The sequence below is a fragment of the Chiloscyllium punctatum genome, chromosome 21, assembly GCF_047496795.1.
Source record: "Chiloscyllium punctatum isolate Juve2018m chromosome 21, sChiPun1.3, whole genome shotgun sequence".
Taxonomy (NCBI): domain Eukaryota; kingdom Metazoa; phylum Chordata; class Chondrichthyes; order Orectolobiformes; family Hemiscylliidae; genus Chiloscyllium; species Chiloscyllium punctatum.
This window is the reverse complement of record NC_092759.1, coordinates 46,753,639-46,825,727: the sequence shown is the minus strand read 5'-3', so window position 1 is coordinate 46,825,727 and position 72,089 is coordinate 46,753,639. Positions and strand designations below refer to the sequence as shown.

At 44.7% G+C, this 72,089-nt stretch overlaps 2 protein-coding genes across 2 annotated transcripts; one reads left to right on the top strand and one right to left on the bottom strand.

Annotated features, from left to right (window-relative positions):
* Nucleotides 1–26,636: 26,636 nt before the first annotated feature.
* Nucleotides 26,637–33,702, bottom strand: LOC140492672 (uncharacterized). The gene is made up of 2 exons (XM_072591710.1): nt 28,528–33,702; nt 26,637–27,162 (listed from the first exon to the last, which is right to left on the bottom strand). Exon 1 carries the CDS (start codon nt 33,408–33,410, stop codon nt 31,896–31,898), a length of 1,515 nt encoding a protein of 504 aa, XP_072447811.1. The 5' UTR covers nt 33,411–33,702; the 3' UTR covers nt 26,637–27,162; nt 28,528–31,895.
* Nucleotides 33,703–46,917: 13,215 nt separating this feature from the next.
* Nucleotides 46,918–57,247, top strand: LOC140492685 (uncharacterized). The gene is made up of 3 exons (XM_072591714.1): nt 46,918–46,951; nt 51,829–51,922; nt 55,139–57,247. Exons 1-3 carry the CDS (start codon nt 46,918–46,920, stop codon nt 57,216–57,218), a joined length of 2,208 nt encoding a protein of 735 aa, XP_072447815.1. The 3' UTR covers nt 57,219–57,247.
* The last annotated feature ends 14,842 nt before the right edge of the window (nt 57,248–72,089 follow it).

Below are 72,089 nucleotides of genomic sequence, written 5' to 3'. Positions count from 1 at the left end.
TTTATTCTTACAAGTAAAATTACATGTGAGAAAGGATTGAAAAGACCTAAACCAGACCGGAAGAGTGTGGGCTTGTATCATTTTAAAGAAAAGTGGGAAAGGGAGAGGAAGGGAGAGTGATTTTGACCCCGTTTCAGTGATTCACACCAAAAACAAGAAGAGTTCCCATTGCACAGAGATGCAGAGACAGAGATCCACACAGTACGGCAGGAACACATGTAAAAAGCACAGAGAGATAGACGTGCGCACAGTGATTAACAGAGACATATGTAGACACACAGGAATAGACAAACACGAACAGAAATATGCAGATACATAGATAAATACTATAACATTACCCAATATCCATCACTTCCTCAGGAAGTTTCTTCCCTACACGAACCACATGCTGTCTAAAAAAAGAATCACCTCACAGGTCCTGATCAGGTGGACCCAATAAATTTGTAGGAAGCAAAGGAAGTGATTGCTGGGTCCCTTGCTGAGATGTTGTTTTCATCAATAGCCACAGGTGAGATGCTGGAAGTCATGAGTTTGAGTAATGTTTTTCTATTAAACAAAATGGAAAGAAAAAGCGAAGAACTATAGATTGGGCATCCTGACATCAGCGGTGGGCACAATGTTGGAGACAATCATGAGCTACAGGATTTTCATGCATTTGGAAAGGCAAGGACTGATTAGGGATAGACAAAAGTGAGGACTGCTGATGCTGGAGATCAGAGTCTAGATGAGAGTGGTAGTGGAAATGCACAGCATCTGACGAGCAGGAAAATCGACGTTCTGGGCAAAAGACCTTTGTCTGGACACTGAAATGGGGTTGTGCGTGGATAATCATGTCTCACTAATTTGTTTTTTTTTGTTGAGAATTAAGGGAGAGGATTGTTGACGTCAGATCACTGGATGTGATCTATATGGACTTCAGTTCGGCATTTGACACAGTTCCCCATGGAGACTGGTTAGCAAGATTAGATCATATGGAATACAGGGAGAATTAGCCAGTTGGATAGAGAACTGGCTCAAAGGTAGAGGACAGAGGGTGGTGGTGGAGAGTTTTTTTGCAGACTGGAGGCCTGTGACCAGTAGAGTGCCACACGGATCGGTGCTGGGTCCATTACTTTTCGGTATTAATATAAATGATTACGATATGAATATAGGACAGTTAGTAAGTCTGTAAGTGACACGAAAAATGGAGGTGTCGTGGCCAGCAAAGAATGTTATCTCAGATTACGACGGGATCTTAATCAGATGGGTCAATGGACCGAGGAGTGGCAGAGTTTAATTTAGATAAATGTGAGATGCTGCATATTGGAAAGGCATATCTGGGCAGGACTGATACACATACTGGTAAAGACCTGGGGAGTGTTGCTGAACAAAGTGACCTCAGAGCACATGTTTATAGTTCTTTGAAAGTGTATTTGCAGGGAGATATCGCAGTGAAGAAAATATTTTTGATATGTTATTGGTCAGTGCATTGTGTATATGCGTTAAGAGACTGGATTGCGATTGTACAGGACATTGGTTAGGCCACTTTTAAAATACTGGATAGACTTCTGATCTCCCTGCTCTTAGGAAGCATGTTGTCAAACTTGAAAGTGTCCAAGAAGGGTTTACGCTGAAATGGCCATGGTTGGAGGTTTTGAGTTACAGGGAGAGGCTGGATAGGCTAGGCCTGTTTTCCCTGGAGAATCAGAGGATGAGGGTTGATATTAGAGGTTAGTAAAATCATGGGTGCAATTGATAGCGTGAATAGCCAAGGTCTTTTCCCTAGGGTAGTGGACTTAAAAAAAACTAGATGGCAAAGGTTTAAGGTGTGATGGGAAAGACATAAAAGAGTTCTCATGGGCAACATCTTCATGCAGAGGATGGTCCGTGTGTAATGAGCCTCCAGAGGAAAGTATTGAGGCTGACACAATTACAACATTTAATAGGCATCTGGATGGACAGATGAATGGGAAGGGTTTAGACGGAAATTGACCAAATGCCAGCAAATGGGAGGAGAATAATTTTGGCTATCTGCTTGGCATGGACACGTTGGACCAAAGGGTCTGTTTCCATGCTATACAGCTCTAAGACGCTATGTCTTTTAAGAGACTCCCTCCTCTTATCTTAAAACAATCCCTGACTCGAAGGAAAAGAGACCTAACATTCAACATTATCGATACCTTTCATGATATTATAAACCTGTACAAGGTTATTTCTCAGCCTCCTACGCTCCAGTAGAAAATGTCTGAGTCTGTTGATCCTGTTCAAACACTCCATTCCCAGCAACATCCTGATAAACCTCTTCTGAACTCTCCCGAACTTGATAATGTTCTCTATATAACGGACAACCAGAACTGCACACAGTCTTCCAGGAACGCCTCACGAAGGTCTTGTGCAACCAGAACATAACGCCCAACTCCTGTACTCAAAGGACTGTCCACTGCTATTCGTCATTTATATAAATGATTTGGATGTTCAAATGACTGAGTACAAGATTTGGGAGGTCATTTTGTGGCTGTGCAGCACATTGGTTAGGCCACTTTTGGAATACTGTGTACAATCCTTGTCTCATTCCTATCGGAAAAATGTTGAGATATTTGGAAGGGTTCAGAAAAGATTTGCAAGGGCTGCACGATTTGGGCTGTCGGGAGAGCCAGAATAGGTTGGGGCTGTTTTCTCTGAGTCATTAGAGGCTAAAAGATGAATTACAGAAGTTTATAAAATCATGAGAGGCATGCATAAGATTAATAGATAATGTCTTTGCACCGGGGTGACGAGTCCACAACTAGAGGGCACAGGTTGAGGATGAGAGGGAAAAAAAATTTAAGGGACCTCGGGGCAATTTTTATGCATAGAGGGTTGTATGTGTATGGAATGAGTTGCCAGAGATTGGTCAAATTAAAGTATTTAAAAGACATCTGGATGAGTATATTAATACGAAGGGTTCAGAGGGACATAGGCAAGTGTGGGCAAAATTGACAAGATTAGGTTAGGGTATCTGGTCGACATGGAGAAGTTGCACCAGAGGGTCTGTTTTCGTGCAGTTCACCTCTATGACTCTATGTCTTTATAATGAAGGCCAACAAGTGAAACACCTTCATAACCACCCTGTCTACATATGAAGCAAACTTCAAAGAATTATGCCCGAAACCCGAGGTTGCTCTGTTCTACAACACTAGCAATGACTCAACACTTAATTGTATAATTGTTTTATTATTTTGTTTTACCAAAGTACAATACCTTGCAGTTATCAACATTAAACTCCATCTACAATTCTTTAACCCAGTGAGTGATAACTCTGGGGAAGAAAGGCTGGAAAGTAATCAGTTGTCCTGTATAATGAAATGGTTTCAGGAAGAGGGTAGTCACACGTTACAGGTGGGAAACAGTGATGGGTGTTTCAGGCCAGTAAGTATGCTCTGTCTTTGACTCTGATGTTCAGTGTTGATATCTATTCGAGTTCCTTCACAGTGCAGTGTGTGTCTACAGGATTTCATTCCCTCATATTGCAGACTACAGGTAATAGCCATTCAAACTGGAGATAATATGAAAATAATACTGGAAATAAAAGATGTTCATAGAATATCTCGATGGCAGAGCACGTAAACTCGATATCCTACAGTTGAAGGAAGTTTATTGCTTTTGCATTTTTTAACAAATTAATTATTTTAACTGGGTAAGTCAGTAAAGTGAACCAGATTTCAATGAAACCATACCGATCTGAAAGCTGGCATTTAAATTTAAAAATTTGGCCATGGTTTAGATCTTGTGTAGTCAGTAGTATCCCTGCCTCTGAGGCAGAGCTCTGGATTCTATTCCAATTCCTGAACTTGTCTGATAGTGTCCCTAGCTTGAGACCAGACGGTCTAGATTCTGGTGCAGCGTGTCAGAACAGGCTGATGAACAAACACACAGGAGAATAATCTCGCGACTTTTGGGGCTATTGTGGAGTGGTGGTAGTGTCCCTACCTCTGGCCCCCAAAGGTCTAGGTTCTAATCCTACTAGAGGTGTGTGATAATATGTTGAACGCGTTGACTAAAATTATTTTAAAATTGTGGTTTGATCACGATGGAAGAGGTGTCGGTATTGAATTTCAGAATTTAAGACCCGAATGACTGAAAGCACAGAACCTGGCTGGGAGGAACATTTGCATCTTCTAGATGTTTATACATTCATGAAATGCAGGGATAGGTGGTGAGTAGTCAAGATCTTTTCCCCATGCTTGGAAGTCAAAATTAGTAGGCATGGATTTAATGTGAGAGGGAAAAGATTTTAAAGTGACCTCGAGGCAACTTTTTCACTCAGAAAGTGGAAATGAACTGCCGGACGAAGTGGTGGAGGTTGGTACAATTACAACATTTAAAAATCACACAGATGGGTATATTAATAAGAATGATTTAGAGTGATATGGGCCAATCGCTGGCAAATAGATTAGGTTAGCTACGGTGGAGCACAAGTCCACACCAACCCTCTGAAGAGTTACCCACCCAGAACCATCTCACCACATTTACCCCTAACTAATGCACCTGACATAATGTGCAACTTTGCATGGCTCATCCACATGATCTGCACAACTTTGGACTGTGGGAGGAATCCCACGCAGACACATTGAGGATGTGCAAACTCCACACAGTCAGTCACCTGATCCAGCAATCAAACACAGGTCCCTGGTACTGTGAGTCAGTAGCACTGAGCCACTGCACCGCCCCAAGTAGGGCATGATTAATTTCAGAAATCAGATGTCATGGACGAGTTGGTCAAAAGTGTTTGCTTCCGTGCTGTACAACTCTAAGATTCATCAAGCCATTTTATGTAGGTCCCTGTGTAATCTTCATTGTCCACTGTACAGCCAAACTTGGTTTCATCCACAGTCTTTCTAACCACGCTTTCTATCATTCTCATCTGAATCATTGGTCTAAATGTCAATGGATTGAGCACAAGTCCTTGTGGAACAGCACTGTGCATAGTGTCACAAAACTGGTCCCTTTTCTCTAAAAGCTTCCTTTGCTCAATGATACTGTGTCCTTAATTTTCTTTTCAGAGCGGTCGTAAATTGTTCCCGGCTCCAAGGTTTGGTACAGAGATTAAGCAGTTTTGTGATTAAAAGTATAACGAAAGGGGAGTGGTCAGCTCTCTATGTGAGCAGTTAAGTCCAGAACCAGTTTGTAGTTTAGCTGTATGGACAGGCTCTCTCTCTCTCTCTCTCTCTCTCTCTCTCTCTTTCTCTATCGCTCTCTCTCTCTCCTTCTGCCCTTCTAGCTTCAACCTGTAAGCATCTGTTCCATTTGCACTGTTCTTAATGGGGGTTTGCTTATTGGGATGGATGAGTGCTTCCAGAACAGCTAATTAAGTCTAGTTTGAATAAGTTGAGTTCTGTAGGGGTTCTTCATTCTGTTCTTTGTGGTTCATTGTGTAGTTTTGCAAGTTATTTTGTCTGGTTTAAAACCTGATAATTTTCACTGTGCACTTACTGAAACAAATTACAATGTTACGGTATGCGCAGCCTGGTTAAGAAAATTTTGAGTGGTCTGGCCTGGTCCATAACAACAGGCCTCCAGTCTGAAAAACACCCCTCCTCGATAATGCTGTCTCCTGCTATTAGGCAAACATACACAGACACGTACACAGACACACACACCCAGACACACACAAAGAGAGACACACACGCGCACAGATACACATGCACAGATACACACACACAAAGACATGCACACAGAGACACACAGACACATGCAGACTCACAGACACACACACACAGACAACACATGCACACAGACACACATAGACCCACAAAGAGACATACACACACACGCTCAGACACATACACATCTTAGCATCTTTCGGATATAACTCGAAAGTTATGTTTAAAGATGGGCTCAAGGATTGTTATGAGAGGGTAGAACTGGCTTGAAAAACATGTCATCCATGATCAATAGTTCAGTAGACTGGATGGGACAAATGGCCTTTTTTCTGCTCTAATGTTTTACGAACTATGGTGCATGCATTTGTCTGTGTTAGTGTTTGTATTTACATGTGCACGTGTGTCTGTGTGTCCATGTTTTTGGGTGTCTGTACTTCTGTGTATTTGAGTGTGTCTGTGTGTGCACATCTGCATGTATGTGTTTGAGTATATCTGTGTGTGTATGTCTGTGCGTGTCTATATATGCCTGTCTGTGTATGTATCTGTGTGTGTGTCTGCATATGATTGTGCTCATCATTATTTTTAGAAATGGTAATATCAATGTACATTTTTGTAATTTCTATACTGTTTGTCATTCATCTTTCCATCATAGCTTGAGGAACTTTGCTTCCATCATGAATTTGTTATTTTAACAGATGAAGGAAATCTACATGACTTCTTCCTAGGACGACCCTGACCTAATATGCGACCTATATCATAGGCCATATCATTAAACTGGTTGCACCAATAATTTGCAGTCACCAATGGAGGAGAGGCAGTAGAAAAGAAAACAGTTACTCAACAACACAGGGAACTCTGGACTGGTGAGCCTGACATCAGTGATCTGTGAGTTGTTGGAGGGGATTCTGAGAGATCGCCAATTGCATGCATTTTCAATGATAAGGATTGATTTGGAAGAGTCACCATAGCTTTTTGCATGAGAAATCGTGTCGCACTAATTTGACTGCGTCTGTTAAAGAGGTGACAAAGTAGATTGATGAAGGCAGTGTTGCGGATGCTTTCCATATACACTGGAGCAATTCTGCGACAAGATTCTGCATATTAGGTAAGTTAGTAAAGTTAGGTCACATGGGAAACAACGCACCCAAGCCAACTGAATGCAAAATTAGATTGAAGGGAGGTGACAGTGATTGGTAGAGGATTGCTTTTCAGTCTGGAGGCCTGTGAACAGTAGTGAATGAAATCGGAGGCCATGCCTGTCGGGGTGTTATTCGAGTACCTGATCATGGGGGGTGCAATCCGATTCCCTTTCAGATGGTCACAAGGAGGTTTCCTCTATTTATGCATTTTTGTCACACCAGCCTTCGGTCAATTATATAAAGCAAAATTCGCGCAGGTGCTCGAGAAGATAAGGCAGGACCTTCGGCTCTGGGAAGATATTCCAATATCCTGATTGGGTAGAATACCTCCGGTTAATAGGAATGCACTTCCTTGTTTCTTCTATCCCACGCGAATGGTCCTTTTGATGCTCTCCAGGTCGGTTCTATGGAGGCTTTACAGTTGGTTAAGCTTGTTTGTCTGGCACCATAGATGGCTTGTTATGAAGCTCGCCAAATTGCAGCTTCTGCCGGAGATGAAGTGTGCGATTGTCTGGACTTTAAGAAATACCAACGAGGTTCCCTGCAATCGGATGTGGCTGATTGAGATTGCAAAGACCTGCGGTTAGTTTGGCTGGGCATTGAGGCATCGCAGGTAAAATGTCCCCTCATTAATCTGTTGTTCATGGACAAGACGAGGACTGTTATGGACCATTGCAGAAATCCAATTGTCCTTAAAATTGTTGAAGCCTGGAAAATGATGCGACAAAGTCAGGGCAATTTACAAAAATGAACTTCCCCTTTTATTCCCATTGTAGGATTGGTAGGATCCCAGCTGGGATTGATGGATTATGGCTTTCGGCTCTGGGGGTCCAGAGGGGTTTCCTGTTTGGGAGAATTATTTGACGTGGTGGTCAAGATGGTTTTCGAGCAGCTGAGCCAGAAATATGAGTTATCTTGGAGGGGCCACTTTCGTTACTTTCAGATGAGGAATTGTAGACAGAAAAAAAAATACATTAATGGTTAGTCCCCATAGGTCAGAAATGGAGAGAAGAGAGCTTCGGTCCACAGGTGGTTTCTCGGTCAGCACCCTCTATCATTTATTAAGAGGTAGTGTCTCAAAAGATATAAAGCGGCTGCATGGAATCTGGGCTCAGGAATTGTTGGTGGAGATATCTCCAGAGGAGTGGGAAGATATTTGGGAAACCGTAAGGAAGATTTAAATTTGCAATAGGATGTAGGCTATGCAGGTGAAGGTACTCCACAGGGTTTAATTGACACTGGAGCAGCTTGTCAAATTTAAGACAGGAGCGTCCCCAGTATGCCCCAAATGTACAATAGATGTTGGTATACTTACCGATTGCTTGTGATCATGCCACAAGCTTCGTAGGTATTGGTGCACTGTAGCAAGTGTTTTGGAAGGGGTTTTGGGAACCAAGGTCAAGGCAAATCTGGGTCCACTCCTCTTGGGTTCGCTGAACCTTCCCTCTTTGGACTTACATAGGAATAAATTGTTTAGTATTCTTTCCTTTTGTGCAAGGACGAACATTCTGATGAACTGGGTTCCAGGAAAGCTGCCAGGACTCTGATCGTGGTGTAGATTAGTTATGGAGCCCACCCCCCTGGAATTCCTTACGAGTATGGGCACCAGAAAAATGAACATTGTTATAGGACGTGGCGGCCCTATTTCAACCATATAGACATGGTTTTATTGGCTATATTGATCAGGACATTTGTGTAACAGTGAAGGCTCTGAGAGGAAGAATTCTGAAAAAAATACGGATATGGCAACACATGCTACCAGTGATGGGGAGCTTTGGTAGGATTGTGCTGGGTGTTGTCACTTCGTGTAATTTAATTTAATTTGCCTTGGTTCAGCTCGGTTTAATCTATGTTTTGTTTTGATTTTGTTTTGATATCAGCCCATTGATTTTGTGCACAGGGAAGATGAAGGGTCCATTCAGCCACTCATGCTTCTTATGTAGCAAACAGATGAGGTCATTTCACACCATGCGTCAATTATACAGGATTGGAGGGAACGAAGAGAATATATAGAGGCGAGAATTCAAGCTTATCACCTTCACGATGGAATATAAAGTAGTGACAAAACTGCTGGAATGCAAGAAATTTGTTAAAACCGATTATTCAGGAATTAATGAAAGGACATTTGCTGAGTCAAGCCACAATCCATCAGAATCAACATAATTTTACAAAGGATGAATCGAAATTTCATTATTTGTTTGAGTCTTTAAGAGAGTGAAAAGCAAGCTGCATAATGGGGATCCCGGAGATATAAAATCAGGACTTGCAGAAGACATTGAAGAAGGTGTGCACTAAAGATCAATCTGCAGAATAAGATTGCATATGGTTAGAAGTAATGTATTCGCTTTGATATAGGATTGGTGAAACAAAGAATTGCAGTGAGATGGAATAACTGGTTCATTTTCTGTTTCCAAAAAATACCGAAGGGCTCAGTCCCCAGGCTTCAACTATTAGCAATCAATATTATCACTTATTTGAGGGGATGGACATGCTATAATCAGTTTTTCAGAAGACACTGACTCAGGTGATAAATTGTAATGAATGGTTAAGGATAGGTTATGCCATTATTTGGCAGATGAAATGAAACAATGAAAAGTATGAGGCCATTTTGGTCGGTGTAACAGAAAGGCAACTTACTATCCAAACAGCGGGAAACTGCAGAGTGTTTTGGTACAGAGGGATCTGGTATCCTCATCCATATCGCAAAAAACACAGAGGCAGGTGTAACAGATAATGAGAAAGGTAACTGCAAATTTGGCGTTTATTTCTGAAAGAATAGATTATAAAGCGAGGGACGTGTTGCTGCAATAATGCCAGGCATTTGTGAGATCGCAATTGAGTACTGTGTACAGTTCTGGTGTCCTGACTGCAGGAGGGATGTAATTACCATGGAGGCAGTTCGGAAGAGGTTTACTAGACTGATTCCAGAGATAAGGAGTTTGTCCTCTGAAGAGAGATTGAGCAATTCAGGCCTATACTCTCTGGAGTTTAGAAAAATTTGAGGATATCTCTAAGGACTGGACAATGCAAAAGGTGATTGACAATGTCGACATGCATTGGGTATTTCCTCATGTGGGGCAATCTACAACAAGAGATCATAGATTTAGGATAACAGGAGATGAATTAAAACAGGGATGAGAGAATTTCTATCAAAAGATTGTAAATCAGTGTAATTCACTGTTCCAGAGTGCAGTGGATGCTGGGATATTGAGTAACTGAGGGGATGTGGAGAGTGGGCCGGAAAGTGGGACTGAGACCAAGATGACATCAACCATGATTATATTCAATGGTGCAGTAGGTTGACATCAGCCATGATTGTATTCAATGGTGGAGCAGGCTGACATCAGAAATGATTGTATTCAATAATGGAGCAGGCTGGAGGGGCTGGATTGCTGACTGATGTTCCTCGTCCTTCTTCAGCCCTTCAAACGTGTTACATAGCAATGGGAGAGGACTAGTTATCGGACAGAAAGCAGGCAGTGCGGATAAATCAGATTTAATCAGTTTAAAGGAATGTAACCAGTAGGTTCACACAGTGACCGGTGCAGGGTCCTCAGCTATTTACCATCTATATCAATGATCTAGAGGAGTGGAACAAATGTACTGTAACTAAGTTTGCCAATGGACCTAAGATAAGCAGGAAAATAAATAATCAATGGAAGTTGTAGAGTCTGTAAATGGATATGGACAAGTTAATCAATGGATAAAAGTTTGGCAGGTGGGCTTTAACGTCATATATAACCTGTCATTTTCTTCCAGGAAGAACAGCAGGCAGTATGTTACTGAAATACAGAGGGATTGCAGGACTTAGTGATACCGTGTGTACCAGAGGGTTCACTCTGAGCCGTTCAGACATGGCAAGTCTTTCTCCATCACACTGATCGTCTGCTGCCTGATGTTCCCAGCTGGCCTATTGTTCTCATCTACCATACATAAGTTTGAGGTGGCAAGGGTTAGACAATGCTCGAGAATGTTGCAAGATAACTAGGGTGGAACTGAAGAATGAACTCAGGAGAGACAGAAGTGTGCATGATAAAGGCTTGGCGGGTAGAATTAAGATAAAACCTAAGAAGTTCTACACTTATGTCAGGAACAAGAGGATGGCAGGTAGGGCTGATCAGTGATAGTGGAGGGAACTTGCGCCAGGAGTCAGAGGAGGTAGGGGAGGTTCTTAATGAATGTTTGCTTCAGTATTCACTAATGAGAGGGACCTTGACGTTTCTGAGGACAGCATGAAACAGGGGGATATGCTAGAACAGGAGGATATGTTGAAAAGTTTGAGAAACACACGGATAGATAAATTTATTTGGTCAAACAGGATATGCCATAGGATAATATAGGAAGCGAGAAGAGATTGTTACGCATTTTGCGATGATCTTTGCATCCTCACTGTATACTGGAGTCGTGCCAGATGACAGGAGGCTGGCAAAAGTTAATGCCTGGTTCAAGAAAGGGAACAGGGATAATCCTGGGAATTATTGGCTAACAAGTCTTACACCAGTGACGGGCAGAGTATTGGAGAGGATTTGAGAGACAGGATTTATGAATACTTGGAAAATTATAAATGATTAGAGACAGTCAACATGGCTTTGTGAGGAGCAGGTCATGCCTCAGAGATGTTATTGAATTCCGTAAGGATGTGGCAAAACATGTGGATGCATTAGAGCAGTGGATGTGTTATATATGGATTTTAACAAGGCGTTTGAAAAAGTTATCCACGGTAAGCTCATTCCCAAGATAAGGAGGCATAGCTTACAGGGAGGTCTGGATGTCTGGATGCAGAATTGGCTGGACCACAGAAGACAGACGGTGGTGGTAGATGGAACACATGCAGCCTGGAGCTTGGTGACTAACTTGGTGATCTGTTCTGGGACATCTGCTCTTTGTGATTTTTTTTATAAGAGAGTTGGATGACGAATTGGAAGGGTGGTTTCATAGGTTCGCTGATGTCACGAATTTTGGTGGAGTTGGTGGTTAGTGTGGAGGGCTGTTGTAGGTTGCAACAGACATTGACAGAACTTAGCTGATGAGTGACAGATTGAGATAAATCTGGAACAGCGGGATCTTGGGGTCATGTCTATAGATCCTCAAAGTTGCCATCCAGGTTGATGCTGTTGTTTGGAAGACATATGAGGTGTTGGCTTTCACAGCCGGGGAGATCAGTTTCAGAGCTGTGAGGTTATGCTGCAGCTCTATAATCCCACTGTTTAACCCACTGTGATGAAGTTGAATGCTGTTCTGCATTGAGAGCTTGCAAGTACTTGTCATATGACTAGCTAATATTTTCAGAGTGTACTGGACTGAAACTATGTAACATCTGGCTGTGAAACAGATATACTGAGATTTGGCTGCTCTTTTGACAACTATTCGAATTTAAACAATCAACTTGAAATTATGACCCACTATACTAAACCCAATCGATTTTATATTTATTGTTTTGCCAACATCAAACCAAGGCGATCAGCTGATGTTGAGGGAATAAAGAGGCACACATTTTGGAAGTCAGACAGAGAGTAACCTGCCACCGTGAGAGTCTGCCATGAACAACATTCTCTATGCAAGATTCATTTTTTGGACGAAAACCCCTTGCATTCAAAGACAGAACATGACCCAGGGAGATATTCAGTGGAAAGAAGGAGGGCATTGGAGACTACAGCCACTGTCTGGTTTATGTAATTTCAATACAGTTTTTCTTGAATTGGAATTGTATATTGTTAAAGGTGGAGGAAGATAACAGTTCAGAGAAAGGGAAGCTTAGAGTTGGGAAAAACTGTTGTTATTCAATGTTCACTTTTAGAATTAAGGAATACATTGATATTATTTCCTGATACGTAGCGGAATTTGTGAGCTCTCTGTCACTCGACTTTAACAGATTATGAGCGAGGTGAGCTTTTCTGAGTGTTTGGTTTCATTAATAGAAGGGTTCATCGCCGTGTCATAACACCACACTTGTAATACCGTGTTCTAGTCACCTCATTAAAGGAATGAGGTGGAAGATAGGTTGCAGAGAATTACCTATGGAACAGCAGAAAGATTGACACAAGCCACACAGAGTGAGTGAAATACTGAGAAAGTCACCACATGACAAAATAAACACTGGCAGATTCCCGATGTCTATATAAACGTCAGTGTGGCAGTGGGTGCAGTACGTCTGTATTGATGACTGGGTATCTGTGTGTGCATGTGCAGATGTGTATTGGTATTTGTCTATGTGTGCATGTATTAGTATATGTGCTATTGCATCCGTCTCCGTGTGTGTCTGTGAATCTGTGTTCATCTATGTGTGTCTCTGCATGTCTGATTTTGTCACTGTGTGTATCTACGTTTCTGCATTCATCGCTGTGTGTATCTGCATGTCTGTATTTGTCTCTGTGCGTATCTACATGCCTGTATTTATGTCTATGTGCAGCTGCATGTCTGTATTCGTCTCTATGTGTATCTGTCTGTATTCACCTCTGTTTGTATCTGCGTGTCTCTATTCGTCTGTGTGTATCTGCAAGACTCTATGTGTACCTGCGCGTCTGTATTCGTCTCTGTGGGCATCTGTGTGACTGTTCGTCTCTGTGTGTATCTGCGTGTTTGTGTTTGTCTATGTGTGTATCTGCGTGTCTGTATTCATCTTGCGTGCATCTGCATGTCTCTATCCATCTCTCTGTCTATCTGTGTGTTTCTGTGTGTAACTTCGTGTCTGCATCCGTCTCTGTGTGCATCTGTGTGCCTACATTCATGTCTGGATCTGCGCGTGTGTATTCGTCTTTATGTCTATCTGCTTGCCTGTATTCATATCTGCATCTGCATGTCTGTGTTCGTCTCTGTGTGTAGCTGCGGGTCTGTGTTCATCTCTGTGTGTATCTGCGTGTCTGTATTCATCCCTATGGGCATCTGTGTGAGTTTAATCGTCTTTGTGTGTATCTGCGTGTCTATATTTGTCTCTATGTGTATCTGCGTGTCTATATTCATCTCTGTATCTGCGTGTCTGTATTCGTCTCTAAGTGCATCTGCGTGCCTGTATTCATCTCTGTATCTGCGTGTCTGTATTCGTCTCTAAGTGCATCTGCGTGCCTGTATTCATCTCTGTTGTGTGTCTGCCTGTCTGTATTTGTCTCTGTGTGTCACTGCACGTCTGTATTCGTCTCTCTGTGTGCCTGTGCACCTGTATTCATCTCTGAGTGTCTGTATTTGTCTCTTTGTGTATTTGCGTTTCTGTTTTCATTTCTGTATTTTGTCTGCGTGCCTGTATTCGTCTCTCTGTGTATCTGTGTGTCAATGTGCACAGCGGATCTGTCAGCCTCTCTGGTGTTTATAGTGATGCAATGCCCCTCTCTGCTGGCCTTCACACTCCTCTGCGTTGACAGCGCCACAGGGTTACAACCATCAGGGAATTAAGTCTGGGAGGGAGGGGGAGGGAGGCAGCTCATAGCGCCATCCAAACTGACAGAACCATCTGCACACGCACAAACATGGTTTGGTATATGGAGGATTGTAATCATACTGAGGACCCTTAGAGTGGAGAATGTTCATGTAAAGTTATGTCTATGGTCGCTCTGCCATGTGGAAGTGATTTGTCTTTGAAGATTATTCATGACACAGAGTGCACAAATTAAAGAATGTTTCCACCGCAAATGCATCCAAACAAGGTTGACGGAACCATTTGTAAGTCAATTCAATTAATATATTGCACGTTCATTATCTTGAAATGTTTGACAATATACTTCTACAAATTATAAATGAAAAAAGATTGAAAAGTCCTGAAACTGACACAGTGCTGGTGATAATATCTCAGGAATGATATCGCTAGGTTTCAGACGAAACTACTCTGTGCTTAAAAGACGTTATTTGAAAAACCAAACAGCCATGAAATGTGAGAGATTGACAGTATGTGATGTTCTCTGAAAGAAACAAAATAAAACAGACACTAGTGCAAAGGCATGGGGATGCGAGCAGAGGGTGGCATTGTATAACTATAAACTTAACAGGGACAGACGTAAACTATGCGGGGTGGTGAGGGGTTGATCTCAATTTCAATGGATTTACCCCAAAAAACGGCAAGACCTCATCTCACGGAGATACTCACAAACATACACAGACACGTTAAACACACAACACATATACATACAGATATGGACACACAAACAAACACACACACTCCTGCACAAAGTTTCTTTCAGACAAGTTGAATAAGCTTTTCATTAATTCGGGAATCAATGATCATTTGGCGAAGGCAGGAGAATGTAGGTGAGAAACATTTCAGCTTTAATCCAATGTCACATCAGATTCATTGGGCCAAGCGGCCTGATTCTGCTCCATTTTCCCATTTTCAGGAGAGAGTCGCTTTCAAAGGTTGAATTTGAATGCAGATTACTGGATTAAAGGTAGAATTCTTGGCAGTGTGGAGGAACAAAGGGATCTTGGGGTCCATGTCAATAGATTCCTCAAAGTTGCCAAAACCCTCAAGGTGATAGGGCTGTTAAGAATATGTATGATGTGTTGGCTTTCATAAGGTGGGGGATTGAGTTAAGAGCTGCGAGGTTCTGCTGCAGCTCCATAGAGGCCTGGTTAGACCACACTTGGAATATTGTGTTGAGTTCTGTTCGCCCCTTTAAGGTAAGGAAGTGGAAGTTTTAGAGAGGTTGCAGACGGGAGTTCCCAGCACGTTGCACGGCCTGTAGGGCATGTCTTATGAAGAAGGTTTGAGGGAGCTTTAGCTTTTCTCATTAGAGTAAAGAAGAATGAACAGTGACTTGACAGAGTTGTGCAAGATGATGAGAGGCACAGATAGGATGGATAAGTAGAGTCTTTTTCATAGAGTAGAAATGGCTAAAAGAGGAAAACATCATTTTAATGTGATTGGAGGAAGGTTTTGGGGAGATGTCAGAGGCAAGTTGTTTACACAGGTAGTGAGAGGTGCGTGGAATGCACTGCCAGCAGTGGTTGTAGACTCAGCTACATTAGGGACATTCAAGTAACTCTTGGATAGGCACATAGATGATAATAGGATGAAGGCTCTGCAGTTTAGTTTAATCTTAGAGTAGTATAATAGGTCGGCACACCATTGAGGGCTGAAGGGCTCTTACTGTGCTGTACTGTTCAATGTTTGCAGTTCTAATTTCTTGAACTCTTGTGAAAATATTGTACCTGGAATTCCTTTAACTTCAGTGGAGGTTAATCTGGTCAGTATTTGATTGTCGAGGGTTAATGGAAATTTGGGGAGGTTTGAGGTATGGAATGGTCTTTACCTGTTCATCACCGTTGTGTCAAAAGAATGATGATTGCTTTGAGGGGAACTCATTTTGAGAATAAGGGCATTCCTATTTCAGACTGGGAAAGGGATGTTCCTTTCTCTTTAGGATTGTGTGGTCTGTGGTCTTCTCATGCCCAAGGAGCAGTGAAGACTGAGTTAATGAAAACACTCAAGGAGGAGTTATATTGATCGTTGATGAACAAAAGAATCAATGTTTGTTGGGAGCAGACAGGAAAGGGATGCTTAGTTACAATCACATCAACAATGTCCATTCTGAATTGTGCAGCAAGCTCGAGGGGCTGAATGGGTACCTGCTGCTCTTGCTTCTTGTGTTGTTCATTCACTCAACCTAGCAATGCTGTTACAGAAGGTGAGGAAGATCGCATTCAGCCATTCTGGATCTATTCAATGAGACATGAGGAGACCTTTCTGTCCCTGTAAGGATTTACAAAGGAATACAATGAAGCTCTTCAGCCATTTCAGTACATTACCCAACACAAGAGGAGGTCACACCTATTTTCTAGGAAATAGATAGTCGGGAGAAATGTATATTTTCGGGTTGGAAAACTTTAACTTGGTGAAGTGCCTCAGAGATCAGTGCAACATCAAAAGCTATTTAGAATCTGTAAATGATCTGCGTGTGAAGACTGATTGGATGGAACTCAATTGGCTCAACCACGAAGATTCGATAAGATGTCAAGTGGAGGTAGAGAGTCTGTAATGTGATATAGACAGGGAAGGTTAGTGTGTAAACCTTCAGCAGAAACAGGATAACATGGGCTACCGAGGTTTGTACTGTGGCATAAGGGTAAAACAACAGTAAACTAATTAAAAGAAGAGAGATCACAAAACTCATTTGTACAAAGGCATTTTTTCACCCTGGTACATACATCACATGGGTTAGTATGCAGATGCAGCAAGTAATTAGGAATGATTACTTCATGAAAAGGCTATCAGGATGTTTTACTGCATCTGTGCAGGGGATTTCTGAGTCAACATCTGATGTATTGTGGGCTGTGATGATTCCATAAACTAATAAATAAATATACTCAATCGCTTTAGATGCTTTGCGAAGATGTTTCACTGTACTTGCCCCTGGAAAGATGGCCTTATTTTGTCATTCTGCACGGAAACAGACCCTTCGGTGCACCATGTCCATGCCGACCAGGTGTCCTAAATTAATCACGTTCCATTTGCCAGCACTTGGCCCATATCCCATAAAACCTTCGTGTTCACTCAAATGGCTTCATTCAAATGGCTTTAAGTACCGTATCTGCCCCAGCCTCCAACATTTCCTCTGGCAGTTCATTCTATACACTCTGTGAAAAGTTACCACTTTTTTCCCTTTTAAATCTTTCTCCCCTCACTTTCAATCTATGTGCTCTAATTGTGGATTGCCCTAAGCTAGGATAGTGTTCTTGGATCTTTACCATTTCCTTACTCCTCATGATGTTTTAAACCTCTATAAGGCGAGAACACTTCAGGGATGAGAACGAGAGGCGTTCGTATTTAACTGGATAAGATATTGAGGAGAGTGTATCTGGTGCATAGCCTATGGACATTTTCTCTGGTATGGGAGTCGAGAACTGAGGAGTCAAATTTAAGAAAACAACATGTGTATGTTATATACTCTTTTCATTGTATAAGAAAACAAGTACTATGAAGACATGATTTTCTTGGACAAAAATATGAGGACACATACAAACGTATCTTCATTAAAACTCCTACATGGAGCAGAGAATAAGGACATAGTCATACAGTTCAGAGAATGTTCAAGGAGGCCTCACGTGGTCCAGTTTGGTGTTGAGATAACAATATTGTATATTTCTGCTCCGAAATGGAGAAAATGCAACAAGCTGGAAAAGCCACTGCGTATTGCTCCCTCTCTTTTCTTGTTCCTTCTCGCAGAAATGTATGAGAGGTGAAAACCGTTCAGTCATCTTTATCATTCATGTAGGATTACTGTTGAGGAATCATTGGCATCTCCCTACTGCCAAAATTCAAACGTTTTTCAGCCAAATCCGACTGTTCCAGGAAGAGATCCTGTTTGTGTGAGCAGAACAACCTCAGAGGCAGAATAATATTTAATTATTTTACTTTTGTCTTGAGTTTAACTGTTGCTTGGACAAAGCTCTTTCAAGTTGATAATTTGCAGGGTTTCTTTCCTGCTTGTATTTAGGCATGTGTATGTGTGTGTCTGTGTGCACTTGCGTGTGTGAGACACTGTGCGTGTCTTAGTGTGTGTGTCTGTGTGCATGTTGAAAGATAAATATTAATGTAAATATTTGTCCAAACTGTTGGCCATGTATTTTTCCATCTTAGCTTTGAGTAACTTTGCTTTGGTGAATTATTTTTACAAATGTAAGATATCGAGATGTCTTGTCCCCAGCAAAGAACCTGACCTAGTCTGAGACCTATATCATTGGTCATATCACCAACCGAGTTACATTTAAAATTTATCATGATCAATGGAGGAACGGGACTAGAAAATAAAACAGTGGTCCGTCAAACACCAGTCAGAACACGGATGAGGAGAATTTCACAAAGGGTTGTTGGAGTGGGAATGCTCTTCCCCAGAGGTTTATGGTGCCTGTGTGTTTGCATTTAGTCAAAGCATTTAGATATTGGACAGTAAAGGGCAATGAACTACAGATATGGCAGTGGGGCTGAGACCACATCCAGATAAGCCACGATCTTACTGCCCAGTTGAGAGGGCTTAAAGTGTCTAATGGCACACTCCTACTCCTCAGTCCTACGTCCCTATGTTCCATTCAGTACCTCAAAACAGCAAGACAGGAGCATTTGGAGTTCATCTATTCCGATAATCTGGTGCACAGAAACAGAGGAGACCATTCAGTGACTGAAGACTCGAGAGTGTAGCGCTGTAAAACACAGCAGGTCAGGCAGCATCCGAGCAGCAGGAAAATCGCCGTTTCTGAGCATAAGCTTCTGCCTGAAACTTGGTTTCAACAGAATACAAGGACGCCATTCAATCAATTGAAACTATTGGACAAGAATCGGGATAGCCCACTCAGACCCCCCTGCCTATTACACAAGGAAAGGAGTGTAGTCAGCTCATCGAGATGTTAAACAGGAACGGAGTCGCCAAGTCAGGAACTTGAGCAGCTTACAGATGACCAGGAGGTGGCCATTCAGCCTATCGAACCATGTGTACAGAAATAGGAAGATGTCCTTGATGCCCCAAAATAACAAAGAGTGAAGCAGAGTCTACACAGATAGACTGCTCTGTGTTGTTCCTCCTGGTTCCCTTGCTCGTGGTACATTTGTGTCGCTTTAACTTGGTTTGCTGAACGTGAGGGAGAAAGGTGAATGGTTTGTGCCATGTCTCAAGGAAATGCCTTCTATCTCCGAGAAGACATTATTGCACTCCTATTGAGGTCAGAAGCTGGTGGGAATGGCGAACTATTTCAGGAGTAATGCATTAAAGCTGCTGATAAATTTATGAACAGTGCAGAGACACACATCAACTGCACATTGAGACGGTGAGAATTCATTCAGTGCCTGGAGCTCCCTCTCAACCAGCATGGGGTCTCCACACTGAAATGTGAACTATTGGGAATTACATATCATGGGGAAAATGCAATTTCTCTCAAAATCACCATCTTTTTTTCTGGACATAATAAATGTTTGTCCATAATCCTCAAGTTTAAATGTAATTGCTTGTTATTCTCTCACTGTGCTACGGATTTCGCTGGATTATACTCTCATACCTTTTATCATTAATTATCATTTACACAATATAATTCAATAATTTGCTTGCAAATGTGCAAACATCTTATTGCACAGTTTGTTTGCCTTTTCTTTTTTAGATTTGTTGTAGCCTTAGCACAAAAGTAAATGTTTTGTTCACTGAACATGCCTTGGGCAACTGTCTGTGTGACGTTTGCACATTCCCCCAGTGTCTGCATGGGTTTCCTCTGGGTGCTACGGTTTCCTCCCACAGTCCAAAGATATGCAGGTTAGGGGAATTGGCCATGCTAAATTGCCCGTAGTGTCAGGGGTGAATAGTGGGTAGGGGAATGGGTCTGGGTGGGTTACTCTTCGGAGGGTCGGTGTGGAGTTGTTGGGCCGAAGGGCCTGTTTCCATACTGTAGGTAATCTAAAAAAAAGTGACCTGTTTAACGGGATTCAAGGGTCAGACACAGTATGTATTTTTAATGGGCTAAGAAACAGAAAGGAATAGAAGACAGTGACTGTGGAGACTGACGAGGAGTAAAGTGACATCCCCCCTGTTGCCAATGTCTTCTTGAAGAGAGAATAAAATCAAATGTAGAGAAAGAAACAGAATATATTCGGAAGAAGGAATTACAAGTGACAATGTAAATAAAACAGGATAATTTGAAATGGAATAGCCGAAAAACGATTGATCAGAGTGTGTGTGTGTGTGTGAGAGAGAGAGATAGAGAGAGAGAGTGTGTGTCTGTGTGTGTGTGTGTCTGCCTGTGTGTCTGTCTGTGTGAGTGCATGTGTGTCTGTGTGTGTCTGTCTGTGTGTGAGCATGTGTGTCTGTGTGCGTGTGTGTGTGTCTCTGCGTGTGAGTGTGTGGATGTATGTATGTGTGTCTCTCTGTGTGGGTGTGCGTCCCTGTGTGGGTGTCTGTGTGTGTGTGAGTGTGTGTGGGTGTCTGTGTGTGTGTCTGTATGTGTGTGTGTGTGTGTGTGTGTGCACGCGCGTGCGTGCAGATACATAAGACTGTTCATATGTGTGCACAATATTCAGAATGAACAAGAGAGATATAGTTAACAAAAATGATGCATGTGATGTACAAAATTTATAAAACATTAACATGTTATTTAGTCTTCAGCTGAGATGCTATGTTCCCCTTCTTTCAACGTACACTCTGCCTCCTGCCTCTTCCTTGCATTCACAGACCTAATCTCCAATTCTTTTCAGGATGTATGTTATAAATTCCTGCTTCTTGTGTTCCAATTTATTTCAGTTAATCAATTTTCTACCGGGAAACATATACATTGGCCTGCTGGGTTCTGGCAACAACTGTCGTCTGTCATATTGCGGGAGATAAAAGTTCTGGCATCAGACCGATATTTCAACATATTATTCTGTTGCACGTTCACTGCACAAAGGACCACAACACACAGGAATTGTCAATCCAAATACAGAAGTACATATATATATATATCAGTCATGTAGACTTCTCTATTTTTATATCTCCATGTCGTAATTCTCTCTCTCTCTGTCTCTCAATTTCTCTTTTAATCTAATTGATACTTCGGTTAATCGTTCTTTCTGTCCAATGCCTCAGACTTCCCTCCTTCTGTTTACAGCTATTGCTCACTTGTGGATGTGATGTCTTATAATTGAGTAATGTAACTACAAGACATGAGGGAGCAGTTCGCCAGAATCAGTTGGAAGGGAAGCTGAGCACGGGAAGATGGTGAAAAAGCAGTGACAGGAGTTTCTGGGGATAATTCAGCAGCACATCAGAAACTCATCCCAAGTCAGAAGAACAATATTCAGCAGAAGACAAGCAGCCGTGAGTGATAACGAATTCAGGGAAAGCATAAAAACAAAAGAAAATGCACACAATGTGGTGAAAATTATTGGGAATCCAAAGGATTACGAACTCTACAAATTCCAGCACAGGTAACTACTAACAGCAAATGGGAGGAGAGGGTGAAATATAACATTATGCTTCTTAATCGTGCAAAAGAATAAGGAAAGCGATTTTTAGATATATAACAAGGGAGACATGGAGTAAAAAAACAAAGGACTGTTGGAAAATGAGGCTTGAGTAGTTATGGATAGCAATGGAATGGCAGAGGAATTGAATAGATACTTTACATCAGGCTTCACGGTGGAAGACACCAGTAAAATGCCAGAACTTCAAGACAGTCAGGGTATAGACGTGAGTATACTGACCTTAGTAAAGAGGACGTGCGGGGGAAGGTGAAGTTGAATCAATCAGCGAGACCAGTCGGACAACAGCTCATAGTTCTAAAGAGATATCGAAGTTAATTGTGGAGGCATTGCTGGTGATCTTTCAGGAAATTTTGGAGTGAGGGAGGACTAGTAAATGTAACCTCCCCGGTTAAGGAGAGAGGGACACAGAAGACAGGAAATTATAGAAGGACTTATTGGATCTTTGTGAATTGATGTGTGGAGTATAAGAACAAGGAAGTTGTGAACTATATTGAAAATAGTGTGATTAAGCTACAGCATAACAAGAGTTACGTTTACAATGCCATTACAAACAGCAAAGATGAAAGTACGATTAAAACAAAGGAAATCAGTTCGAAGCAGACAGGAGCATTAGTGACGAAAAGAATGATTTCTAGATCCTGCAGTGAGAATGTTGTGATAAGCTTGTCAGTAAACAGACAAAAGGGAATGCATAAAAATCACAATAAAATCTATTGCTGATAAGGTCTCAACGTGCAACTATATCGTCAATACATATGAAGCTGAAAAAGCAAAGCAAGTGAGACAGCATCCTAGGAACAGGAAAGCCAACGTTTCAGGCTGAAAGACCTCTTCAGGATCGGGGTGAGGGAAGGGGAGCCGGGAAGTAAATAGAGGGAGGGCCGTGGTGCTCGTGGAAGCGTATGTGGAATGGCGATAGGGGGATGCAGGCAGAGAATTATTGTGATTGGTCAGTGGGAAGGGTGCAACAGATATACGAATGGGAAGACGGACAGCTTTGGTCAGGTCAGGGAATGGGACATGGGATAAGGCTGTGGGTAGAGAGACTTTGATCCAGTGAAGGCAATATTGAGATCATTGAGCTGTAAGGCCTCCAGCTGAAATATCAAGTTGTGTTCCTCAGTTTCTGTTTGACCTCACTCTGACAGTGGAGGAGGGCAAAGATGGACGTGTTTTCAGATGAACACGGGGAGGGGAGTGATTGAAATGGATGGCAACTGGAATGCTGAGTTTGTTAAAGCGTGCAGAGAGAGAATTCTCCATGAATATGTCTCTGAGTCTCCCTTTCGTCTCCACAGCTTAGAGGAGACCACGTTGGGAGTTGGAGATGTGCTCAGTGGGTCAGGATCAGGCTCTGTCCGGAGCATTAGTGTTCTGCACGAAACAATCAACTCGACTTTCCAGTTACCATTCATTTTAATTTCAACTCCCACTCGCCCGGCGACATGCCCATCCTTAGCCTGTTCACTGTCAGAGGAACACCACCTGAGAGTTTTACCTTTGAAGCTGATAGCCCAATGGCCTCAATATTGACTGATGCCGCATCAAAAGACCTCTATCCACACCCTTATCCAATGTCACTTTTCCCTGACCTGACCCACCTGTATCTGCTCCATCCTTCTCATTGATCAATCACAGTAACCTCATACCTGCATGTACCTACCACAACCATACATACCCGCCGCCCTTCCATATCCCATCACTCCATTTCTGGGCTCCCCTCCCACTCAGCAGTTCTTACGAAAGGTCCAAAATCAAAATATTGCCTTTGCTGCTCCTCTATTCTGTCTGGTCTGCTGTGTTTATCCAACTCCAAGTTTATTAACTCTGGCCTCCCGCACCTATAGTACTTCCTCTCTCCAAGCTGTGGAACTAGGTGGTCTATTTCTAAGAAGAAAAAAATTTGGACATTTGAAAAGAACGCGGACACATTTGTTATTTCTTAACAACCCAATACACACATTCCAGATGAAGCGGCATTTCGTTTGTACTCTTTCAATCCAGTCTTCTGTCATTTCTGCTCACAATGCAGTCTCCTTTACATTGGGGAGACCAAACAGAAACTGTTTTGATGAACACTCCCACTCTGTCTGTGAGAATAACCCTGACCTTCTCATTGCTTCCCATTTCATTAATGTACCTTGCTGTAATGCTGCTGTAATGCTCCAATGAAGCATAACTCTACCTCGAGTAACACCTCACTTTAGACCTTGGTACGTTCTATCCTGAAGGAATTTTTTATTCAATCCCATACATCCACAGCCTGACCGTATTATGCCTGTTCTCCATTCTTCACACATTCTTTCTCCTGGTCTCCCAATGAACTTGCCTGTTTGTGAATCGTTTGTCTTGCACTTAATTAAGTAACCCATTTCCCCCTTCACAATCTAATTAATACTCATTTTGCATTTGATTCTTTTTTTACCAGAAATAAAAGTCAACTTGTCAGGGGCATTGCTCCTCCACACCATCTTGTTTCCCTCCACCCCTCCTCTACCTCGGTCAAGGGATTTAAAAGCCCATTTTCCAATCCTTTTCTGTTCTGAAGAGGAGTCACACTGAACTTGAAATGCTAACTGTGTTTCTCTCTCTCCGCAGATGCTGCCAGATCTGCTGTGTTTCTCCAGAAATGAAAAAAGCACATTTTCAATTAAACAACTAACTCTGGATACTTGAAATCTGAAACGAGAACAAAAAAAACCTGTGAGCCATGAATAATGGTCACTGCACCCAAATAATTAAGTCTGCTTTCACTCCACGGATGCTGCCAGACTTGCTTAATTTCTCTAACAATTTCTGCTTTTACCACGTTTCAAAGACATGTGTCAACTTGGCTCAAAGACCCGGTTCAACCTTGAGCGCCATAAGCCGGGAAGTGAAAGATAACACGAGATGCACCATTTCCATGTCGCTGAAATGATGTAAAGCTGGCACCACTGAAACTACAGAGTTCTCACTGTTAGTCAGGGAGAGAAACAGAGGGACATGATTCACTCTAAACACAGAAGGTAGAACATACTGGAAAAGAAAGGATTCAAATGATTATGTTAAAGGTTGTTGGGCAATGAGACAAATTGTAAATGTGACACCATGGAGAGACCCTCAGTAGAATGAGAATATAAAATTGGAAGTGTGCCACATCAGAAACCAGAGTAGGCCACGGAGTACATGGCTGATGGGTGATTGGGACTTGGTGTGAACTGGGGGACAGGCAGTAGGACTGTACTGGAGATATTGCAGCTCAACCTGTGTGTTCCATGTGATGCTGTAGACCACAACAGCAACAGAAGCAAAATTATATTCAACCATAATCTGTAACTTTTTGCCTGGGATTATCCCTCAGTCTACCATTACCAATAAGTGAATCTATGCTTCAGCGACGAGTGTGGTGATCATGCCAGGGCAGAACTATGTGTACCTAAAACTGATGGCAAACCATAGAGCTACCACACTTGATGTTTACATTCCAAACAGCAGAAGTACCATCTGATAGGGAGAGCGGAATGATTGGAAGACCAACAGATCAGTTCGAAGCTCTACTGTCCAGCCAGATCAGCCATTATTGGATTAAACAACTCACTGTCGGAGAGGACCCAACACATGTCCCCCTCCTTAATAATGGAACAGCCCTGCACATCAGTGCAAAAGACAAGCATGTAGTTATCTGCAACATACTCAGCCAGAAGTATTGAGTCAATGATCTACCTCACTTCTTCAGGATGCCCACAGAATTAGAGATGGCAGTTTTCAAGCAATCTGATTCGCTCTATGTGACATGAAGAAATATCTGAACACAGTCGATATGACAAAGGTAATGTACAACAAGCCGTGTCCCTGGTGAAGCTGTTTCATTCCAATTCCAACTCTGACATCTATATAGCAATGTGGAAAATTACTCAACTATGACAAGTCCCTTAAGAGGAGAATAAGTACAGTATGACCAACATCACCCCCTCAATTCCATAATGATGGTCAAGTTGTTGGTTGTTCTTTTTGACAGTGTTGTCTAGCAGCACAGAAATAAACTGCTCAGTGTGGTTTGCGATCGGTTACTATGTGGAGATGGAAACGTCACTGGATTTCTAATCCAGACCAGGCTAATGCTCTGGCAGCTGATGGAAGTTAATAACAATTAATAAAATATCTCGATCTAAAATCTTGAGTCAGTAATAATGACCTTGAAGCCAATGTAAATTATAAACACCAATTTGCTTCCACAATGTACTTTCAGGAAGTGAATCTCCTATGTTTTCGTGGTCTGGCCGAAAAGTGACGCCAGACTCACAGACATGGGATGTACTCTTCAATGGTGTCTGAAATGGCCAAGCAAGACACTCAATTGTATCAAACTGCTACGAATTGTTAAAGGATAAAACCGGTCAGAACACCCGGCATCAGCTTCTGCATCAGAAAAGGGAAACACAGGCCTGTCAACACTGCAGACACTTCCTTCCTAACATCTGAGAGCTTGTGACAACATTGATAGTGTTTATCCACAGACTACATAGAAACATTGGGAAAGGAGGAGGTCATTCAACGTGTGCGAGATATGTGGCTATCCAGCCCCATCTACGGCACTTTTTATTTCCCTTCCCAGGAACAAAGACACGGAGGAGTCAGTCCAAAACTTTTCATTCAACTTTGCAAAGTCGGGTGCTGTTCCCAAAGGTACACACACACAAGCATAGTAATCTCCACACATTATATACATGTATATGTGGGCTGGGTTTACTACTGCTGCCTTGACCAACGAGTGCTCGGATTCCGCACTGTTTTCCTTTTTTGGGTTCTGGTGCCTGCGATTCTTTTATCATTCACTTGGCCAATCAGTGTTTGAGCTTCCCATTCTTCCCTTATATGGATGATGTTGTACAACTGTGGTTAAGGGCGGCCTCTCAACTATCGAGGAAAGCTGTTACAACTGTTTCATTCATATAAACGTGGGGGAGGTCCGGCAACAGTTTCGAGTGTCTGCTTGTGTTTACTATGAGGTAGAAAAGACTAAAAGGCAGCTAACCGTTTAAAAATTACACTACCCCCTACAAATCCCCCGTGTCTTTTCTTACGGCCTGTAATTTTTCAACCGTAAGTTTCTTCTCCAGGGCATTTAATAACTCCCGAGCTTGTTCATCAAACTGCCCTTCTCTAATACTACCCCCGCCCAAGAGGGATTCACGTTGTTCCATCTCGAGATTTATTCGTTCAACCTGCCCATAGGGAACATCTTTCTTAGTAAGGGCGGTTTCGATCAGTCGTTGAGTTAATCCCCGGACACAGGGAATAACGCAACACCCAAGGGCAGTGAGTACCCCTGCCACCACTATACATGAGACAAGAAAGGGAACGACCACCCCCGTCCATTTACCGAACCAAGCTTCCAACCAGTCCATGAGGCCAGAGTCGATGCCCGAGTTTTCGGCCAGTTCGTCCGCCAATGTGGTGAGTCCATCCAGGGCGCGGGTGATGGACCCATCAGGGGCTGTGTTGTTGGGGATGAAAGTGCAGCACTGAGTGCCTATCATGACACAAACACCCCCCTTCTCTGCCAACATCATGTCTAAGGCCAACCTATTTTCCTACGCCATCCTACTCGTGGCGTCCAGTTGTTCTGCTATTCCTTTCACTGCATCCCGGGTATAATTAATGAACCTCTGCTGATTGTAGTAAATATAATTAATCCAATCCACGTTCTTATTGATAGTCACCCACCAAAACAGTGACGACTCAAAACCCGCCGCTATCTGGTTCCTAGCCTTGTATTCGTCAGGAACACCCCTGGGGACCCCTATGGCATCTAAATATATGTTATCATCAAAAGAGGTCTCCAAAGCTCTCTCAGTTCTTCCACTAGAACGGGGATGCTCTTGTTTTTCGAATACCAGGGTGAATGGGATGGCCAATTGAACGATCGCACAAGTGCCCGTCCATTTTTGGGGCAGGGTCGGTCGCAGAACCCTCCCACCACAGTACCACCAGAGGTCTGCCCTAGGTACATGAATGTGGGAGTAATTCCCGCCCCCGGTAGTTTCATTGACCAGCCGGATTGATCCGCTGCACTTGTCAAATGTCCCCACATCGTCGTCCCACTGTAGTCCCGTCCGAGAGACGCAGGCCTGATGCGTACCCGTTACCCCTGAGAATGATGGCGGGCGGGACGCCCCCTCAGACCTGACGGGGGGAAACTTCAAACTCAAGGGTCGACAAGTGGGGTCGTTCCAGGCCTCTCGGTCCTGGTACAGCCTTATCATGCAGTCCATGGCTCGTGGGTGTTTCTCCCATCCCAGCGGGAATGGGACCACCTGAGGGTTAGGGCGGGCACTCGTGCATGCGTAGCAATCACTCTTTTTTATGCTCCTCACAGTATATTTGACCCATTCCATCCAGGCATTCGCCTCTCCGTATCCCGTTTCTATTTCAAAGGTCTTTTCCAAATCCGTTGTCTCAATTATTCTAATCTTTTCCTGCTTATCAGTGGTGGATGAGCCCCTAGACTCAGCTTCAATGACCGTGATATACGTGCAGCACAGCTGCATCCCCCTCCATCCTGCCTGGCCCCCAACTCTAATACCCAGTATTGTTCTATTAAGTCTCGCCTCGTTCTTTTCCAAGTTCTTTATGGTCAGATAAAGCGGATTGCACTGATTCTGCCCACAATCCCGTCCAGGGGTGATGGGATCACGGACAACTGACACCATAGCCTGGACCCCGGGGGCTGGAAGCCTACTTAGGCCTTCCCTACCATGCAATTGTAATACTAACGTCTGACCCTGGAATCCCCTTTCTCTCTCTAGATTCTGCTTAGTTTGATTCAGTTGACTTTTAGTCCTACAGGGCACCAACTCACATAGGTCTAAGCTAAGTGTCTGTGTTGATTGGTTGGCAAGCACGGAGATGGTGAACCACTGACGGTCCTCTGCTTGTTTTAACCAGAGGCCAAATTGGGTAACACGCACACAAAGACCCAGCCCAAGGATAATGGCATAGCAAGTTAACAATACGATTGACCGCATTTTGTCGCGACACCCGTAGCCCGAGGGCACAGTTCCTTTAGACTCGCCAAAGTCCGATTAGTTCGTTCTCAGGGTCTCTGTTCCTTAGATGCCTTTGTCAGAGAGATTCGTTCGTCCTCCGTCGGTTGTGGCACTGGTCCCTTGACTCGAGTGTAATGTGTCCAGCCCTTTTCGGCCGTACGGACAGCCGTTTCGGTCGTCAAAAGTACCAGGAAGGGACCGTCCCAAGTTGGTTCGAGGGTACGTTGCTTCCAGCTTTTAATCAGGACCCACTGACCCGGCTTGACGGTGTGCACCGCAAACTCGAGGGGCGGCGTCTGTGCCAAAAGTCCCTGTTGGCGTAAACGAGATAGAGCAGACCCCAGAGCCACCACATATTTTTGCACAAACATATCCCGAGACTCAAATACAGGAGGTTCCCCCTTCGGCCCATGGAACGGGAGGCCAAATAACATTTCGAAAGGGGAGACGCCCAAATCCCGCCTTGGCTGGGTGCGAATTTGCAACAGGGCAAGGGGTAGGCATTTGGTCCAAGGCAGGCCGATTTCACTAGTGAGCTTGGTTAGCTGCTTTTTGATGGTCTGGTTCATTCTTTCGACCTTGCCCGAGGAGGAGGGATGCCAGGGGGTGTGCAAATCCCAGTCAATCCCCATTGCTTGCACTACATTCTGGAGGACGGTCGAGGTGAAGTGGCTCCCCTGGTCAGAGTCAATAGCGCGGGGTAGCCCAAATCGTGGGATGATTTGCTCGAGTAGAATCTTGCTAACCTGAGTTGCCCGTTGCCGTGGTAGTGGGGAAAGCTTCCACCCATCCTGTCAGGTGATCTACCACTACTAATAGATATTTCAGGCGACCTATGGGGGGGAGCTCCGTGTAATCTACCTGAACATACTCAAACGGCCTATAGGCCGGACTCCTACCCCCTTGTCTTGCATGCTGCCGCAGCCCCCTTTTGTTAATCTTTCGACATGTTATACAATCTCCTGTGACCTGCTTGGCTACCGTGTACAGACCAGGGTGAGCATATCAGCGCAGGAAGGCATCACACAGTGCCTGGGCGCCCCAGTGACCCCCTTGGTGTAAACGGGCAATAATGTCCCGCGTCAACGGTCGATTTAGTAGCTGGCAGCCATCGGGTAAGGTCCACTTGCCTTCCCTATCCTTTGTACCCCCCAGAGACGCGAGAAGAGTTTCTTCTTTGTCAGTAAACGTGGGCACTTCGGTAATTTTGGATATCTGTGGAATCCTTACCAGGCAGTTTATTACTTCCTTCCCCATCCCAGCCAATTTTGCCTGTTCATCTGCCAATTGATTCCCCAGGGTCTCTATTTTATCGTCTTTCTGGTGTCCTTTCACATGTACTACTGCAATCTCTTGTGGCAGCAACAAATCCTCCAAGATCATGGCTACTAGTTCCTCGTGGACCAACTCCTTTCCTCTACTATTTATCATTCCCCTTTCTTTCCAGATCTTCCCAAAGGTGTGTACTACCCCAAAGGCATACTTAGAGTCAGTGTAGATTGTCCCGGCTATTCCCTTTAAATTCCTCAGAGCCCGGTGCAAGGCGTACAATTCGCACGTTTGTGCGGACCAGGCATTCGGTAGCCGTCCACTTTCCACTAATTCCCAACCAGTCTCACTAATGACTGCATAACCGTTGTGTCTCTTCCCATCTATCACTCGAGAGGACCCATCAATGTACCACCGCCTACCTGCATGTAAGGGGGTATCCCTCAGATCTTCCCTCACTTTACTCTGGTACTCTATTATGTCTGAACAGCAGTGTTCCAGTTCCTCCTCGCCTTCCCCTTTCCAAAGAAAGTCCGCCGGGTTCTGGCAGCCCCCGACTTCTATTCGGAGGTCTTCTCGGTCTAACAATATGGCTTCATATTTCAGAATTCTCGAGTCAGTCAGCCACCTCCCGGCCTTCTGATTCAGGATAGTTCTAACCTGGTGGGGAGTAGTGACTGTCAAGGGGGCCCCGAAAGTCAACTTCCTGCTTTCCTCTACCAGCTTTGCCGTGGCTGCCACCACTTGGACACACTCCGGCCACCCTCGGGAGACTGGATCCAGAATTTTTGACAGGAAAGCCGCGGGCTTCCTTTTACCCCCCCAGTCCTGGGTCAACACTCCAAGAGCGGTTCCCTCTCAGGAGTTCACAAAGAGGCGAAATGTCTTACTAAAATCCGGCAATCTTAAAACAGGTGCGGCCATCAATTTTCCTTTTCGGATTTCAATTAACTTTTTCTCCTCCTTCTCCCATTTTATTCTGTTGGGTGCCTCCTCAATGAGTTTTAGGTACAAGTCTTTAGTAAGGGGGGCATAGTCGTCTATCCATAACCGACAATAGCCTAAGAGTCCCAAGAACTTCTGCAACTCCCTCTTGGTCGTTGGGAGGCCTAGTTCGATTATTGCCCGCACTCTTTCCGGACTTATTCGTTTCTGTCCCTGGCTTATCAAGTGTCCCAGGTACTTAACCTCTTTCTCGACATATTGGAGCTTCTTCTGACTCACTCTTAACCCCTTCTCAGCTCGGTAATTTAACAGGGCATTAGTCCCAAGTAGGACGTCCTCCTCCGCCGGTCCGGATAAAAGGAGATCGTCCACGTATTGTATAAGCTTAAGGGCCGGGGACAAGGTTAGTCCCTCCAATAATTGTTCCAGAATCTGCCCGAACAGAGTCGGGGACTCAGTGAATCCTTGGGGGAGTACGGTCCACCTGTACTGTTGTTTTCTGCTAGTATCAGGATCCTCCCATTCAAAAGCAAAAAGATCCCTACTGTCCTTGTCCAGGGGACACGCCCAGAAGGCATCCTTTAAGTCTATAACACTAAACCAGCCGTGGTCCGGGGGGATTCACCCCAGAATAGTGTATGGGTTCGGTACCACAGGGTGCCGTACTTGGACAATTTTATTTACCTCCCTTAGGTCTTGGACCATTCGGTAGCTCCCATCCGACTTCCGGACCGGCAGGATGGGGGAATTGTATCGTGACATACAGGGCTCTACCAATCCATCTTTTATTAGGTCTTCCATAACTGTCTTCAGGCCCTGCCTCCCTTCCCAAGAGATGGGGTATTGGCGCACTCTGACGTCGGGGCTCTGGGGCTTTAATTTTACCTCCACAGGTCGAATTGCGAGTCCCCCCCAGTTCCCTTTGGCGACCCAAACCCTAGGGTCTATCTCTGTCAATCGGGACTCACTAAGGTATGACATGGTAACGGCTAATTCTTCCTCTCTCACTTCTGCCCCGTCTCGCTTCTCTCCCTCTCCAACTTTTCTTCGACGTTCCTCTTTCCACCCCATAACCTCCCTCCCCCATTCCGGTGGACTTACAAGCTTCCCGTACGGCTGCCACCATCATTTTTGTCTTATGTTTCTCCCTTATTACATCCCTCTGAACGTACACCTTCTGTGCTTCCCGTAATAATTCTGCAACATCCTTTTCAGCCCAATCCTCCACTTTCTGTAATTTCTTCTGAATGTCAGGCCATGACTTAGTCACAAAGTGCACCTTAAGCATGCTCTTGCCTATTTCCCCATCAGGGTCTAAACCTGAATACTTTTGCATGGACTCCCGCAAACGGTCTAAAAACTCACTCGGGGATTCATCCTTTTTCTGTCCAACTTCAAATGCTTTTGCTAAATTCCGCTGTCTGGGCACGCAGGTTTGGATTCCCCTGATTATAAGGCTTCTGAGGTCTGTCATATTGGCCCTTCCCCCCGCGTCGTTATGATCCCACCGGGGGTCCTCTAAGGGGTACTTCTGCTCTCCACGCTGAGGGCCGTCCTGATGCTCCCTATCCCAAATGGCCATTGCACTATTCCGGATCATAACAATTTCATCGTAATTAAATAGTATTCTCATCATGGCCTGCAGTTCAGACCATGTGTATATACTGGGCCCCAGAAATTGGTCCAGTTGTATTCCCACACTGACGGGGTCGTCCAGTAGACGGGGTCGTTCATTACGGAGTTGCCGGATATCCCCAGAATTTAAAGGTTGTACTACGAACCCGGTCCGTTCGTTCCCAAACGGCACCTCTCGTAAGGGGTTCAGCTGTTCAATATTGTCACTCCTCCCAGCTCTCAATCCCTCTTCTCGACCTCTCCGCATCTCGAGTCGGACTGATTTCCTAGTGCCTGGGGTGAGTTCTGTGCCCCCTCCTGTACACCCCCCAGCAGTCCCTTCCTCACTGGTCGTAGCCTGCTGGGACTCGGAATTATCCGTCGCAGGAGGGAGGTCCGCGCTGGACGCCTGGTCGTGCGCGGGTGGTATATACGGGGGCGGGGAAGACGGTGGCAAACCGTCGGTGAGGATGTCCCAAGACTTCTGGGGCTTCCTCGGGTCTGTTTGGGGAGTCAGAGGATAGAGACGCGTGGGACTCTCGCCGTCGCCCGCCAACCAGGCGGCGGCATATTTGCTCTCCTCTGGGTCAAACGGTTGTTTTCTGTTAACATATACATTTAGGATTTGACACACCCAGTCTTCATCAGACCCATACTCGGACCAAACTACCGAGGGGGCGCGGATAGGTTCTTTGGTCCATATAAAACAACAATATTTTATCATGGTCTCTTTCTTTAAGTCCTTCGTTCTACTACTGTCCGTCCATAGACTTAACTTCCGACCTAATGGACTATCGGGGGGTATTTCTTTCCCATTTGCAGTCTTCCCTGACTTTTCCTTAGTAAATCTAGAAGTCTGATTTCCCATGGTTTATCTTCGGTCCTGGTCTTAAACGCCCAAAGCGTTTTCACAGATGACCGTCAAAACCACAATTTCCCGTGGTTTATCTTCAGTCCTGGTCTTAAACGCTCAAAGCGTTTTCACAGATGACCGTCAAAACCACAATTTCCCGTGGTTTATCTTCAGTCCTGGTCTTAAACGCCCAAAGCGTTTTCACAGATGACCGTCAAAACCACAATTTCCCGTGGTTTATCTTCAGTCCTGGTCTTAAACGCCCAAAGCGTTTTCACAGATGACCGTCAAAACCACGCGGCCAACAAGGAAGAACAAAAGAATCTCTTACCTTGATCCGTGCACGGAGTTGTCTGGCCTTTTTAAATGTGTGTACCCCCGTGTATAGTCACTAACCGGTCGTCCCAGCACTCGTCCGTGTGTTCCTTTTCCAGGATTCAAAATTATTTTTAAATGAGCCGGGTCACATCGTCTCTTGGCCGACGGCCAACGGACCAAGCCGATCAGTGAGAAGTATAAATATATACTAGACGCGTCTTTGTTGTAATCAGGCTTGATCCGTGAGCCGAAGAGACTGCCCCCCCCGGCAATAATTATTTCATCCCGGAGGAGCCCCCAATTGTGCGAGATATGTGGCTATCCAGCCCCATCTACGGCACTTTTTATTTCCCTTCCCAGGAACAAAGACACGGAGGAGTCAGTCCAAAACTTTTCATTCAACTTTGCAAAGTCGGGTGCTGTTCCCAAAGGTACACACACACAAGCATAGTAATCTCCACACATTATATACATGTATATGTGGGCTGGGTTTACTACTGCTGCCTTGACCAACGAGTGCTCGGATTCCGCACTGTTTTCCTTTTTTGGGTTCTGGTGCCTGCGATTCTTTTATCATTCACTTGGCCAATCAGTGTTTGAGCTTCCCATTCTTCCCTTATATGGATGATGTTGTACAACTGTGGTTAAGGGCGGCCTCTCAACTATCGAGGAAAGCTGTTACAACTGTTTCATTCATATAAACGTGGGGGAGGTCCGGCAACAGTTTCGAGTGTCTGCTTGTGTTTACTATGAGGTAGAAAAGACTAAAAGGCAGCTAACCGTTTAAAAATTACACTACCCCCTACAAACGCAGTCAACCTTCCACGTTCTTATCATGTCCGAGAATCTCCTCAATGCCTTTCTCCTACAGCAGACTGTGATATGTTGCAATTGATTCCATCAACCAAATGTTTGAAGTGTTTGCGAATAGCTGAGACCCAAGGAAATAATCCTGAGATACTCCACGAACCTTCAATCTCCAATAAAAGGATCATTTTATTCCTGTTTTTCCGGTCCAAAGCCTCATTTGCTGACCTGCTTTCTTTTTCTTATTTTCCCTTCCAACTTTCTTTTTGTAATTTACTAACCTTAAGCTGGACCCAGGGTTTGGAACTCAAGCTAAGCCCAATGCGGAGGAGAGTGAGTCCTTACTTTTCTGGAGCAAGCACATGACCTGGAATTGGCAGCTGCAACACCAGCAGAATCAACGTGAGTGAGATAGGGCCCAGTAGCAAAAGGTGATGCCTGAAGATTGGAGACATGTTGTTGGTTGGGTCCTGCACTGGTTGTATAAAGCGGATAGTAGAAGGACATGAAAGTAACATCGATGAGTTGGGCCCAGCAGTAAGAGACATGTCTCTGACATTGGAATGGCCTGGCCACAGGGGGCAATGAGCTGTTGATGGAGGAGTATCTGCCAAGTGGCAAAGATGGTACCTGAGGATCAGCAACTTCGATGTTGCTGCGGTCTGATGTAGATGGGGATGAAGCTGTCATGAAGGGGTTGGGTTGCAGTGGTGGTCGATGATGAGGAGCTGTCTCACAACCCATAAACCCTCTTCAGGCTGTATCCTCTGTTTATTCCATTGTCTTCAATTATCCGAAATGGCACCACTTTGTGGCAACAAGTGAAAGCATTTCATTGTGTTTTATTCTATTTATCCTGGAAAATACACCTGGCCATAAAATCAAAATCAAAAACTTTTACTCACTCTTTCCTGCCAGCTGTCCCATTCTGTAACCATGTCCAAATATTTGCCACAATCCCATAAGATATGATTTTGAACACTGTGTTTGGGATTTCAGCAAAAATCTTTCCGGAAATCCCCCTCGTAATCTTATCCTTGAGAATCACCTCTCCCTCAGCCTTCTCTGCTCCAAAGTAAACAACCTGAGCTTATCCAGCCTCTCTCCATTCCTGACATGCTCCATCCCAGGGAGCATCCCGGTGAATCTCCTCTGCACCCCTCCACTACATCACATTCCTTCCTGCGATATGGCTCCCAGAACTACGCACAGTGATCCAACACGGCCTAACCATAGACTTGTATAGATCTGACAATCGATACATCGGGGAATGAAGGCTCTGCCTACGGTTCCCTCTGCCTTATTAACTAACGTATTAACCTCAGTCAAAAAGTATATTGCTGGAAAAGCACAGCAGATCAGCCAGCTTCCGAGAAGCAGGAAAGTCGACTTTTTGAGAATATGCTTTTCATCATGAATGTGGCCACCAATCCTGATAAAAAGCTTATGCTCGAAACACCGACTCTCCTGCTCCTTGCATGCTGCCTGACCGACTGTGCTTTACCAGAACTCCACTTCTTGACTCTGATCTCAAACATCTGCAGTCCTCATTTTTCCCTAACCTATTACCCTGTGCCGTCACATTCAGGGATCTGTGGAGGAACACCCTCTCAGCTTCTTAGTGTGCTGCCATTTATTAAATAACCCCATTTCTTCACCACATGTTTATCAGGGTTATATTCCATCTGACAATCTGACCATTCCATCTGTATCTTCCTGTAACATAAGGCCTTCCTCCTCACTGCCACCCGACCAAACTATGTGTCAAATACAAATATTAAGTAGCACACTCCCTCACCACCCCACCCCCACGCTAACACATTCACATCTAGATCATTTATGAATTCCACAAATAATAAGATACACTGCACTGATCCCTGTGGTACATCAGAGGGGACACTGGTTTCCAGTCACACAAACAGCCTTCCTCCATCACCCCCAGCCTCCTGCGAGTAAGACAATGTTTGATGTAACTCACTAAGTTACCCGTAATATCATGACTCTTTAAAGTCAGTTTCACATATGGGGCTTTGTCAAAGGCCTTGCTGAAAAACGATAAGAACAACATGCTCGAAAACAGACAATAACATTCACTTGGTATGACTTCCGTTCTATGATGTCATGCTGACCACCCCCCCCCCCCCCCCCGATCAAACCTTGCCTCTGCAAATAGAGATAAATTTTCCCCTTTCCTATTTTCTCCAGTACTTGCTCTAACACGGATCTAATACTGACTGGTTAACAGTCAGGCTATTTCCACCATCCTTTCTGTAAAGTGGGACCAGATTCCTTGTTCTCCAGTCATCTGGCAACTCCAACTTCCCTGATGCCAGATTCGACTTAAAAATCTGAGTCAGCACCTTTTCTCCTTTGTATCTAACAGCAGCCTGTAATGCAACTTATCCAGACATGGCAATCAGTCCAATTTTACACCAGCCAAAGCCTCCAATCCCGGCTCCCATCTTATATCAGTCTGTTCAAGAACTTCCCAACCCATCTTTTTGAATTCTGTCCGTGCATCCTCCTTCTCCAAGTAAAACAGACATGGAGCTCAAATGCAACAATCGATCAATGTTCTCCAGCTTCGAACACAGAGTGCTCCCTTGGTCTCTAATGGGCCCCAGTTGTATCCTGGTTATTCTGTTCTGATTGATATACGTGAACAACATCTTGTGATTCTCCCTAATCTTGCCTGGCAGCAATTCTCCATGCCCCTGTGTCAGTCCGTCTCTCTGTGTGAACTTTCGAAGCTTCACTGCGATCTCCTTTCATTTTGGTAATCACCGGAGAACTCAAACTGAATTTCTCCATCAGATAATCTTGCCTCTAATAAGATTGGCATGAATGTAACTTTTTAGTTTCTCTGTAATTTCCAAGTTCTCTGCAAAAAATTATCGTGTATGGATATTCCCCATTCCACACATGTCCTTGCCTTCATTTACCCATCAAATATCGAGAGAAACGTTTGGTTATCCTAATGTTTCTTGTTAGGTTGCATTTTTTTTATTATTTCATTATCAGTTCATTGGTCCTCAAATGTCTATGAATCCATGGCTTACAACAATATCTGGTATTTTTCTGAGCTGCTTCCTTTCATCTAATACAATCTTTAACTTATTTTGTTAACTATTGTTATGTCACCTTAACCCTTTGCTGTTTAAACTGTGGTGGATATGTGGATATTGTACATTTTAAGGTGTTTATTTAAACAACAACCATTGCCTGTCTTCCAGTAAATCTTTTCATGTACTTCTCCAATTCAATGAATCTAATTTTAGCCTCATACTTTCGTGAATTGCATGACTCAGGTTTAAAACCACAGTTTCAAAAACAACTGGTTTGTATTCAGACGTCGTATAAAATTCAATATTACTATTCCTTAAACCTCCTTTTCAGCAGGGTTTTCAATTAGCTGTTCTGATCACATAACAATTTCAAAACAGCCTCACCTCTACCTCAGTGCTCAACATACTGTGAAAGGAAACCATCTCAAATACGCTCATGAAATCCATTTTCCTAGCACGTGGGTTACAACAGTTTTGGTGCAGTTTGAAAGTGTTCATTATTACTGCAGTACCCACAAACCTGGTTACCTAATTTCCTGTTTTATGATAGACCCAAAATTTGTATTGCAACTTTCACTTTGACATAAAACTTCCATCAATCTTTGCTTCTCCTTGCTGTTTCTAAGCTTCACCTTAGTAGATTCTGTGGAATCTGAGCGATGTGGCCTCTGGAGAGATTAATGGTAGATTCAGGTAAGATATTTGGTGAAGCCTATTTGGACATTGAGATAATCTCGTAACGTTATACATTCTTCTCAAGTGTTATGACATTTTTCACCAACTCTCCCGTTATGCAGGTGGAGTAGAGAAGGACAACGTTCTTTCAACAATGCTGTGCCTTCCTCGAGACAGCTGAGACTGCTCTAACCTTGGAGGAAACCTTACAGCAGGTTGGTAAGAACACCGGGAAGAGTCCACAACAGAAGCCAATTATACAGCTAACTCTACTTCTCCAGCTTTTTACACAGGAACAGCAGAAGGATATTCAGGCCTTTGACCCTGTTACACCAGAACAGGACGAGGTTATTCAGCCCCGGAGCCTGATATACAGTTAAAGGAGAATGCTAATGAGCCCCTCGCGTCTATAACACGGCACGCTGAGTAGAACATGAGGCACCAGTATCCGATTATGCAGCAGCAGGATCAGTCCATTCAGTCTCCTCAAGTCTCTAACACAAGAACTGGAACAGGTTGGTACACTAGAATAATAGAAGGCCATTCAGCATGAGAACTAAAGAAGGAGATACAATCGTTTGAGACTTGTTATGGAAAGGTGGAGGCAATTCACCCATGTGTCAGTTGTATCTGAACAGGAAGAGACAAATCACTCTTTCAATCCCATTTCAGGGATGTATAAATGGAAGGAAGAATTGCTGCAACTCTGCAAGGTATTAGTGAGACGGTAACTGACGTACTGTGTTCAGGTTTGTGGTCCTGACTGCAGTACTCATATTGTTACAACAAAGGCAGTTCAGAACAAATACATTAGATTGATTCCAGAGACGAATTTGTCTTTTGAAGCGAGTTTGCACAGTTCAGGCCGATGCACTCTAGGTTGAGAAGAATGAGAGGAGACCTCATTGAGGTCTGGAGGATGTTAAAGGTGATTGATAATGTCGGTGTGGAGTGGATATTTCATCATGTGGGGCAAACTAGAACAAGAGATCATAGTTTTAGGATTAGGCAGAGCAGATTGAAAACTGGGGTGAAGAGAACTTACTTTTCTCAATGGGCTGTGAATCTGTGTAATTCACTTCCCCAGTGTGCCGGGGACGCTGGGACATTGAATAAATGAAGGTATATGGGGAGCAGGCATCGAAATGGAACTGAGCCGGCGATGACATCAGCCATGATTGTATATACAATGGCGGAACAGGCTTGAGGGGCTGGATTGTTCCTCGTTCTTATTCAGCCCTTCGACTGTGCTCCACAGGAACAGGGGAGGAACGTTTACCAAACAGGAAGCAGGCCCTCTGGATAAATAAGTCTTAATCAGTTTGACAGAACGTAACCAGTGGAGTCACACAGTGACCAATGCTGGGTCTGCAACTGTTTACAATTGATATCAATGATAAAAACGATATAACACATGTACTGCTACTAAGTTTGGTGATGACACTAAGGTAAGAAAGTCATTAAGTTATTAACAGAATTTGGAGAGTGAATGTGGAGATATGAACAGGTAAAGTAAATGACTAATACTTTGCCAAGTGGAATATAATAGAATGTATACCCTGTCAGCTTTTTCAGGAAAAATGAAAGGCAGCATGTTACTGAAATGTAGAGGAATTACATGACGTGGGGATAGTGTGTTCTGGAGGATTCACTCTGACCCATTCCAACATGGGAAGTGTTGCTCTATCTCCATGATGGTCTGCTCCATGACAAGCCCAGTGGTCCTATTGCTCTCAGTATATACGGGATATTTTGATGAGGTTGGTTGGCAGTGGGGAATGGTGGGTGTTTTGAGCCATGTATCCAGGGGACAGCCTTTAGCCAAGAGGCTATCCTTTCTTTCCAATGGAGACCCAAAGAAGATGAGAATGGCTGGCTGCTTCTAAATGAAGAGGAGGTGGCTGCTGCCAGAATAGTGGGTTCTTTACCAACATGATGTCCTGTCCATGGGCACATTGTAACATTATTGGAGTAAGAGTTCCTTCAGTTCCTGTAGCTCTCCTCATGTACATGGGGGGCCCACAGAGCCATATACATCATCGGGAATCCTGTTATACGGAGAAAACACGGATACACCTGGCAGCTCTCTGCTGAAAGAGAAAACGTGCATCTCATCCAGCACATATATCGTACTTTTCCGAATGTTGACATTGATGTCGACATACTGGGAGATGATGAATATGTCACCCAGTCCTGCATGGAGGTTCCGGATCATAGAAGCTGAATGAAACAGTGACCCTAAGAGCCACTGGCAGTATCGTCCTACCCCTGGTGTGACGCTGCAGGTGGTGTTGAAGTGACACTGCTCTGTGACCAGCACCTTGTTCAATCAGTGTCCCCTCACAAACCTGCTCCTGGGTTAAGTGTAGCTTGGGAAGCTGTTCCTTGAAAACCCGGGATGGATACAGCAGATCCCTTTCCCCACACACACTGACTCTGTGGTTTCAGAGCTTCCCCTGTCTTGCAGCCTCTGCTCCATTTATTGTTCATGCTACAGACCCAGATGCTGTAACTACAATCCCCATCCAAAGTTGGGTCACCAAATCATCAGGTCTCCCTGAATGTCTGAGGCAGCTCACTTCACATCCTCCAGCAAACCATCCCCAACCCCTCCACTAACATTCAATAGCCGGGGGCAGTCAGAAGCACCTCAGCTACAACTGTTATGGACCTGACCAGACCAGACCCCGTGAAAATATTTTAAGCAGGCAGCTTCGACCTTAACTTTTCCTTATTTTAAATGCAGATGTGAACTGTGTGTTCCAGATGTGTTGCAACTGGTCACCCCACTCTACGTTAAGCAAAATACAATCCATTCAAACGCTGTAGTTAAAACACAATGAAAGAGAAGAACAGGTTGTGTTAGCTTCTCTACAGGAACACCAACGCAAACAACAGATACGGTGCCTTCTACTAATTAACTGAGCGAATACAGGAACATCCCATAAACACCCCCCCCGGCAAAAAGGTAAATTCATTCACAAAGTCTTATGTGCAGTTCTCCAATCCAGGAGGAAGCAACTTTAAGAGAGTTTTCAGAGAGAATAGCAGCTAGGGATCATGTATTGAAACTTCCAACCTTTCTGTGACCCCGAGCAGCTTCTGAATGCTGCAGCTAAAATCAAAACGAGATATCTGGTCTGTGAGAGCTGGCCGCTGTCCTTCCATTGTTCCCACTGTTTTGATAAAATCTAAACGCCTCCTCAGTTATATAGTTAAGCTGTTTTCAGGCGGCAGTTCGGCATTTCTGCCTTTAAGACCTCTTTTCACAAAAGAAAACAAGAGAAAATAACTTTTTAAAAGTGGCAGCATCGTCACAACTCCCCGTTTGAAAAAAAAATCAATATACAAAGATGGCCTCATTTTAAACCCTCTGTTCTTACTGTTTCAGTATGTCACAATATGTATATATTGCACTGAAAGCATTCACAACTCCATTCGATTTCAGTCAGTTTACTCCTGCCATAGAACCCCTCTGTTTTTCTTCATCCAATTCTAGACAACTTGTCAGCAAGTACGGTTTCTCTCCTGTCACTTGTATAACTTCCAAATTGAATGGCAACAATAATAACTCTATTTGAACAGACTGGAATTTTTCACCCGAGTTTCTCTAAAAACGTTCAGGCGTTATGATCAGTCTATATATTTATCTAAGACAGGTTATTGGCAATTTAAATGCTGAAATGTTGTAATGCCAACACCAAGCTCAAGGCGTCCTTCCCAAGTGTTACATATTTCTATTCATGGTTATACCGGACACTCCAACCACACGTTACATAATAGAGCACTTTTCATCTCTCCAATAGTCCTTCTGAATGACATATCTCCTCATGTCTCAGCTTAAATGTTTTACATGTTTCTGTACCTCTTAATGCTGTAACCCCTTTACCTGCTACTCCTGGTCGATGCCACTAAACCTTACTCTCACAGTTATATAGTTTAAGATCTAGCACATTGTTCTCAATCCCTCTCAGAAGCCAAACTTTGATTTATGGACCAATTGATAATCATTACCCATTTCAGATTTTAATCATGCTATTTCAACACTCTATTCTTCCACACGAATTCTCACGACTACAGGAAATGAGTTTTTAAACAAATTCAAAGTAAGAATCTCTATAACAGTTTAATAATACCCTGACTCACCATTCAAAATTACTTTGTTTAATTCCTTCAACTCTATGTACGTTTAACCAGGGACGAAATTATAGATTCTAAAACGTTATCTGTAAGCTTCTGGCACAACCTAACATGCACTTCTGATGGCTTTCTTCACCTTCTCTTACTGGCCAGATACCTCCTCGAATAGGGATGCAAATACCTCACACCTTACACCTATCAGGTTTGTTTGAATTAACAAAATCCACATGGTCACTGGCCACCGCATTCGTGTAGCCACTTTCTCAAATGAAATTGAAAAGACTTCTACATCCTTCTCATCAAATGTAGACAATTCCTGTACATATTTAAACAGATCCCCATCAGGCCTTGGCCTACCATAGAGTTGCTCATCCTCACTATCATCCTCATCCAGCCGACCGAATCCCTTCATCTCCACCCTGCTTAGTCGAATTTACTCTCAAATTGCTAATTTTTGAAGTTGAAAATCTCTGGTTTTTGCTTTTCTTTTTCCTTTTTCTGTCTTGCATCTTCCTCTCCTTTTCTTTTAATTCTACTTTTAATCATATTTCAAACTGTCTCAATTCCTTTTTGTGTTCAAGTTGTGTTATCTGCAAATAAATTACAGCCATTTCCCAAGATTCTGATGGTGTTTCCAATAAAATTTAAATGCAAAGCTACAGCTGTAATTATCTCTCCTTTTCTCACAGACAAACACACCCCCAACTCCAGCTTGTCTGCTAATTCTAAAAGCTTTCCCTTGCTTACCTTTGGTAAAATCTCCAACTTCACTTATTCCACACCCAGATAAGTCTTAGAGACAGAAGTAGCCATTGCTACACAAAGCACTGTACAAACCAACCGAATTCAACACCCAGACCAAAAGACACAAAACAAACAAAAGACGCTGCCTTTGAGCCTAAAAATCTCCCTGTGCACATTCTCCCCGTCCCCGCGTTAGTTTTCTCCAGGTGTGCCATTTTCTTCCCACAGCCTAAAGAAATGCAGGTTCAGTGAAATGGCCATGTTAAATTGCCCGTACTGTTCAACGATGTGTAGGTTAGTTGCACTAGTCAGGGGTAAATATAGAGTAATGGGGAGGGAAATGCATCTAGGTGATTTACGTTTTGAAGGGTTGGTGTTGAGTTGATGGGCCAAATGACCTGCTTCCATACTGTAGGGATTCTAATCCTGAAGCCAATTTGGGTATATCGATTTCGAACAGGACAAATGTCCCCAGTTTGCTGTGGAACAGAGCAGACTGAGCTAAAATACTTTAAGATGGTAACCTGGACGCCCACCTTGTCGAAGGTTAGATTCCCAACAGTATGGAAACAGGCCGTACGTCCTCACAAGTCGACACTGACCCACGGAAGACTAAACCACCCAACCCCACTCCCCTACACCATATTTGCCCCTGACTAATGCACCTAACACTATGGGCAATTTCTCATAGCCAATTCACCTGACCTGCACAGCTTTGGATTGTGGGACAAAGCCAGAGCACCCAGAGGAAACCCATGCAGACACAGCTAGAATGTGCAAACTCCACACAGTCATATTTGAGAATTGAATCCGCGTCCCTGGTGCTGTGAGTCCGCAGTGCTAACCACTGAGACACTGTGCCATCCCACTAGCTTACAGTAAATGCAGTTGTCAAATGGGTATTCCAGATGTGATACAGCTGGTCAAACCACGTAACTTTAAGCAAAACACAATTTATTTAAACTCTGTAATAAAAATACATACAAATCTTAGAGGAGTTTATAATAACTTTACTGGGAATCTTAACAGAATAATAGATACAGCACCATCCACTAATGAACTGTTCCAATGTACTAACATCCCTTAAAATCATCCCTTGGGAAAATGGTACAACCAAGGTCAATCAGTCTTGCACGCAGTTCTCCAATCCAGGAGGACACAGCATAGACAGGTTTTAGAGAGAACAGCAGTGAGGGATCATTCACTGAAGCATCCAACCTGTCACCGACTGCAAGCACCTGGTGACTGTTAGAGCTCAGAAAAACTGGAAAGCCTGGTCTGTGAGAGCTGAGCTTTGTTATCATTATTAATGTAAAGAAACCCTACAAGCCTTCTAAGTTAATAACTTCAGCTATTTTGCAGTAGACAGTATGGCATTTAAGATCTCTCTTCAAAGAAAATGAGACAATAACCTTTTTAAAAATTGACAACATTGTCAGAGATGTTCGATACCTGGCCCTTTACAATAATGCTCAAGGGGATTCTTCGTGTTTCTAGCCACACGATCAACTCAGAGGGACAAACACAGACGTCAGATGTTCAGTGGACAGGCACAGACCACCTTTCAAAGACATGAGTCAATGCAGCTGAAACCTATCCAACATGGAGCACCACATGGTACACACTAGGAATTGAACAACATCCAGATACACACACCAACCCCGGAACATGGAATACCATATGGGACGCACCGAGAAGAGAACAGCAGCCAGACACGCACACCCATCTCCGACATGGAACACATCGGGAAGTGATCAACAGACCGACAGACACCCCGACTCCTGAACATGGAACACCACATGGGACATAGCGGGAAGTGAACAACAGCCCGACTCACATCCCTGTCCATGGAGCACCACATGGGACACACCGGGAAATGAACAACAGCCCGACACACATCCTCTGTCCATGGAACACCACATGGGACACACCGGGAAGTGAAGAACAACCCGATGCAAAAACTCCTGTCCATGGATCATCACATAGAACACATCGGGAAGTGAAAAACAGCCAGACGTGTATATGGAACACCACATGGGACACACCGAGAAGTGAACAAAAGCACAAGACACACGATTTCACTGTTTTGGAACTTCGCAACGTCAGTACTCTATACACAAGGGAGCCAAAAACCAAGGCCAGGGAAAGATACAGTGGGACAGAATGATTCACATTAAAGACAGAAACAGACAGTTAATTAACTGAAAGCATGTTGTGGAAATAAGGAGAAAAAAGACTGGGTAATGTGACTAACTGGAGGATTGACTCTTAGAGAACAAAATTACAAGAATGAGAATATTGAAAAAAGGTATTTTCAGATCAGCTGAAATGGTCTGTTTAATCAAATACTAAAATGGCTTCACAGAACACTTCTCGCAACATAAACTGGGAGAAGATGACCGACTAACACGGGGAGCTGTGCAGACCATGCTCAGTAAACTGGATTATCTGCCCTGCGTGGGGAGTATTGGAAACTTTTACTATCATATGAGAATGATGCACATATCAAATTCACAGAGCTGGGAAAGATTTCTATCTCGATTAGACCAGTATAAGATGTGAGAGTCCGCGTGTGTATGCGTGTGGTGGTGGTGTGTGTGTGTTGGGGCGGGGGGGGGGGTGCGTGCATTTGGGGTGGTTGAATGTGAAAATTATTGCATGAGAGAAAATACACTGAACGGAAACCAGGTTAAATATGAACAACTGTCAGGGATTTGGATAATCGACAGAAATAAACCGAGGGATGTTTCATGGACAGATGACTTTAAGTGTTTGAGAATATTAAAAGAAAGATATTTCCAGACACTATAGCGATATGGATCAGCGTGTTCAGGAACGACAGTTGGATGGGCTTTTTGTCTGAGTCCGAATCAGATTTGTTTCTGCAGGTTTCAACCCGAGAGAGTCAGCAGCAGATTGTCATCATCATGAAGTCTGTATTTCACAGCTCAAGTTTCAAACAACAGATGGGTTAAGTCAGTGAATTGCATTCTGGAACAGTGAGTAGTTAAAATTAATAATGGTCAGGGCATGGTGTCAGGAATCAGCTCATGGCAAAATAGATCACCAAAGTTTTGATTCGTCTGTGTCAAACACCACCTGCAAGTTCCCCTCCAAGCCACTCACCGCCCTGACTTGAAAATATACCGGTGTTCCTTCACAGTCGTTGGGTCAGAATCCTGGAATTCCCTCCCTAACGGCATTATGGGTCAACCCACAGCAAGTGGATTGCAGCAATTCAAGAAGGCAGCTCACCACCACCTGCTCAAGGGCAAATAGGAATGGGCTGTCAATGTTGGCCAGCTAGGGATTCCAAAGTCCAGAATTGAATTAAAAAAAAGATATTGGCCAGGTATTGGATGGAGTCCATGGAGGGAAATGGAGTTTGTAAACGTAATAGTGGGCAATGACCTCCAAACTCCCAATATTTAAATAACAAGGACAGTGAGACAATGGTTCACATCTGAAACTGAGTAGGTCAACACAGAGACCCATGAGTAACACTGCCAGGAGCAAGGAGGGAGACAGTAATTGAACAAGTTCACTGATGCAGTTAGTAGTGGTCTGTGGGGTCAATATCTGGATTCAGAGTCTCAACATGAACAATAATAGTCACAAGAAGTGAAGACTATATGAAAGAACAGTAACGCAGTCATAACTGATTTCTAGAAATAAAAACTTAGCTGGACGGTGAGACTTACCAGGGACACCAACGATAGAGAGGAAGTGATAATAAAAATATTGAATAATGCGAAGTGCAAAATAGATCCGCCATGATAATGACAGCCAATCATAATATAGCGAAAGGTATGAAATATCATCGGATAAATCCCTGTTCATTGTTGGAACATTCCAGACTAATGTTCTCAGTATATGATCGCTCCTCCCCTTCTCCATCTGGAGCTCCTTATCCCTGTTAGTGCTGTCGATGATGCTCCCGTTCATACTATGTGATAACACATTGAACGATTCCCATTTATCATTAAAAGATGGAAACTCTCCACTGGGATAATTAGAGTCTATGGAGACTGACATTAATCACAGTCACGGAACAAACAGGCTCAGTTAGCCCCTTCCTTACATAACAGTTCATATCATCATAAATGAGAATATTTACTCAGTCTCGATGGAATGGATGAGGGTTACTGACGGACGGGCTATAGATATTTTTTTTCCTTGCACGTGGTAGTATTGCCAGAGCACTGCGGGGCTGTATATGTCCCACTCGGGTATCGGACGGAGGTGAGGGGGATGTGAGGGTGCAGCTTTTCAAAATTTTGTGGTGGCAGGGGACCTGACCAAGAGTGGCGGGTGGGTTGTTGGGTGGCGTGGACCTGACAAAGGAGTCACGCCGGGAATGTTCTTTATGGAACGCAGATCGGGGTGGGGAGGGAAATATATCCCTGGTGGTGGGGGCCTGTTTGTAGGTGGAGCAAATGGGGGAGGATAATGCATTGTATCTGGACATTTGACGGGACGGAAGGTGAGGCACAGGATGTTCTTGACCTGTTGAGTTTGGAGGGGTGATGATTGAAGGCAGAGGTATGGAAAGTGGATAAGATGCAATGGATGGCACCATCGACCATGTGGGAAGGGAAATTACTGTCTTTGAAGAAGGAGGCCATCTGGGATTTACACTGGGTTAAGAGTGTGGTCCTGGAAAACCAGAACGTGTCAGGCAGCATCCGAGGAGCAGGAAAATTCGACATTTTGGGCAAAAGTCCTTAATCAGAATAGCGCTTTTGTCCGAACCATTGATTCTCTTACTCCTAGGATGCTGCCTGACTTGATGTGCTTTGCAAGCACCGCACTCTGACTGTAATCTCCTGTATGTGCAATATTCACTTTTCCCTACATGCTATGTTCAGCCAGTTCTGTAGTACTGCCTTTAATTTTGTTTTCACTGCTGTAGGAAATATGTTGTTAAACTAGAAAGCATGCCAAAAATATTTCCAAGCATATTGACAGTGTTGGGTGGGGCGGTGGTGGCGAGTGATATTGAGCTACACGAGAGTAGTAAATGAGAAAATGGCCTGGGGCTATATATCCCTGGAGCGTTGTTTCTGAGGAGTGACCTTACTGAGGTTTATCGTGGTTAATCCTGATGCTCAAGGGTGAGCTATGCCAAAGGCGAGGGAAATAGTCAGCACAATTATTCACATTAAAACTGGACAATTATTCATCAACAACATGTTGCCGAATGATAGAGGTAGACTGAAGAATGGGACTGGCCGGAGGAGTCAGAATTTGGATAGTCCAATCACATGAATGAGAATTAAAATAAAGGCATTGCCTTATCAACTGAAAGGATTAATTATATCACATTCTCGATCCACCTCACAGAACCAGACCGGACACCATACACCCAGAGGAGATATCTGTTCAGCATGGAACACTGCGCAGTCCAGGCTAGTGCACTGCTGAACAGTACCCTGCAATCAGTCCAGAGCGGAACACTGGGCACACTGTCGCAGTGCATTGATCTATAAACCCAGATGAGATATTTGTTCAGCAGGAAGCACTGTGCAGACCTGGTTGGTGTACTGTGCAATGCAACCACAATTTACCCAGAGTATGCAGACCACAGCAGTGCATTGATTTAAAAACCAAGATGAGATATGCGACCAGAGTGTGGAACTGTGTCAATCACCTCAGTGCATTGCTCAGCAACACTGTTAGATCACTGCCCAGTGTGGGGAAACTTGCAGCCCATGCTGGAATAACAGGATGTACAGCTCCAAACCGTTTACAGCTCCATATCTCCATTGTATCTTGACACAGGGGTGCTGTGGGTGTGAACATCACAGCCAGAGAGAAATGGCGGGGAATCAGTTTAAGAGTCAACAAATAGGAGGGGTTTGGGTAATAGACAGATAGAGCGAGATTGAGAGACAATGTCATGGAAGGATGTGTTCCCAGGATCCAGAATTCTGAAATGAAGACATTTCAACGGTATCCTGCAACATGAGCTAGTGTTTCTAGGAATGATGGGTGAATCAGATACTGGTGTGAGTTCAGATGACGGAGAGTATTGAGGATGAGCATTTGTTAGGCAGCTTTGTAACTGTGATTAGGGTCAGCAGAATCTGCAACACATTGGGCTGCATCTAACAATAATTCATCACAGTGACATTTTCACAGAGTATGACTGAAGGATTGTCTGTATGAGACCGAGCTAGTTTCCTGGTGATATCTCAACGAACTCACCTCATTAACTACCTATCCCACCCCATGGCATCCCTCTCATTCAATGCCAGCTCGATTTTCCTTCATGGTTGGAGGTACTCACGAACGTCCGCATGACTCTAGATATTCCATGATCACTGGCACTGGTGCCATCTTCAAAAGGCCAAAGGGCACACGGTTCAGCTTTCTTCGGTTGGAGCTGCCCTGCACAGTTTCCATGAGCATGGCAGATAATGGAAAATTGCACAACAGTTTGTCAACAGAGTCACGGAAATCCTGGTGGATGGGCTAGTACAGAGGAGGACAATTCTCTTCCTAGAGTGGGCCACACTACCAGACCCATCGAGCTTGGTCTGAACTCACCACCCAATTTAGAAGAGTTTCTGCAGTCTGAAGAAATGTCCAGCAATACAGGACAAGCACCAATAACCTTCCCCGTTCTGTCAGGACAAGGGTCACCGTATTCTCTCTGCTTCCTCATACTCACTGCAGATCTGTTATAGCACCGAGCCCTGAACAAGGTTCATGCTTCACCACTCTCACTACTGCCAGCAGTCTCCCTTTCTCTCTCTCTCCCTCCACTTTACCCCCCACACCAATAACACTGCATAGATAAAACAGTGTGGACTGACTCCCTCGGGACACCTCACCATGTCCCTCACCTACACCAGCACTAACAGCAAGGCCACCCACTCCCGCCCCTCTCCCTCCCTTTCTCCCATTCCAGTAGAAACAGCCTGAATTAGGACAGAAAGGGCCAAGTCGAGAGTGGCTTATGTGTAGTGCCTGAGATACATTCCGTCACCCCCACCAACATGTGGGGAGGACTCTGATACGAGCCAGAGAGAACCAGGACGCCTCATGTGGAGATTCCGAAACATCCACGTCGCACCAACCGAGTAAGGAGCAATGCTCAGTGAAGAGAAATTCTCACTTTAAGCCCACTGGCAGTTCTGTTCACCCAGACACAACATAAAATCCGTGTCCCTGATGCGATCTCCCTTTTAGGTTGAGCTGGTACAAATGAATCCCAAAGGTCTCGGTGGGCAGAAGGGTGGGCTCACAACACATTGTCACCACCACCTCCCAGGAAGGGAGCATGGAGGCTCCATCCTCCACCTCCTCCTGTAAACAGCTCAGATACTGAAACTAATCTGTGATATTTTTCTGCTCTCCCCACTTGTCCTGACATCTTCAATAATTTGTGCTCATATACACGCAGTGCTCTCTGCTCCAACGCCCCTTTATACTTGTACAGAATGTATTATATTGATTTCAGAGTTATTCCTACCAAGGTACATCACCTCACACTGCACCTCTCATTGATTCTGATCTCCCACAAACCTGCACCCTACACCAATGTGTCACTCTCCTGCTGGATTTCCACGCTGATCTCCACGAACTTTATAATTCATCCAGGTTTGGTATCTGCAAACATTGAAATTGTCCTACAGGCACACTCCACACAGAAATACTGACTCACTCACTATTGTGAACAAGTGCAAGACTAACACAGTCCCTGAGGACAGACCTAAATACTGGCAAACACCAGACAGAATCATTGAAATATTGACAAGGCTGCCATGGAGCAAGAGAACTACTGGCAGGCACTCCATGTCTCTGTGTGTTTCTGTGTATTAGTGAGTGTCTCTATGACTCGGAATTAGTGTGTGTCTATCTGTGTGCATCAGTGTGAGGTGAGTCTGCAGTCTCTATGGTGCTTACAGTGATGTCGTATTGTAGGGGGTAGTGTAATTTTTAAACGGTTAGCTGCCTTTTAGTCTTTTCTACCTCATAGTAAACACAAGCATGTAGGGGGTAGACGGTTAGCTGCCTTTTAGTCTTTTCTACCTCATAGTAAACACAAGCAGACACTCGAAACTGTTGCCGGACCTCCGCCACGTTTATATGAATGAAACAGTTGTAACAGCTTTCCTCGATAGTTGAGAGGCCGCCCTTAACCACAGTTGTACAACATCATCCATATAAGGGAAGAATGGGAAGCTCAAACACTGATTGGCCAAGTGAATGATAAAAGAATCGCAGGCACCAGAACCCAAAAAAGGAAAACAGTGCGGAATCCGAGCACTCGTTGGTCAAGGCAGCAGTAGTAAACCCAGCCCACATATACATGTATATAATGCGTGGAGATTACTATGCTTGTGTGTGTGTACCTTTGGGAACAGCACCCGACTTTGCAAAGTTGAATGAAAAGTTTTGGACTGACTCCTCCGTGTCTTTGTTCCTGGGAAGGGAAATAAAAAGTGCCGTAGATGGGGCTGGATAGCCACTTATCTCGCACAATTGGGGGCTCCTCCGGGATGAAATAATTATTGCCGGGGGGGGCAGTCTCTTCGGCTCACGGATCAAGCCTGATTACAACAAAGACGCGTCTAGTATATATTTATACTTCTCACTGATCGGCTTGGTCCGTTGGCCGTCGGCCAAGAGACGATGTGACCCGGCTCATTTAAAAATAATTTTAAATCCTGGAAAAGGAACACACGGACGAGTGCTGGGACGACCGGTTAGTGACTATACACGGGGGTACACACATTTAAAAAGGCCAGACAACTCCGTGCACGGATCAAGGTAAGAGATTCTTTTGTTCTTCCTTGTTGGCCGCGTGGTTTTGACGGTCATCTGTGAAAACGCTTTGGGCGTTTAAGACCAGGACTGAAGATAAACCACGGGAAATTGTGGTTTTGACGGTCATCTGTGAAAACGCTTTGGGCGTTTAAGACCAGGACCGAAGATAAACCATGGGAAATCAGACTTCTAGATTTACTAAGGAAAAGTCAGGGAAGACTGCAAATGGGAAAGAAATACCCCCCGATAGTCCATTAGGTCGGAAGTTAAGTCTATGGACGGACAGTAGTAGAACGAAGGACTTAAAGAAAGAGACCATGATAAAATATTGTTGTTTTATATGGACCAAAGAACCTATCCGCGCCCCCTCGGTAGTTTGGCCCGAGTATGGGTCTGATGAAGACTGGGTGTGTCAAATCCTAAATGTATATGTTAACAGAAAACAACCGTTTGACCCAGAGGAGAGCAAATATGCCGCCGCCTGGTTGGCGGGAGACGGCGAGAGTCCCACGCGTCTCTATCCTCTGACTCCCCAAACAGACCCGAGGAAGCCCCAGAAGTCTTGGGACATCCTCACCGACGGTTTGCCACCGTCTTCCCCGCCCCCGTATATACCACCCGCGCACGACCAGGCGTCCAGCGCGGACCTACCTCCTGCGATGGATAATTCCGAGTCCCAGCAGGCTACGACCAGTGAGGAAGGGACTGCTGGGGGGTGTACAGGAGGGGGCACAGAACTCACCCCAGGCACTAGGAAATCAGTCCGACTCGAGATGCGGAGAGGTCGAGAAGAGGGATTGAGAGCTGGGAGGAGTGATAATATTGAACAGCTGAACCCCTTACGAGAGGTGCCGTTTGGGAACGAACGGACCGGGTTTGTAGTACAACCTTTAAATTCTGGGGATATCCGGCATCTCCGTAATGAACTACCCCGTCTACTGGACGACCCCGTCAGTGTGGGAATACAACTGGACCAATTTCTGGGGCCCAGTATATACACATGGGCTGAACTGCAGGCCATGATGAGAATACTATTTAATTACGATGAAATTGTTATGATCCGGAATAGTGCAATGGCCATTTGGGATAGGGAGCATCAGGACGGCCCTCAGCGTGGAGAGCAGAAGTACCCCTTAGAGGACCCCCGGTGGGATCATAACGACGCGGGGGGAAGGGCCAATATGACAGACCTCAGAAGCCTTATAATCAGGGGGATCCAAACCTGCGTGCCCAAACAGCGGAATTTAGCAAAAGCATTTGAAGTTGGACAGAAAAAGGATGAATCCCCGAGTGAGTTTTTAGACCGTTTGCGGGAGTCCATGCGAAAGTATTCAGGTTTAGACCCCGATGGGGAAATAGGCAAGAGCATGCTTAAGGTGCACTTTGTGACTAAGTCATGGCCTGACATTCAGAAGAAATTACAGAAAGTGGAGGATTGGGCTGAAAAGGATGTTGCAGAATTATTACGGGAAGCACAGAAGGTGTACGTTCAGAGGGATGTAATAAGGGAGAAACATAAGACAAAAATGATGGTGGCAGCCGTACGGGAAGCTTGTAAGTCCACCGGAATGGGGGAGGGAGATTATGGGGTGGAAAGAGGAACGTCGAAGAAAAGTTGGAGAGGGAGAGAAGCGAGACGGGGCAGAAGTGAGAGAGGAGGATCTTATGGAATTGAGCGCCCTCAGAAGGCTGGATGTTACCATTGCGGGAAACTGGGACACTCAAAAGGGATTGTCCCGAGTTTAAAAGGGAAAGAGAAGGGATGTATGAAATGGAGTGTGAACAAATGGATTAGGGAAGTCAGGGGAGGATCGGAACACGGGCCTACCAAGAACCCCTGGTAAATTTACGGGTGGGCCCATTTAGACAAGATGTTACCTTCTTAGTTGACACAGGCGCTGGCAGGTCCTCAATTCCCCTCCATCCGAGGGGGGTTGGCTTCCAAGCTAAAACATTAAACATTTCTGGAGTTAAGGGTGGGGTTTTTAGTGCGAGAATATTCGAACCACAACCCTTGCGGCTGGAGGAGGAGGAACTCCAGGTGGAACTCCTTTACCTCCCCCATCTTCCCTATGGGTTGTTGGGACGGGATTTGATAGTCCGTTTCGGATTGCGAATAGAAGTGGGAGAAGAGGAAGAATTAGCCGTTACCATGTCATACCTTAGTGAGTCCCGATTGACAGAGATAGACCCTAGGGTTTGGGTCGCCAAAGGGAACCGGGGGGGACTCGCAATTCGACCTGTGGAGGTAAAATTAAAGCCCCAGAGCCCCGACGTCAGAGTGCGCCAATACCCCATCTCTTGGGAAGGGAGGCAGGGCCTGAAGACAGTTATGGAAGACCTAATAAAAGATGGATTGGTAGAGCCCTGTATGTCACGATACAATTCCCCAATCCTGCCGGTCCGGAAGTCGGATGGGAGCTACCGAATGGTCCAAGACCTAAGGGAGGTAAATAAAATTGTCCAAGTACGGCACCCTGTGGTACCGAACCCATACACTATTCTGGGGCGAATTCCCCCGGACCACGGCTGGTTTAGTGTTATAGACTTAAAGGATGCCTTCTGGGCGTGTCCCCTGGACAAGGACAGTAGGGATCTTTTTGCTTTTGAATGGGAGGATCCTGATACTGGCAGAAAACAACAGTACAGGTGGACCGTACTCCCCCAAGGATTCACTGAGTCCCCGACTCTGTTCGGGCAGATTCTGGAACAATTATTGGAGGGACTAACCTTGTCCCCGTCCCTTAAGCTTATACAATATGTGGACGATCTCCTTTTATCCGGACCGGCGGAGGAGGACGTCCTACTTGGGACTAATGCCCTGTTAAATTACCTAGCTGAGAAGGGTTTAAGAGTGAGTCAGAAGAAGCTCCAATATGTTGAGAAAGAGGTTAAGTACCTGGGACACTTGATAAGCCAGGGACAGAAACGAATAAGTCCGGAAAGAGTGCGGGCAATAATCGAACTAGGCCTCCCAATGACCAAGAGGGAGTTGCGGAAGTTCTTGGGACTCTTAGGCTATTGTCGGTTATGGATAGACGACTATGCCCCCCTTACTAAAGACTTGTATCTAAAACTCATTGAGGAGGCACCCAACAGAATAAAATGGGAGGAGGAGGAGAAAAAGTTAATTGAAATCCTAAAAGGAAAATTGATGGCCGCACCTGTTTTAAGCTTGCCGGATTTTAGTAAGACATTTCGCCTCTTTGTGAACTCCAGAAAGGGAACCGCTCTTGGAGTGTTGACCCAGGACTGGGGGGGTAAAAGGAAGCCCGTGGCTTTCCTGTCAAAAATTCTGGATCCAGTCTCCCGAGGGTGGCCGGAGTGTGTCCAAGCGGTGGCAGCCACGGCAAAGCTGGTAGAGGAAAGCAGGAAGTTGACTTTCGGGGCCCCCTTGACAGTCACTACTCCCCACCAGGTTCGAACTATCCTGAATCAGAAGGCCGGGAGGTGGCTGACTGACTCGAGAATTCTGAAATATGAAGCCATATTGTTAGACCGAGAAGACCTCCGAATAGAAGTCGGGGGCTGCCAGAACCCGGCGGACTTTCTTTGGAAAGGGGAAGGCGAGGAGGAACTGGAACACTGCTGTTCAGACATAATAGAGTACCAGAGTAAAGTGAGGGAAGATCTGAGGGATACCCCCTTACATGCAGATAGGCGGTGGTACATTGATGGGTCCTCTCGAGTGATAGATGGGAAGAGACACAACGGTTATGCAGTCATTAGTGAGACTGGTTGGGAATTAGTGGAAAGTGGACGGCTACCGAATGCCTGGTCCGCACAAACGTGCGAATTGTACGCCTTGCACCGAGCTCTGAGGAATTTAAAGGGAATAGCCGGGACAATCTACACTGACTCTAAGTATGCCTTTGGGGTAGTACACACCTTTGGGAAGATCTGGAAAGAAAGGGGAATGATAAATAGTAGAGGAAAGGAGTTGGTCCACGAGGAACTAGTAGCCATGATCTTGGAGGATTTGTTGCTGCCACAAGAGATTGCTGTAGTACATGTGAAAGGACACCAGAAAGACGATAAAATAGAGACCCTGGGGAATCAATTGGCAGATGAACAGGCAAAATTGGCTGGGATGGGGAAGGATGTAATAAACTGCCTGGTAAGGATTCCACAGATATCCGAAATTACCGAAGTGCCCACGTTTACTGACAAAGAAGAAACTCTTCTCGCGTCTCTGGGGGGTACAAAGGATAGGGAAGGCAAGTGGACCTTACCCGATGGCCGCCAGCTACTAAATCGACCGTTGACGCGGGACATTATTGCCCGTTTACACCAAGGGGGTCACTGGGGCGCCCAGGCACTGTGTGATGCCTTCCTGCGCCGATATGCTCACCCTGGTCTGTACACGGTAGCCAAGCAGGTCACAGGAGATTGCATAACATGTCGAAAGATTAACAAAAGGGGGCTGCGGCAGCATGCAAGACAAGGGGGTAGGAGTCCGGCCTATAGGCCGTTTGAGTATATCCAGGTAGATTACACTGAGCTCCCCCCCATAGGTCGTCTGAAGTATCTATTAGTAGTGGTAGATCACCTGACAGGATGGGTGGAAGCTTTCCCCACTACCACGGCAACGGCAACTCAGGTTAGCAAGATTCTACTCGAGCAAATCATCCCACGATTTGGGCTACCCCGCGCTATTGACTCTGACCAGGGGAGCCACTTCACCTCGACCGTCCTCCAGAATGTAGTGCAAGCAATGGGGATTGACTGGGATTTGCACACCCCCTGGCATCCCTCCTCCTCGGGCAAGGTCGAAAGAATGAACCAGACCATCAAAAAGCAGCTAACCAAGCTCACTAGTGAAATCGGCTTGCCTTGGACCAAATGCCTACCCCTTGCCCTGTTGCAAATTCGCACCCAGCCAAGGCGGGATTTGGGCGTCTCCCCTTTCGAAATGTTATTTGGCCTCCCGTTCCATGGGCCGAAGGGGGAACCTCCTGTATTTGAGTCTCGGGATATGTTTGTGCAAAAATATGTGGTGGCTCTGGGGTCTGCTCTATCTCGTTTACGCCAACAGGGACTTTTGGCACAGACGCCGCCCCTCGAGTTTGCGGTGCACACCGTCAAGCCGGGTCAGTGGGTCCTGATTAAAAGCTGGAAGCAACGTACCCTCGAACCAACTTGGGATGGTCCCTTCCTGGTACTTTTGACGACCGAAACGGCTGTCCGTACGGCCGAAAAGGGCTGGACACATTACACTCGATTCAAGGGAACAGTGCCACAACCGACGGAGGACGAACGAACCTCTCTGACAAAGGCATCTAAGGAACAGAGACCCTGAGAACGAACTAATCGGACTTTGGCGAGTCTAAAGGAACTGTGCCCTCGGGCTACGGGTGTCGCGACAAAATGCGGTCAATCGTATTGTTAACTTGCTATGCCATTGTCCTTGGGCTGGGTCATAGTGTGCGAGTTACCCAATTTGGCCTCTGGTTAAAACAAGCAGAGGACCGTCAGTGGTTCACCATCTCCGTGCTTGCCAACCAATCAACACAGACACTTAGCTTAGACCTATGTGAGTTGGTGCCCTGTAGGACTAAAAGTCAACTGAATCAAACTAAGCAGAATCTAGAGAGAGAAAGGGGATTCCAGGGTCAGACGTTAGTATTACAATTGCATGGTAGGGAAGGCCTAAGTAGGCTTCCAGCCCCCGGGGTCCAGGCTATGGTGTCAGTTGTCCGTGATCCCATCACCCCTGGACGGGATTGTGGGCAGAATCAGTGCAATCCGCTCTATCTGACCATAAGGAACTTGGAAAAGAACGAGGCGAGCCTTAATAGAACAATACTGGGTATTAGAGTTGGGGGCCAGGCAGGATGGGGGGGAATGCAGCTGTGCTGCACGTATATCACGGTCATTGAAGCTGAGTCTGGGGGCTCATCCACCACTGATAAGCAGGAAAAGATTAGAATAATTGAGACAACGGATTTGGAAAAGACCTTTGAAATAGAAACGGGATACGGGGAGGCGAATGCCTGGATGGAATGGGTCAAATATACTGTGAGGAGCATGATTAAGAGTGATTGCTACGCATGCACGAGTGCCCGCCCTAACCCTCAGGTGGTCCCATTCCCGCTGGGATGGGAGAAACACCCACGAGCCATGGACTGCATGATAAGGCTGTACCAGGACCGAGAGGCCTGGAACGACCCCACTTGTCGACCCTTGAGTTTGAAGTTTCCCCCCGTCAGGTCTGAGGGGGCGCCCCGCCCGCCATCATTCTCAGGGGTAACGGGTACGCACCAGGCCTGCGTCTCTCGGACGGGACTACAGTGGGACGACGATGTGGGGACATTTGACAAGTGCAGTGGATCAATCCGGCTGGTCAATGAAACTACCGGGGGCGGGAATTACTCCCACATTCATGTGCCTAGGGCAGACCTCTGGTGGTACTGTGGTGGGAGGGTTCTGAGACCGACCCTGCCCCAAAAATGGACGGGCACTTGTGCGATCGTTCAATTGGCCATCCCATTCACTCTGGTATTCGAAAAACAAGAGCGACCCCGTTCTCGTGGAAGAACTGATAGAGCTTTGGAGACCTCTTTCGATGATAACATATATTTAGATGCCATAGGGGTCCCCAGGGGTGTTCCTGACGAATACAAGGCTAGGAACCAGATAGCGGCGGGTTTTGAGTCGTCACTGTTCTGGTGGGTGACCATCAATAAGAATGTGGATTGGATTAATTATATTTACTACAATCAGCAGAGGTTCATTAATTATACCCGGGATGCAGTGAAAGGAATAGCAGAACAACTGGACGCCACTAGTAGGATGGCGTGGGAAAATAGGTTGGCCTTAGACATGATGTTGGCAGACAAGGGGGGTGTTTGTGTCATGATAGGCACTCAGTGCTGCACTTTCATCCCCAACAACACAGCCCCTGATGGGTCCATCACCCGCGCCCTGGATGGACTCACCACATTGGCGGACGAACTGGCCGAAAACTCGGGCATCGACTCTGGCCTCACGGACTGGTTGGAAGCTTGGTTCGGTAAATAGACGGGGGTGGTCGTCCCCTTCCTTGTCTCATGTATAGTGGTGGCAGGGGTACTCACTGCCCTTGGGTGTTGCGTTATTCCCTGTGTCCGGGGATTAACTCAACGACTGATCGAAACCGCCCTTACTAAGAAGGATGTTCCCTATGGGCAGGTTGAACGAATAAATCTCGAGATGGAACAACGTGAATCCCTCTTGGGCGGGGGTAGTATTAGAGAAGGGCAGTTTGATGAACAAGCTCGGGAGTTATTAAATGCCCTGGAGAAGAAACTTACGGTTGAAAAATTACAGGCCGTAAGAAAAGACACGGGGGATTTGTAGGGGGTAGTGTAATTTTTAAACGGTTAGCTGCCTTTTAGTCTTTTCTACCTCATAGTAAACACAAGCAGACACTCGAAACTGTTGCCGGACCTCCGCCACGTTTATATGAATGAAACAGTTGTAACAGCTTTCCTCGATAGTTGAGAGGCCGCCCTTAACCACAGTTGTACAACATCATCCATATAAGGGAAGAATGGGAAGCTCAAACACTGATTGGCCAAGTGAATGATAAAAGAATCGCAGGCACCAGAACCCAAAAAAGGAAAACAGTGCGGAATCCGAGCACTCGTTGGTCAAGGCAGCAGTAGTAAACCCAGCCCACATATACATGTATATAATGCGTGGAGATTACTATGCTTGTGTGTGTGTACCTTTGGGAACAGCACCCGACTTTGCAAAGTTGAATGAAAAGTTTTGGACTGACTCCTCCGTGTCTTTGTTCCTGGGAAGGGAAATAAAAAGTGCCGTAGATGGGGCTGGATAGCCACTTATCTCGCACAGTATCCCCCAGGTACGAGATCCGATGAAGGGTCCATTCACTTTTGTCCACAGATGCTGTCAGACCGGCTGAGCTTTCTGTTGCTGTCAGTCTCTGCTGGTCTTCCCATACAACTGTACATGTGGGAGTGGAGGGTGATAATCATCCGGTATTCAGTTTGGGAGGGGCAGAGGGAGGGTTGCAGCTCAAAGCACCATCCAAACACAGACAGACAGACACACACGAACACACATACACAGATACATAGGCACACACCGACACATAGACACACACACACACGGACACAAACAGACGCATACACAAACACACATACACAGACACAGGCACACCCACACACCCACTCACGGAAACAGGCACAAACAGACACATACACACACACACACAACACACACACACACACACACAAACTCACACACACAGATGCAGTCAAAAACAGATACATGCATCGATGGACACACACTCACAGAAACAAACACACACGCAGGCACACATACAGCTAAACACAGACACACACACATACTCAGAGACACCCCACACCCACACAGAAACAACCACACAAAAACACACACATACACACCCGGATGCAGAGTGACACAGACGCACAAACAGATACAGAGACGTACATATGCAGACTGACATACAAGTGCACATTCGTGTCCCTCAGCCCTACATTCTGATGTTCCATTCAGCCCTTCGTACCTGCTACACAGGGGCAGATCGAGGCCACTCCAATGGTTAGGTGTAGTTTCGGAAATGTACTTGGAAAATCCAGGCTAGGTCAGGAAGTGAACCCCCAATCCATCTTTCCATGTTTCCCATCTCTCTAACGTCTGCTTGAGATGTGAGTCAGACCCAGGTATGCTGGGAATACAGTTCCCATACCCCACCCAGGGTTAACTCAAAACATCTTCTGCTCTCCTTGAATGCAACGTTGTACAACACAACTTCCAGGAAAATAACCAGTTACTTTCCAAAAGAATAACATGACAACATAATAAATGGGAGCAGGAGTAGGATATTCGGCCCCTCAAGCCTGCACTGTCTTTCAATAAGGGCATTGCTGACCAATCAAGCGCTCAACACCACTTTCCTGCTAACACCTTGCTTCCCTCAACTTGCTGATATGTGAAAAGCCATTCACCCAGTCAGTGTGCCTTGGATGCTGCCTGAACGGTTGTTCTTTTTCAGCATTACACTCTTTCAAGACAGACACACATACACACACACACATACGCACAGCCACCCCACACCCAGATACACACACATGCCCAGATGCAGAGAGACATGCAGGTGCACAAACAGATGCATAGAAATGTACACACGCCGACCGACATACACATACAGGCACACATACACAAAACACACACAGCCACAGATGTCACCAGTTTCGCCATTTCCCCTCCCCCCACCTTATTCCAGATCCAACCCTCCAACTCGGCCCCTCCTTCTTGAACTGTACAACCTGTTCATCTTCCTTCCCACCTATCCACTCCACCTTCCACTCTAAACTATCACCTTCAGCCCACCTTCATTTAACAATCGCCTTCCCAGCTACTTTCCCCCCAGCACCACCGCCTTCCATTTATCCTTTGGACCCCTTGGCCCACAAGCCTCATTCTTAATGAAGGGGTTATGCTAGATATTTGCACTTTCCTGCTCCTTGGATGCTGCTTGAACAGTTGCACTTCTTCAGCACCACACTCGTTCAAGACAGACACACAGACAGACATAGAAACAAATACATAAACAGACTCAGACACAGACAGACACACGTAACGACACAGACACAAACACACCGACAGCCAGACTTCCCATCCACGAAGACAACGACACTCTCCCTCCACACACAGACACTCACCCTCCCCACACACGCACACATAGGCTCACACACACGCACACACAGGCGCACACAGACACACACACACACACACAGAGACATACTCAAACAGTAACATGCACACCCACAATCCCCACATCCCCACACATGCACACATCCGCTAACACAGGCACACACAAACAGATATATACACTCAAATAGGCACACCCTAACACAGGCGCAGACACATGATTAATACACACGAACACACAGACACAAACACACATGGACACATACACACACATAGGCACAAAGATACACAAACAGACAGAGATACACACAGGCATACAGATAGATGCTCACACTCATTGACGTACACCACACAGAAAACACACCCATACAAACCAACACACAGGCAAGCACACACACAAACTCACACACACACAAACAGATAGATACCCACAACCACCCATACACAGACGCCCACATTCCCCACACACATGCACACACAGGTATACACTGACACGCAAACACGCACACACACAGAACAAGGGCACACACTAACAAACACAGATGCGCAAAGACATGCATACACACGCAGACGCACATACATACACACAGCTGCCCACACAGGCATACAAACACATAGACCACACACACACATTGACGCACAGAAACACATACACACATGCACACACACACACATCCAGTAAAATGCAATGTTTAGTGATTTACCCTTGCAAATAATCTTACATGTAAGAAAGGATTGAAAAGTCCTAAAACGCTCCAACAGAGCATGGCATTGTATCATTTTCAGCACAAGAAGGAGAGACAGAGGGAGAGGGAGGGGAGGAATTATAGGCTTTGAACACCATTCAATGATTCAAACCAAAACAAAACAGTTCCCATTCCACACAGATGCAGAAATAGAGATGCAAACATACATACACACACGAATGTAGAACACACAAAGAGATAGTACACATATAGAGACACACAAATCGACAAGCGCGGACAGAAGTATGCAGTTGCATACAAACGCACATGCAAGCATAGAGTTATACAGGGGGTTTGAAAACAGACATATCAGCCCATACAATCATTTCTAACGATAATCTCAAACTAAACTCGCCCCACGTTCCAGCGCTTGGAACATATTTTTCCAAACCTTCACTTATTCTTGGACTTAATAAAATGTCTTTTAAACGTTGTAACTTTCCCCACATCTATCACTTCTGAGGACGTTCATGCCATACACGAACTAAACGATGTGTAATCACAATGCACTTCAAAGGGCCTGTTTAGATACACACAAGAACTCTGTGGGAAGCTGGATTGCTTGAAATCTTGATGAATTGTTCTTATCATCAATAGCCATAGCTGAGGTGCTGGAATACATGAGGCTGACTAAACGTGGTGTGATTATAAAACAAACTGGCAAGGAAAAACCAGGGAACAATAGACAAGTGAGCCTGAGTTCGGTGGTGGGCAAGTTGTTGGAGAGAATCCGAACGACAGGATTTATATGTATTTGGAAAGGCAAGGACTGATAAAGGAAAGTCAACATGGCTTTCTGCATGGGCGGTCATATCTCACGAACTGGATTACTTTTCATTTTAAGTAGCAAAAGGCATTGATGACGACAGAGCAGTGGACATGGTCTTTATTGGCTTCAGTAAGGCATTCATAAAGGTCCCCCATGAAAGACTTGTTAGCAAGGTGTGATCTCATGGAATACAAAGAGAACTAGCAATTTGGATACAGAACTGGCTCAAAGATAGAAGACAGAGGGTTGTGGTGAAGGGTTTTTTTCAGACTGGAGGCCCGTGTCCAGTGGTGTGCCATAAAGATTGGTGCTGGTTCCACTGCTGTTCATCATTTACATAATTCATTTGGATGTGAACACAGGAGGTATGGTCAGTAAGTTCATATTTGACTCCAAAATTGAAGGTGCAGAGGACATGGAAAATGATTACCTCAGATTATAGCGGGATCTTGATCAGATGGACTAATGAGTTGAAGAGTTGCAGATGAATTTAATTTAGATAAATGTGAAGTGCTACATTTTGGAGAGGAAAATCAAGGCTTAGCTTATACATTTAATGTTAAGTCCCTGGGGAGTGTTGCTAAACAAAGAGACCTTGGAGAACAGATGCACAGTACTTTGAAAGTGGCGTTGCAGATACATAAGATATTGAAAAAGGTGTTTGATATGTTTGTCGTTGTTGGACAGTGCATTGAATGTAGGAGTTGGAAGGTTATATTGAGGCTGTGCAGGAAATTTGTTTAGGCCACTATTGAATACTTCGTACAATTATGGTCTCGCTCTTCGAGGAAGGATGTGTGAAACCTGAAAGGATTCAGAAAAGATTTACAAACATCCATGGTTGGATGTTTTGAGATTTATGGAGAGGCTGAACATGCCAGGGTTATTTTCCCTGGAGCATCAGCGGTGGAGAAGTAATCATAGAAGTTTATAGACACACAAGTGGAATGGATAGTGTCAATAACCAATGTCTTTCCCCCGGGGTTGCACGCTCCAAATCTAGAGGACATAAGTTTAAGATCAGAGGGGAAAGACTCAAAAGGAATCTAAGGGGCAACGTTTTCAATGAGGGGGTGCTGTATATGTAACGAGCTGCCAGAGGAGGTTGGGCAGGCTGGGACAATTACAACATTTAAAAGGCATCTGGACGGGCACATGAATAGGAGGTGTTCAGGGGGATATGGGCCAAATGCTGGCAAATGGAACTACATTAATGTAGAACATCTGTTTGGCAGGGACAAGTTGGGTAGAGCTGGGTAGCTCTTGCCTTCTGTAAACCATTCTCCTGTCATCTTAAAATTAGCCCTAGTCTTGAAATTCACCACCGAAGGAAAGGGCACCTTTCATTCAAAATTATCTATACCCCTCTTTGTTTTATAAACCTCTATAAGGTTGATAAGGTCTCAACTTTCCAAGCTGCAGCAGAAAAGTTCCTTGTCCATCGAGCCTGTCCTTATAATGTAAACACTCAATTCCCTGCAACAGGGAGAAAGTGAGGACTGCAGATGCTGGAGATCAGAGCTGAAAAATGTGTTGCTGGAAAAGCGTAGCAGGTCAGGCAGCATCCAAGGATCAGGAGAATCGATGTTTCGGGCATAAGCCCTTCTTCAGGAATGAGGAATGTGTGCCAAGCAGGCTAAGATAAAAGGTAGGGAGGAGGGACTTGGGTGGGGGGGGGGCGTTGGGAATGCGATAGGTGGAAGGAGGTTAAGGTGAGTGTGATATGCCAGAGAGGGGGTGGGGGTGGAGAGGTCGAGAAGAAGACTGCAGGTTAAAAAGGCAGTGCTGATTCCGAGGGTTGGGACTGAGATAAGGTGAGAGGGGAGGAGAAATGAGGAAGCTGGAGAAATCTGCATTCATCCCTTGTGATTGGAGGGTTTCGAGGCGGAAGATGAGAGCGAATATTAAGGAGGTCGCAACAGAGCTACTGAAAGAATTACTGACTATTTGTCAAAGCTGGTTAGATTCTGGAAAGGATCCTGCAGACTGGAAAACAGCTATTGTTCCCCTAAACATTTAAAACAGGACGGAGACGGCAAACAGAAAACTAAATAGCTTGATGTCAGCCTTGAAACCTTTTATGAGGAATGTGACAACTCGATAGTTGGAAAATAATGATATGATTTTCACCACGGCCCCTGTTCCCCAGCATTTCTGGAAGTTAGTTTCTGCACCTTCTTCTGTGGAGACAGAACCTATGTATTCCTCTCAGCAGGCAGGTGGCTCCTATCAGCTTGTGAGATATCGGAGGACTGCACTCCGGACATGTCGCTCACTCCTGTCTGGAAAGTTCCAGAATCAATCCAATACACTTCATGGTGATGGATATGTCACCCACTCTGCCTGGAAAGTTCCAGAATCAATCCAGATCACTTCATGGTGAGTGTCAGCACAGTCCTGTCCCTGGTGTGAGTTTGAAGGAGGAGACACAGCTCAGTGACTACCTCGTTTTTGAAAGACGCTGGTTTCACATTTTACACTTGGAAATGGTCCAGCTTAGACAAATGTTCCTGGAAATTCCTGGTAAGAACATGCAGTGCCCTGGTCCTCACTGTGTACACAGTTTCTCTGCTGTGTATCCACAATTCTATGTGTTTACCATGGACCCAGAACACTCTGTAAATGTAGTGCTCATATCTCGTCCAGAGTTGGGTCACCATACACTTGGATATCCCTGAACAGACGCAGCAGCTGATAACACAAACATGTGAAAAGCGTACACAGAACGTCTCTTTACTCTTTAGTTACTGGAGCAAGTCAAATCCTCACACGCGGTGCACCCATCCAGTGTTGAAAATGTTTCTGTTCTTAGCAGAAAAAACAATTGCATCTCTGCACGGCCCTACAGTTACGCTTCCTTTCTCCAAAAAATATCAGTTAACAATGTGACGTTCCGTTTCTTTGTATCTCAGCAACTATAAGGGCGGCACCAGTATTGCCGATGGAGTTGATCATTACACTCAGAGAAGAAAGACAGAGGGAATGTAACTCAATGTAAACAGGGACACCTCTAAATTCACATGATATTCAGGAATATGGGAAAAAGGGGATTTTTTAGAGTAAGCTCCCATGTTATATTTCTTCTGGTTCATCATCAGCAGTTCCTATGTTTGTCTTTCATTCCTCTCTCTCTCTCTCTCTCTTTCTCGCTGGGAATTTCTACATCTACTCAACTAACCTTCCCCTCACAAATCCGACCATCTCTGATATAAATAACATTACTTCCCAATTTTTTCCAGTTGTGATATAGGGTCACTAGATTCGAAACTTTATCTGTTTTTCTCCTGACAGAGGCTGCCATACTTGCTGGAATTCTCCAATATTTTCAGAGGCTGTGCAATTTTATTTCAGATCTCCATCATCCACAGTTCCTTGGTTATTTCCCCTTTAATTCTGTTGTTTCACGAGATATCCGTATCACTGGCAAGGGCAGCATTTGTCATCCACCACTAATTGCCATTGACTGCGAGATCATTTGTCAAGGCAATATGGAGCCTATCTTTTTTTTTATGATACTTGATTTCTTTACCAAAGGCTATCAGTGAAATAATAAAAGAAATCCTGATGGTTTTTGGTTGCTGTTTGTAAAATGAGGTTTATTTCCAATTGTTGCCATTGAATTTAAGTTCTATCATTGGTTCTGGTTGAATTTGAAACAATGCCTTTAGAATCATGACACAGCAAGTGAAATTATTATTCTGATATGAGGTTGCTATTATGAAATAACCGGAGAGACAAGTACAAGCTTGTAGTCAATTTTTTTGTAACTGGAAGAGTGGCCAGAAAAGAACTGGAACTGTAAAATCTGTAGTTAACAAGGGGGCAGATGATGGCTTATTCTGCAACAGCACTGAGGCAGAGCTGGAGACTGGGGATATTATAATGGTGGATGTAGGCAGGGTTGAAAACAGAGAGAATATAGAGACATAGAACAGTTCAGGGCAAAAGGAAAACTCATGTCTGAACAGTCTTGTTCCTTCTTAGATGTTTATGAGTGAGGATTCGGAAATTGATAGAAATGACATGGAATTTGTGACTGAAACTGAAGATAACAGGTTATGTATTTGTTAAATATAAATAACAGAAATAGCAATAACCTTCACCATCGCTAATAGAATTGACGGAAATAGGCTTACCAGGGACAACAGTAATAGCCAGTATAGGATGGGAACCTGTCTGAATAATCATTACGACGGCTCGTATCCGCAACTCTAACCATGCCCAATCCCGAGTAAGCAAGTATAGACCCAAGGACAAACTATTGTCCATTGTTGGAACATTCCAGTCTAATGTTCTCAGATTCTGATCCATTGTTGGAACATTCCAGTCTTTTGTTCTAAGATTCTCTTCCTCTCCCTCTACCTGCAGCTGCTGACCACAATCCTCTTGAGGATGACGCTGCTGCTGATAATATGGAATAACAGGTTGAGGGAAACCCCTTACTAATGGAAGAGGGAAACCCTTCGATGACACAGTAAGTATCCATGGAGACTGACATCACTCACAGTCAATGTACAAACAGCTCCAGTTAACCCTTTCACTACAATCCTTATAAGTCGCAATAACACTTGGTCTGTTACGGATGTTGTCATCGCTGAATATTGGGCAAATAACATCATCTCCAATTGTAAAGTTAGGGGTGAGGCAGAGAGATGATGCTTTCTATTCACTAGCTCGATGATCCTAAGATGTTTTGGTCGGGTCGGAACTGCTCGGCTCCCACGGCCGGCTGTGTCTGATAACCAGGCCTGCTGCATCCTATTGTTTTATTTATTTATGTTCAACTTTGACATGTGTCTTACGATCATTTAACGGCTTAGATGGGATGAGGCATTTCTGAGAGGCTCCTACAGTGCCATAAACAGTGTAGATACAGTCCATGCCTCATAGTCCTTGCAGGTGCGGCCTGGTCCTGTGGAGTGACGGTCAAGCTGTCACAGAACCAGAATTCTTCTTTTTACCTTGACCCAGTTATTGCTTGGGTCTCAACAGGATTTTAAGACTGGAAATCTCTCCCAGCTGCTACAGCCTCTCTGAGATTTCTCTCAGAATTGTCTTTTTGATGTTCTTTCCTCCTGTATTGGAGAACTGCAGGTGAGACAATCTGTTTCCTGAGTTTTTGATGGACAAGTGTGTCTTTATGGGATGTTACCATATTGGAAGTTATTTTTTAGTAGTTAAACAAACTATTATTCTGCTTTTTTGTATTTTGTCGGCAATGGTTGAGTGAATTGTGTTTTACTTAATGTCTAATATTTTGAGCAAGCCAATTGCATCTGAAACACAGCACCTCAGATTTATCTTTAAAATTAAAAAAAAGTTCCGGTCAAGACTACTTTCGTCATATATTTTGAGATGTGTCTGCTCAGTTCCATAACAAAAAGGACAGATATTCACGTTCTAATTGGCTAATTACTTAGTGAACAACATGTTGCAGAAACACGGGATTTCACAGCGGAATGCGCCATGCTGGAGGAGTGATCGCTCTATCAGGAATTATATTGCAGAGTTAATCCAGCTCACAGATCCAGCCCAGACCGTACAAGCCCAGATGAGATATCTGCTCAACATGGAGCAGGTTCAGTACAACAAAGCAATCAGTCTATGATGGAATGTAGCACAGGTCTCTCCAGTCCACTAGCTATCAATCCAACACGTGGAGCAGTTCAGTACACACCCATGCATTGATTCAGAAACATTGACAAAACGGTCTGTCCAGCATGGGGTGATATGCAGCTCACACCAGTGTCTTACTCAATAGACGTGGACAAGGCATCTGTATAGTATGGGGATCTGTTCAGTGAATGGATCTGTAAACCTCGAACAGTTACTGTCTAAGCAGCTGTTTTAACCACTCCAGTACATTGCTCAGTAACACTGTGTTAGATCACTGCCCATAGTGAAGAAACATGCAGCCCATGCTGGAAGTGACAGGATGTGCAGCTCCCATCCTTTTGCAGCCCATATGTCCATTGTGCCATGACAAGGGGGTGCTGTGTGTGTGAACGCCACTGCCAGGGAGAGATGGCGGGGGAGTCAGTTTAAATATCAACAAACAAAATATTTTTGATTATAAAATGGAAAGGGAAATTGAAAGACAATTTCATGGAAGATCGCAGGTTTCTGAATGCTGAAATGAAGATATTTTGACAGCATCCTGCACCGTGAGCCAGTATTCCCAGGAATGATGGGTGAATGGGTTATGGGAGTGAGTTCGAATGATGGAACGTTTTGGGTGAGCATTTCTTCTTCAGCTTTGTAACTGGGAGTGGAGTCAGCAGATTCTTCAACTCATTGGGCAGAAACTAACATTCATTTATCTCAGTGCCATTTTCATTGAGTGTGACTGAGGGATCGTCTGCATGAAGCTGGGTCAGTTTCCTGGTTTTACCTTATCGAACCCACCTCATTAACTACCCACCCCACCCCATAGTGTCCCTCTCATTCAATGCCAGCCTAATTCTCTCACCCTTCATGGCTGGAGGTATACATCATCACTTGGATGCCCCGTGGATATTCTGTGATCCCTGGTACTGGTACCATCTTTAAAAGACCAATTGGCACACGGTTGAGCTTTGTCAGTTTGGAGCTGCCCTGCACAGTGGTTTGAGCTCACCACCCAGCTCAATGCGGGATCTGCGGTCTGAAGAAATGTCCAACAATACAGGTCAGGCATCAATAACCTTCTCCATACTGCCAGGATAAGGGTCACCGTCTTCTCTCTGAACCCGCACACTCATTGAAATCTGTTATTGTATCTACCCCGGACAAGGCGCATGCTCAACCACTCTCACTGCTGCACGTAGCACCTTCTCTCCCTCTCTCCGCTTTACCCGCACACAATAAACACTGTATTCTGTTATCACACCTACCCGAACAAGGCTCATGCTCAACCACTCTCACTGCTGCACGCAGCACCTTCTCTCTCTCTCTCCACTTTACCCGCACACAATAAACACTGTATTCTGTTATAGCACCTACCCGAACAAGGCTCATGCTCCACCACTCTCACTGCTGCACGCAGCGCCTTTCCTTTTTCTCTCTTTCTTTCTCGTCTTTCCAGTACCCACACACGGTGAGAGAATATTCTGTAGAATACTGATTATGGGATGTTCCAGAAAATGTTCCAAGTAATTTCTTTTTTCAGGAAATTGTCAGTGCACCAGTATGTAACATTTAAGAGGAAGGAGTAGAGATGTATGTTTTTCAAATTACATCCAATTAAAATCCATCATAAGGCCAATCAACCCTTCCAATGTGCTCTATCAAATAATGAGATTGCTGATTATTTGATGGTTTTCTCAGCTCCATGTTGCAGGAACTTTCAGTTATTCAAACCCCTGGGCTCCTGTCACTGACCAGACGACACTCAGGCACTTTCCCCCCGGTTTTCTTCAAGCGCCTGTTCGAGGGCATTTCCCATGGGGACGGACACTCCAAACGATATATTCCATAAATTACATACTTTCATGTAATGATAAGCTCATTTTTCACAGACTGACCAAAATCTATACTTCTTTTATGGTTATCAGTAAGCAATAACAATTAGTGTTCTGGTTATTTCACTTGTCTCACTTTATATTATTCAGCCAAAGACGGCTTCCAAGCACTTGTCTCGTTATTAAATACAATTTCTAGCCGAGAACGCTTTTATCCTTATCCGTTTTCTTGACTGTTATATTAATTGTAACTTTTTACCTTGTTAGGAAAGTTTCTATTGTCCTTTGTCTGTGGCTGTTTCTGTCTGTAACAGTTACACAGTGGCCCACTCATTTAGCTGGATGGCTGGTTCATGATGCAGAGGGAGGACGCCAGCACAGGTTCAATTTCCCACACTGACAGAGGTTACCATGAAGAGATGCTCTCTCAACCTCACCCCATCACCTTAGGTGCGCTGACCCTCAGATGTAACCACCACGAGTGGTCTCTGTCTCATGAAAGAACAGCCCCATGGTCCATTGGAACTCTATTCTATCACTTTTGCATTTATTTTATTTATCTACCTTACCATTTGTTTTGCATTATGTTCCTGGGTGTTTTGGATTTGTGTCATTTTGTACTACTGCCAGCATTTCTCCCACACCGCATATTCCTGCCACATAATCCTTGACTCCATTGTTATCTATGAACCTTCAGTCTGAGCCTCAAAAATATGCAATATCTCTGCCTCCAACACTCTGTGGGAAGAGATTTCCAAAGTAGCACAACACTGAGAAAATAAAAAAATAACCTCATCTGGGGTGTGAGGTTGTTATTTTGTCTCCTTACCTGAGAAAGGATACAATTACATTGAAAGCAGTTCAAAGATGTTTCACTTCACGTATTCCTGGGATGAAGGGATAATATTATGGAGGCTTTAACAGATTATTCTTAGAATGAGAGGTGGTCTTATTGAAATATGCAAGACAGAGGAGCATGGATCAGGAAGATAATCATTGGGTGTTTGTCTAGTCCAAAGTTGTCATTGTCATAGAACTTCTATAGTTGGAAGCACGACATTCTGTCCATTTAGTTCACACTGGCCCACCGAACGGCAGCCCACCCAGACCTATCCCCCTACCCTAACCATGTAATCCTGCGTTTTCCATGACGAAACCAGCTAACCTACACATCCCTGAGCACTATGGGCAATTTAGCATGGTCAATTAAGTCTAACCTGCACATCTTTGGACTGTGGGAGGAAACTGGATCACCGGGAGGAAACACACACAGATGCGGGGAGAATTGAAGGTTGCAATTGAACGCAGCTCCTTGGTGATATGAGGCAGCAGTGCTGCTCCGTTATTTCTATTAGTTATATGTGGCTGACTAAAGCAATCTGCCTGACTTGTTCCTATCACTGAACCTGTCCCAGTCTGAGACCTTTATTATCGGCCATATCTCCAACCTGGTTACATTAAAATTTGTTGCAAACAATGGAGGAACGGTACTAGAAAAGGTAACAGTCGCACCCTACAACCACAGTCAGAAC

Coding starts and splice junctions, on each gene's coding strand:
- LOC140492672 (XM_072591710.1), bottom strand. CDS start 33,410: ATGGGAAATCAGACTTCTAGATTTACTAAGGAAAAGTCAGGGAAGACT.
- LOC140492685 (XM_072591714.1), top strand. CDS start 46,918: ATGATAATGACAGCCAATCATAATATAGCGAAAG. Junction 46,952..51,828: donor CAATCATAATATAGCGAAAG/GTATGAAATATC, acceptor ATCCTGGAAAAG/GAACACACGGACGAGTGCTG. Junction 51,923..55,138: donor AACTCCGTGCACGGATCAAG/GTAAGAGATTCT, acceptor TGTGAACTCCAG/AAAGGGAACCGCTCTTGGAG.